Genomic DNA, 72,089 nt, shown 5'->3' with positions numbered 1-72,089 from the left:
ACCAACGGAAGGGGCGAAAGCCTTGCCAATTACATCGCGGACCTCCGCAACCTTGGAGGCCTCTGCGGATTCGCCGACTTAGAAGAAGCCCTCCGGGACCGCCTGGTTCTGGGCCTAGAAGACAGGCACGATCCAGAGCAAAATTATGGTTAAGGGGACATCAGCCTCAACGATGCCCTTAAAGAAGCCTCGGCAGCGGAGGCGACCAAGAAGTCGGCAGCCCGAAATGCGCCGCACCAACGCACCGCTACGTAAACTCGCCAATGATACCTCGCCTCGCTCAGAGAGACACCGGTATCGACTCACCACGAAGACCTAGAATCCCCATCAGAAAGCGATGAGGAAGAGGTCAACCGACTCCGAGCGGAACGAGACCAGTTCACACAACCCTCATTCCGACTGTGTGCAGGATGTGGGGCGAATCACCCACGATCCAGCTGCAAATTCCTCGATGCACTCTGCCGAAATGCGGAGACGCAGGTCACATCGCAAAGGTTTGCAGAAGCAAACAAAACTCCAAACCCCGACAGGCGAATGCCAATCTTCAGGATTCTTCAGCACACACCGAGAAAAACTGAACCACCAATGGAAACCACTCCTACAGAAACAAGCCGTCCACCACTTCCACCAGGCGTGAAGAAACCAGGCGGGAAGAGACCCACCAAACAATCACCATTGGCCACGCTACATCCCTTGATGCCGGGAAAATCCGAGTAAAGGTCGCCATCGAAAACAAACCTTGCGTGATGGAGGTAGACTGGGATCTTCCTCTCGATGGTGTCGTGGAAAACGCTCCAACAGCTCATTCCAACGATTCGCCGCCAAGACCTTAACCCTCAAAAGGTTATACTCAAAGACTATCAAGGCAACCGAATTCCGTCGTCGGGTCCCGCAGATTCAGATCTCTTTCAAGGACCGTGCCGTCGCTCTGCCACTGACTGTCGTGGACCGTGACAGGCCTAGTCTTTTAGGCCTTCAATGGTTCAGGCCGCTCGGAATTACTGTAGGCAGAGTCCACCGAGCCAAGAGCAACGATTGGGAGGAAGCACTGCGTGCAAGAATTCCAAGACGTTTGCGAACGGACTAGGCAAGTACAAGGGACCCCAATCTCGTTTAACTTGAACCCTGAGATAGCACCCATCCGCCTTAAGCCACATCGGGTGCCATTCGCCTTGAAGCCTAAAATCGATGAACAACTCGATAAGCTAATAGCGCAGGGCGTGCTGGAACCCACCGACCACGCCCGCTGGGAAACCCCTATAGTGACGCCTATCAAGCCTGATGGGTCACTGAGAATTTGCGGAGACTACCGGGCCACCTTAAACCACGCACTACAGCAAAGTGCATATCCAGTGCCGTAGTGCAACACTTGCTCCATTCCCTGGGTGGCGGAAACTTTTCGCTAAACTAGATCTAGCCCAGGCGTATCAGCAATTGCCTATAGATCCTACCACGGCAGAAGCGCAAACTATTGTAACGCATAGGGGCGCATTTAAATGCAACCGGCTCCAGTTCGGGGTAAGCGTTGCCCCCGAATCTTCCAGAGTTTAATAGAAAGGTTGTTACAAGGGATCAGAGGGGTCGTACCATATTTCGACGATGTACTCATCGCCGCCCCTAACAAAGACATCCTAGAAAAGCGACTCAGAGAGGTTTACGAAGATTCCAAAACGCAGGCCTCAGAGTTAAAAAAGATAAATGCCAGTTATGTACCGAAAAAGTAGAATTTTTGGGATACCTCCTGGACAGCCAAGGAATCCATCCCACCGAAGACAAATTAAGGGCGATTAAAAAGGCCCCCACTCCAAGGAACAAGGCAGACCTACAGGCATTCCTTGGACTTATCAATTTCTATAATGTCTTTTTACCCCACAAAGCAACGGTAGCAGAACCATTGCATAGACTATTAGACAAAAAAGCAACGTGGGTTTGGGGACAACGGGAACAATGTGCTTTCCAACAAGTAAAGAAATTGCTAACTTCTGATTCTGTACTTATGCAGTACAACGAGACTCTTCCGCTCACTATCACGTGTGACGCATCACCTTTTGGGGTTGGGGCAATTCTGGCCCACGTATTACCAAATGGAACGGAAGCCCCCATCGCGTTTTTTTCACGAACCCTAGCTAAAGCTGAAAGAAATTATAGTCAGCTGGACAAGGAAGCTTTAGCTATTGTGGCTGCAGTTAAAAGATTTCATGAATATGTTTATGGCGTATGCGTTTACGATAATTACTGATCATAAACCGCTACTGGGGATCATTGCGGGTAATAAACCAACCCCGTATATATTGTCCCCCAGAATGACCCGTTGGTCTGAATTCTTGGCGGCCTACAACTACACCTTGCAACATCGCCTGGGGAAATCAATTCTCCACGCTGATGCATTGAGCAGAACACCGCTCCCAGACTCTGTTGTAGATCCAGCCCCAACCATCTCAACACTACAGATCGAAGCTCTACATGCACCACCCTTGACGGCTAGAGACATTGCCTTTGAAACGAAACGCGACCCAGTTCTGCAACACATCCTGCGCTGGGTTGAATGGGGTGGCACGACGGAACAAATAGCACCGAATGGCGCCTTTCAAAGCCCGCCAAACCGAACTGTTTTCCCAAAAGGCTGTATCTTGTGGGGCGATCGAGTCGTAATCCCTGGCAAATTGCAACAAACTGTTTTGGCAGTATTGCATGAGGGACATCTGGGTATCGTGCGGATGAAAGCGCCGCACGCCAGCTACGCTTGGTGGCTGGGAATCGACAAAAAGAATCGAGGCCTGGGTCGCTACTTGTCAACGTTGCCAGGACGTCAGCAACGCCAAGCCTAAAGCAAGCCCAACCGAATGGGAAACTCCGAGGGGACCTTGGTCCCGTATTCATATTGACTTTGCGGGGCCTACCAAAGGACACACTTTCCTTATTACTGTCGACGCCTATTCAAACTGGCTCGAGATTCATCGAATGAATACAACTACAACGGACTCAGTCATCAATAAATTAAACAGACTATTTGCCACACACGGGTTTCCGGAAGTGTTGGTCTCGGACAATGGCCCACAGTTTACTGCATTACCCTTTGAACAATATCTGGCTGATCGGGACATCCGCCATGCACTAACCTCGCCCGCACACCCTGCGGCGAATGGACGTGCAGAACGCATGGTACAATTTGTAAAAAAGACCCTTCACAAAATGGAATTTGGCAACATCGACGAGAAAATCAATCGAATTCTCTTGTTGCAGCACATCACGCCCACAGCGTGACCAACAAAACGCCCGCTGAACTTCTTATGGGCGGAAACTACGATCGCACCTTGACCAGCTCCACCCTGCATTCGCACCGGAAAAGCCCTTCGGCTCCAGCAGCAAATGCCGGGAATTTAAGGTAGGCGATTTAATCTTTGCCAAAAACTTTTCCGGCGACCTTTAAAATAATATCCAATACCCAATCCGATTTTGCTTGGTACATTCTATCTAACTAATACATCCAACATAATTAAGTACATAATTAGACAATAAATCCAAATATTAAAAAAAGATACTATAATAAAATTTTATAATAACATCAATACCATAATCTTATTAAACTCTTTAATTAAAACAGTATTCTAAACCTCCGCTATTATTAAATTTTAAAGCCAATCATTTTTAAACATTTTAACATTTTAATCTCTTATCAACTCTTAAACCATTACAATACTACCATCTCATCTTATGTACCTTGCAAAATCTTTTTTTTTAAAAATTATACTTTATCCATTATCCATAAAAAATTCCTTTTTTTCATTTAATTTCAAAACATTGTAGCTTTTCTCCACCTTTTCCCTTTATTTCTTCTCCCAACAAACCTTTCTACCCCCCTTCTTCTAGCCTCTGCCTTACCGGCTTCCCTTCTCTGTCGTATTCCTTTTCCCTTTTGTTTACTATCATCATATTGGTTTTGCACCTTATTTTTCCCTTTCTTAAATGTTTTTTTAGATCTTAAGTCCTTAAGTCCTTTAGTTTTCTTCTTTCTCTTCTTTTCTTTTCTTTCTCTCTTCCTTCTTTCTTGATCAAATTCTGAGATTCATTAAAAATGGCTCCTTCCTTTCTTTCTTGTTCCTCTGCTGTCTTCATCTGTTGTAATGTTTGTTGATAGTTAGTAAGCGCCATTTCTAAAAAAAGGAAAGCTTCTTCCACACCATCTTTACCATTTTTTTTTGCTTGTTCATATTCTTTTCTTAGTTCCTCAACAGAAAGAGCCATTATAAATCTTTTTCTTTTCTTTTCCCCTTCTTTCTTCTTACAACAACCAGAATATTCAAGAGAAAATAAAAAAAATAAAACAGTCCCAAAGTTATCAGTCAGTCCAAACCAAGGCAGAGTTCTCACTTTCTCCTTCTGGGGTAATATCAATCAAAGAGAAAGAAAGTCCAAATCTGTTTAAAATCTTATTGCAATATATTCTAGTCTTCAAATCCTTAAGGCATCTGCTCCAACAAAGTCTTAGCATACAAATATTTTCTTTTTAATCCTCTCTCTTCCCACTCATCGCTTAAAACCAATTTTCACCTAAAAAAAATAGGTTTCTTAATATCCAGTTATTTATTCCGTAGGAAAAGAGGGAAAGCTATCCTTTCAGGACCTTCAAACAGCCGCTTTTTTCCTCTTCTGGCAGGTATTATTCAGAAAGTCATACTTTTCAGGAATTTTATTAAATATGTCTTAGAGTCCTAGGAGCCAAGAAAAACTTTCTCCTCTCAAGCACTTTCTCCACTTCCTCCTGCGCATTCTTACCCAGCTGCCAGCTTCTTTGTGGCGGCCATTACAGACCGCCGCTGCACCGTCCTGGGAAAAGGGGGTTCTGCCGGCTGGGGAGGGGGTCTGCAACACCCCCAAACCCCTCTCCAGATCCCCCCTACCTTCAGCTGCCCCTGCAGGGCAGCCTAGCTCCGCACCTGTCTGGGTCGGAGCCCCAGAAGCGCTAGCGCCGCAGGGATCGCGCAGCTTCGCAAATCCCTGCCGCTCGCGAAGGTTCGACAAACCGGAACTCTGATTAATGATTTCAGGAGAAACTTATTTTCTTCTTTTTTATAAGGAATGAGACAAAGGGATGATAAAAAATGGACAAAAGATACAAATATAATGATTCAAACTAAGATGATTAATTAAGATAGAATTAAGAAGGGTGAAATATGTGGAGAAGTTAATATAGAAGGCTTAGAATGGTAAATAAAATAAGTAATGATATGTAAGATGAGCATGAATATAATTGAAGTCCATGAAGAGAGAGACACCTGGGTCCAAGTTACTTTCCAAAAGATTTTTTTATGTTTTGTGTGTTGTGTGTATATGTCTTTTTGGGGGGAGAATTAGTAAAAACTTGTAGAAATATAGAATGAGAATAATGGTAACTAAGTCAGAAAGAAACAGATGAAATAATAATAATGATATTGAATAAGAGTAAAGAGAAGTAAAGAGAAATTGAATAAGAGGTTTTGGTATGTTTTATGGAAATGGTTTAAAACAGAATCATAATTTATCTGACTTGTTAAATTTACAATGAAAAAAGGTTTAAACATGTAATGAATAATGATAATTTGTGTGTTTTAAAAATTAATAAAACTTGTTTTTTTTTTAAAAAAAAAACTTTTCCGGCGACCCGTTATGGATACCCACAACCGTTACCCACCTTACTGGGCCTAGATCTTACCGCCTGCTAACGGACGATGGGAGGGTGTGGAAACGCCACATAGACCAACTCCGATCGAGATTACCACCCAGCACCCATGACTCCCGGGTTCACCAACTCAAGGGGAGGAAATATCGAGAAATTGACTTTGATATGACAAATAGCAGGCCAACGGAAACCCTACGCCCAGCGAAATACCGGAACTTGAAGCGGGGAGGGAGTTGAATTTTTCAGGGAACTTTAATACGGGGGAAACCGAACTGCAAAACCCCGAAGAAACACGGAGTAGCAGAGACAACCACAGTGAAAGCAGCACGGAATCACCGTGCAGCAAAACTGTAGTTAATAAAGATCATCCAAACATTCCACCGGAACCGGACCTTAGACCAAACCAGGTGGAACCACGGAAATCATCCAGACAGACCAAACGGCCTGTCTATCTTGAGGATTTTATTACAGCCCCCCTCAAACGGAACCCAAGGGGGAGGGGTGTTGTGAATCAATAAAAGTTACTTGCATAAATGCAAATCAGGGTTTGGAAACCTGCATACCTGATTGGCCCTTATACAACAACTAGGGATTGGTCCATAAGTAGTCCCTGATTGGCCACTATTTTGACACTTCTCATTGGTTATAAGTTTGAACTTATTGCACATGTCATTGGTTAACAAGGTAGCAGATAAACCCTATACAAGGGTTGCTGTTGCCCATAGCCTTGCTCTGTTCTGTTCTATTTACGATTATTAAAGAGTTGAAGTCACTGGTCAGATGTCTGGTCTCCATTATTTCCCAAACTTAACAATTTGTATTCTGCAAATGCTACACAGAGGGCTAAGAAATTATACTAATGAGGCTGTTAAAAAACTTTAAAAAAAACCTTTTTTCTGGACTTCTTTCCCAAACAGCACTAACTTCCACCCACTTGCAAATAAAGAATTGACACAATTTGTATACTGCCCAGAGTTGCTTTCTGTTAGGGATAACATTGTTTTACCCTAACTGTTTTGGGTAAAGATAATAAAATGATGAATCATGGTTTGTCACATAAAGTGTATGTGACTTTAAGCTAAAGGAATGTAATTAAGGGTGCAGCTGTAAAAGTACTATATAAGCAGCAAGGCACTCTCTGGCTCTTACTGGCTGGCTTATTGAAGACTGCATTCTTGCTGGATCGGGGAGGAGAAGAAGTGTTGGATTGCTTTGAAGATATTTCTCAACAGAGAGAAGATAAGTTTTGGACAGATTTATTATATGTATACTGACACTGGCTATTCGACACGGACTTTGCAATTAGAGTATCCTCGACAAGACTTGACTGAATTTGGTATTTGACTAATGGACCGTTTATTTGACTATGCTATAATTCTTAAATGGAATAAATTATAATTTTTGATAGCACAAGCGTATCTGCATTTTTACTGCGTGTTAACTAGAAAACTTATCTCACACATTTACCTGTCTTCCTATCTGACTTCGCTGTACATTCTGTTTAGTTTGTTTTCCTTAACACCCGTTGGGGAATCCAGGCTTAACACTTTCAATGAGATAAGTGTCTGGATAAATTAGATAAATAAATTCAGTGCAATCAGTGAGGATTTCTTTGGAAGGGTTTATCCTCCAAGGGACATGTAATGGGGGAAGCTTAGAACTGCTCAGGGATTCAAAGTTTAACACCAATATTTGTAGTGGTGATTGGTATGCAGTTGACAACATATGCTGATTTTTCATCTACAGTGGTTCTCAACTTTTTCATCACCACAAACCCACTTTAAATACCTTTTATGACTATGGACCATCAAGACTTAACTCAAGATTTAAATCATAACATTTCTTCAAGCCTTTGTGGACCCCCCTGTGATGACATTGTAGCACTCCAAGGGTTTGCAGATCACAGTTTGAGAACCACTGATCTACACTGATCCCTTATTTTGAACCCTTATTTTCCACTGTTCAGCAACCTAGCTTCCCCTTTTGTATTTTAATATTTCAGATACTTTTTCCTTGATGCTTGACCTTTTGTTGTTGCGGGTGCTTTTTGTTTTTTTGTTTTTTGGAGGGGGGTACACTTTTAAACAAAATTGATTCAAGCCTGCCCTGGGCTCACAAATGTCATACATTTCTGCATCATGTGGCATGGGGTTGATAAGGAAAAAGGAAAAAAAAATACAATGCTTACAGTCTTTATTTGGTTATATTGTATTTGCTTCTGTAGCTGGACTTAGCAGGGAAATTGCAAGGGAAACCCTATTAGAAAGATTGAGAGACAGAGAGGGAGGGAGGGGTTTCCAGGGATCCCATGCCTTTAGAAGCTGAGTAGAAGCAGACAATTGGCACAAGCTCAGCTTCCTAAATAAGTACTGAAGTTAGTTCCTGAATCTGGATATTCAATTACTTGATTTACTTTTCTTTTGCCTTCATTCCATGAATATCTATCCTTTTAGTAATCAGAAATAACAGTTCATCACATAGTATAAGGGAGAAATAAGGCCACTGTGAAATTTGTTTTCTACCTGCTTTACTAGAACAAAGATATCAGTGTTGTTGTTTTTAATATGTTTATTTTGGCTCTTGCTCCTTCCTGCCTGCTGCTAGTAGTGATAAAATCTCATCTCCATTTTTTTTTTTTTTTTTTGCCTGTTGGGAGTTAAATTTGTACAAGTAGGTTCTGTGAACTTATATTAATCAACAACTCAGTTATATGAATATTGCACAAATATATCATGTGGAATGCATTTGAAGATAATAATATGTGGCCAAAACTCACAGGTAGACAAAAAAGAAAAAGAAAACAAGACCAAGTTTCTTAAAATGCTTAAAATGGCCTGGAAATTCTCTGCTAGGAGATTTAAAAAATGAATTATTCCAATGGCAGGAAAATGGAAGCATATTCTCCTATCACAATTGCTATTTCGTTAAGAAAAGAGTAACTGCAATGCCCTACTGATTGGGGGCATTTAATGCTAGTTCTAGAATTGAAATACCAATGTTAGCCAAAGTCTTCATATTCTGCAGGCACTCAGAATTTTATAAGGCCATTTGGAAAGGAAAATGCATATTTTACAATAACTGTAAAATATGTATGACTTGGACAAGTAGAACTTAATCTTTGGAAAAAGTGTAACATATATCAAGATCAACCAGGGATTTAGGAGAAAAGTGCTGCTATCACAGCAAGGACTGCTTTAGCCCCAATTACTAATGCATTGTTCCATTGGATCTATTGTTTTACAGCAGGGATCCTTGGCAACTTTAAGACTTGTAGACTTCGACTCCCAGAATTCCCCAGCCAGCACTGAGAGGTAGAACATATGGGATGAGGAGCAATATTAAATATTTTAATCATAAATTTAATTTAACTATTTTACAGGTGGAGCAGAAATTTTCTTTTTCTGAATGATCAACAGTAATATCTAACTTACAGCCATTAAACTGACTTTTTAGCAGTCAAATTATTTTATTAGATTTTTTTCATATCTAATTGAAAAGATATGATTTATCTAATCTAATACAGCTATCTAATATAAGAGAACTAGTTTGATCTAATGGTTAAGGAACCATGCTTAAAAGTGGACGACCCTAAGTTCAAGTCCTGCCTTAATCATGAAAACTAGCTTGGGTGACTTTGGGCCAGTCAGTTTCTCTCAATCCAGCACACCTGATAGGTTGTTGTTGTGAGGAGGAAGGTGTGTTGTATATGTTTATCACCTTGAGTTATTTGTAAAAATAATAAAGGTAGTATACAAATAAATATTAGATTAGTATTAAATATATTAATATTCCTGCCAATTTTCTCCATTATTCCTGATTTACAGAAGGCTTCTGTAAAGAGCTGATCTACACCAGAAACCTTATGATGTAGGATTAATTTTCAGATCTCTGATGTTTGTGTTACAATGAATGGTTACCATTTCAAGATGGGTGTTTTTTGGAGGGGATGTTATAGCTTAATGTATATATTTGTCACTAGTTTGATAGACCTGGAATCATTAACTTTTGGATTGATTTAGAAATGTTGATCCCAGTGAATGAGTCAATTGATAAGAATATAGCCCATTTTATAAAAAGATTAAGAGGGATTCTAATAGCCTGCTGGTGGAAGATTATACTGTTTTGAGTCAATTACTGAAAAGAGAAAAATACTGTATTAAAGATCTCTGTGGTTTTTAAAGATCTCTGTGGTTAATTCCTGCTCTGGAAACTGCTTTAAAATTTAAATGAACCTGCAGGAACAGCTTGCCCCAATGATAGCTCAACTGTTGGAGAAAGCTGAGGTGCAAGCAATCCAGTCATAATCATGAGACGAAAAGGACTCACTGTTCTGTCCTTGAAAGGGAAGACAATAGATGTTGTTGGGGTTCAACTGATGTCCATTAATAAGTAGCTAGTAATAAGCCATAATCAAAATGTTGGCAAAAACCTGCATTTTCATTGGAACAACTACTTCAGGGGTGTCAAACAGGTGGCCCATGGGCACAGGCCATGCCCACCCCAGCTCCGTGAATGGGTAAAACATCATGAAATGTCACATGATGCAATGTGATGTGGCAAGTTTGACACCAGTGAACTACTAGAACTGTTATGCTTTGAGGTAGATTTCATTTGAATGGCAATAATATAACCTACAATATTGAGATAATTCTACAAAATCAGAGAGCAGCATATTCCTGGCTGTAGCTTTGTATTTTCAATTAGCTCTTGCAGTAATGGATAAATTTTAATTAAGAGATTATAATAATCACAATTTTCAGATAGAAGTAATCCAATAAAGCTTTTATTTAGCTTTTCCCATTTTTTTCAAAATGACAAAGTGAAAAACTATTGCCTCTTCCAACTATTTATTAAGAATGTATTAATGACTAACAAGAATTTTAGTTTATACCTAAAATGTTGACACTTTATACTAATATAGTGCTTAATTTCCAGCAACATATTTACTGCCTAATAAAGTCTATGTACATTTTTAATGTTCCTTAATCTAGAATATTGTTGTATCAAATGTAAAATAGTGAACTTCAAAAACTTTTACTAAAGGCTATTGTGACCTAGACAGCTATCTTGTGAGAAGCACAATAATATGAAATGTCAATAATGTTTAGGACAATGAATATGTTGCGATGCTAGCTGGTTAAACCAAAGCAATACATTCTCTGACTCACCTGCTGATGCTAGATTATGTAATTCATCTCCCTTTTTTCCTTTGTAGGAGACAAATAAGTTATCAGCCATCAGCACCAGTGAAATAAGTTTGAGATCCAGCCTTAGAGTTCTGAATGCATCTAGCTTTTACATGCCTCATTCTCTAGCATGGGGAGAGTCTGGGCATAAATTAGGAAACATATTCTCTTTGTGTTGAAAAGAATTTAGAATTGTTGACAGGGATCAGGCATAGATCTGTTCTTGGTACCAGTGTGTATACATACACCGTCACATAGCTGAGTATTTCTAACTATGATTAGAGCTACCAGAAACTGTCTTTCAGGTGAGGGTATTAATGGGAACCTATTTGGTAGTAGTTAAATCCATGAGAATCTAGAGTAGATCCCAATAAAGACAGTGAATCACCAAGGGTGAGATGTTTGAATTTCTGAGGAAACAATTGAGTTTATTTAGTTGTAAGATCTCCAACACACACACACAGTGATTCTAGATGACCTTATATATGTAGGTAGCCAGATAGAGATGCCTCATCCATCTAGGAAGACAAAGTCCACCTACCTAATATTTTAATTTCTATTGCCCCTCTTCAGAATCCACTTGTAGGATTCATGTGCTGTTGATGCCACAAATTTCTGACTTTTGTATCATAAATTAAAGGCAAATCAAATGAATTGAAAAGTCCTGGTTGTTGCTAGATGCCTTGATGCAGAGATAATTTCTTCAGAATTAGAAAACTATTCAGTTTGTATTTCCAGGTGCATAATTATAACTATTCTGGATCCAGGTAGAATCAGACCCTTAGAAAGGATGCCCAATCATTTCAAGAAATACCAGGGTGCCTTTTTCATCTTCACCAGAGTTACAAACATGAATTTTCTCCTATGTAAGTTAATTCTTTATTGCCTATTCTATAGTCACTGGCTAAGAACATCAAGTGCTTTCATCTATGTCCCTGTTAAATATCATAGGTTCATCTGGAAAGGAACAGGCTTCACCCACTAGTCATATTTTGTGCCATCATATGAACAGGAAAGCAACTTTTAATGACTGGCATGATGTAAGCATTCAAGTGATTTTATTGATTACATTACCAGTCAAATGCATTTTTGCAATAGGACTGGATAGGTAACAAGAGAAAGTAAAAGTTAAGTCTATTCAATCAGTAAGATTTTTTAATACCTATTTAAAAATATTTATCCCAGAGAGAAGGTTTGGCTCACAAGTTGCATCATGATTAATCTAAAAGATAAAGGACTCCTTTTTAAAAAAGCACAATTTATACTCTTCTGAAATGATAATATATTCATCCCTTTATTACAAAGATCTAGAGGCAAGAGACAATTTAAACCCATCTTGAGACAACTAAAAATATGTAACTCATTCAGTTTGCCATGCTACCCACCATCTGTCACTGTTTGACAAACAGTATCCATTCTATGGTGGGGGCCTTTTCTCCCAAGATTCTCAGCTTTATCAAACTCTGAATGTTTGCCCTGTACAGTGAATTCCACTACTTTGCTTGATTTTAGGGCATGTTAAAATACATTAACCCTATCTAGAAAGCGGATTGTTTCATGCAATTCTCAAAAAAAATATTTTCACACCTCTGAATTTACATATAAAAGTATCAGCAATGCTTCATTTGTATTATTATTTTCTTTAGATTACTCAGCATGACCAATAAGCTCTTTTTGGAGAAAGAAAAATCCTCAGAGCTGCATGTAAGATTAATCCTGTCAAGTTTTTCGTTTTCATTTTATATTCCTTAGAAATACCTAATATGGCTGTTACGTGACTTTTGCAGATTATCTATTGCTCCATTTCCATGTTATCATTCTGATACCTTAACTCAAAAAAGACCTTCATTAAATGTTGATAGCTTTTGGTGGTTGGAGGCTTCAATTAACATTTTTGATGGAGGTGGAGGAGTCAAGGTAACGTTTCATCATCTTGCAGCAGCCCATTCATTCTGCTGGAATGCCTCCCCCCTAATATTACAGCTGAATAAATTGAGCAGTCTTAATTGGTCTTTTAAGAATAGCAAAGTATACACTTGACAAAAACAATCATTAATGGGTAGCCAGAGACCAGTAATTAAAAAAACCTACATTTGGCAAAATCAAAATCTCCATGGTTTTCCTGGCTTGAGCACGACCCCAAGCAAATTACCAAATACACTGCCCAGCAAAGATTTTGCTTACTGAACATTTTGGGGTGTACCTTATAGGTTTTTGGCTAGTTCCCAAATTCTAAACCTCTCTACATCATTTAGGAGGCTAAATGGGAAGGCTAATTCCATCTGCCAATGACCTGTTCCAATTAAATACAACTCTTATACTTTGTTGAACTCAATTCCAAACAATTTACTACTGTATTTGAGATAAAAGGAGCAATTTGGCCCTTCTGAAGTTGAATATAAAACTGAATGTTATACACAGCAGGCATCTTAATGTTTTATTCATTGCAATCTGCATACAGATAAACTTCACCAATATTTAACTCACTGCAGCATTTTGTAAACTTTGATAAGATTACATAAAAAGGAACTGTGTTTGTGTATAGATTTAGCCAATATATTGGTTACTGTAAAAAAAATGAAATCACAATGAAAGTGGAGGCCTGATTTATTTAACTTGTCCAATTAGTTCATTACTTTACAGTTTTAGATAAAACTAAACTCCAGTACTTTGAAAACAAATCAAATCAATGGTAGTTTCTAGCAACCAGTAGTCAAGTAATGCAGAAAACATACATTGGGAAATGCTGCTTTTCATTAAAGTTGCATACTTATATTTACATTATTTCAAAATTATTAAAGTCTGAGTGTAATGTAAAAATAATTTCTAAATCATTTTATATAAAATGCCACTCACATGTGTTCTTGGAAATAAGTGCTATTGAGTTCAATGGAACTTACTGTTATGCAGGTGGATATGACTGCTGTTTTAATGTGTTTTGCATGTAACTAAATATATTTATAAAATGTTATTCTATGCATTAAGCTTAGAACAGCATATTAACCACAGTTAAGATGTATTCCCTAATAACTAAGTTGAGGATTACAACTTAAGTTTACAACCCATTTTACTGATCTTAACAGAGTTACATAAGGATAACTGTGTAGGACTGCAGCCTAGTTACACATATTTCAGTAACATACACATGTAATGAAGGTCAGTGTGAGGGATGCAGGTCAAATTGACAGCTGTCGAGCACTATTCACATTGTTAAAAATGACTGGTTTTACAATACTAGTAGTTCATGGTTTGAAACTTTAGAAAAGATACAAGGTACAATGAAATACTCCATTTGCTAAAATGAGTGAGCTAAATTGCGAGATTTCTAGCAATCATGTGTAGGTCTTTTTGTTACACTATGGTAACAATCTCAAATTATTACAAGGAAGCTAGTTTTTAAATACCCCATTGATGGATTTTCCTGTTATTGAGCCATATCAATTCTGCTTAAGGGGAAATTAATGCATACAAACACCCAGAGAAGCTGTTAAAGCAAAAGCAGATCAAAAAATGTTGCTGAGTGCTCCAAAAAGGATCCCAAAGATTTTAATTTCAGAGTTAAAAAAGGCAAGCAACAGGAGTTTTTTTAAAGCTATAATGGAACTTGTAATTATGGAGATGATTCAGATTTAAATCAGAGTATGAATTCAAAATGCTGCCATTGGGTAATGGGGTATGCAGATACAGATATACTTATGCCCTGCTGCACAAGGGTGCTGAAGATAAGCAAGAAGCCTTAAACCCTTAAAGATAGATAAGCAAATTGCCTACACTGTCCATATGAGTATATTAATGAAAGACGTACTAAAAATACAAAAAGACAATTCTAAACAGAAATAAAATTTCAACTGTTATTGTGCTGGAGAATACTCTTTAAAGGAATAAGGCCAAGAAATTTAAGCCTGTCTGCAAGAGGAATACATGGTTTTTCCTGTACAGTTTGATGCTTTTGTCATACCATCTATAGTAGAAAAATAAATTCTTTAGCAACCTAGAAATCATTTACAAAATGCTTGCAATTTATTTTCTTCTTAAAATGACTCTGTTAAACTAATGGCTATAAATAAAAGCTATTTAAACAGCAGATGATGTAAAACAAATTAATGCTACTACATTTACAGGACAATTTTTATTATTGTATTTATATCCTGTGTGCTTTGAATTGGAATAGAGCATTTGCTTTTGTAGAAAAGATAATTACTTGCAAGAATATAACACAAATATCAAGGTAATTTATAATATACAAATATTTTAACAGCAGCCTGGGTTATGGTATCTTAAGTATAATGGTAATGTAAGTCATAACTCTAAGTACAATACCTAGGACATAACGAAAAAGGCAATTTTTATTTCAGAAGGCCAATAAGAACCTTTAAAAAGTTTTTAAAATCAAAATCAAATTAAATTACCTTAGTATTCAAAAATGTTCTACATACTGCAACTGATAGTAAACAATGAGATGACAACAGTGTTAGTAAAATCTCCCAACTAGTTCAGATATTGCAATGCTTTTTTTCTAAAGCTTATTTTTAAGAAAACTATTTTGCAGATAAAAGAAAAAGTTGGTAAGGAAAACTTAGACCTGGATGCAAATTTCATTCTGCTTATGGGCCAACTTTTATTCATTCTCCCTCTCTAAAGATTTATTCTAGAGATGGAAAATGATCTGTTTAGGGGCATTGGAAATCTGTGTAAGTTGGGATCTCTCCACTGAATCACTTGTATAGATGAAAGAAACCCTTCTATTTGTGAACAGAAATCTGAACCAATTCAAATATTTTAAACTGTTCCATTTTTTCATAATTAGCCTTTCATCACATTTATTAACTATCAACTATTAATTAAGAATGTTTAAAAATTAAGCAGCATTCTTTAAGAGAGATATTTGTACCAATATAAAAAAGGAAAATAATTTTAAATGGTGCAAAAGTTATTTTGAAAATATAATACAACAGCTCACAGGAAAAAAAATGAAGAGAGATACCTTTTTATATACAAATTTAGATGCTTCAGTACCCAAAGTATTTATTGCTATATATTAGCAATGCTTTTTATACCTTTAGAGGGTCACAGAAAAATAGACATAGCGTATATGTTAAATTTATGGTCTAGATTGTTTGGTTTAGCAAGTTCACACTACAGCAAAGTTCTCATTTATGTACGAAAAGTTATACAGCCTTATATGAAATCATCAAATTATTTTCTCTACACTAAATGAATTTTCTAGTGGGAAAAATTAAAATATAGAAAATATATTAGGCTTACAAGACCTTCAATGATCTTTCAAACATGCAGTTTACAGAATTAACAGTATTATAAAAAGTTTCATTAATTAATGCAAATTAAGGGGAAAGTAGATAATCATAACATATTTGCACAGTGCTTAACTCACTTTTACAATAAGCATGTCCTTGGTATTGTGCTACAAGAAAAAAATTCTAAAGCCCTCAACAAAAAATATCCACAGGTTTAAGAGAAAAAATGTATGGGAATGTGGCATTTATAACAGTGCAGTTTGTTTTTCCAAAATATGTTGCAATGTAGTATAAGTAGTTCATAATTTCTAAATAAGACATGGTTGTATTTTACGTCTAGAATAGGACTAAATTGGTATGAAAATGATGGGGGGGGGAGACAATTAAATAACAAAAAACAGCCCTAAAGCAGGCTGCAAGTATTGAGTGTTCCATAAATGATTTATTTAATCATAACATTTCTATAGAAAAGTTTTATTCACAATATATTGTGACAAACTGTCACAAAAATGATAGTGATTGCGTAAATGTTCATGCAACAGCAGCTTTGCACTTTAGTTATTTATGATTTAAAAAATTAAACCTCTCCAGTCATGCTAATCACATAATTTTGACCTGCAGTGTTATGAACAAGGTGGATAGAGTGACTACAAACAAAAATATCTTAGTTTAGGTTCAAATTCTTTCATAATGAAGTTGTCATTGTATCTTGAAACATGCACATCCAGGTTTCCTCTGTATCCATTGCCAAGCTCTTGACAAATCATTTTGTCAGTTGTTTTATTTAAATAATTCCAAGAGGATCTGCTTGCAACTGTGGTTGTATTAGCTGAGGTTGTAGAGGTGGTGGTAATTGTAGTGGTAAAATCTGTACTGGATTTGAACCTGGAAGCTGATGTGCTACATTGTCAGACATTTCTGAAATTTCTCCACCATAGAAGAAAAACTGGCATTGTTGAATGACTGTTTCTATTACTGACTGAAGGATTTTGGTGGTTGACAGGAATTCTCTGTTTTCAAAGTCAGGTCTCATCAAAGTAGGCCAAAAACATATAGATAAGTTATCTGCAGTCATTAGGTTGGTTCTGCTCTGTTGACTAACTCTACAATATGAATAAATGTATTGAAGAGTTAATATTTGATTGAAAATACCTGAAAATGTTACATAGCATTACATTTAATATATTCAGCAGCTTTTAGGCATTATATCTTGAACATAATACAACAACAAACAAGCCTCAGTCATATGATTATTTTTAAAATACAAGAAAACAGGCATAATTACCTAAGAACTCCTTACTCTACTATTTCTCTGCATGGAATAGAAAAAATAGAAAGATCTACAGTCTATTAAAATAGAGAAAATGGATTGTGTAAGTTCTTCATACAAATGCACTAGTGCCAAAGTTCTTGAAGAAAACAACAATCAGTCTCAAGTTCGATTCTACCATTATGATCACAATAATAATGAACATTTAATCTATTTCACAGTCACTTTTATACACAGATTTAAATAAAATGCCTATATTATTACAGTGGTTTAAATTCAACTAGGTGCCTACACAATCAAAAGTAAACCCACAGATTTTATGGGTGTCTATTCCTTACCGAGGTCTGCACTGAGAGGTGTGAAGGCTGTCTGTAGCACACAATGACCAAGGCCAGTTTACAGGTACTCTTTGGTTAATAGTCAAAGTGTGATGGATCCTCCAAAAAGGTACTTACAACCCAATTTTGAATTTCCAACAGCCGCACACAAACCTGTGATCATATTGTGGGTGTTTGGCAACCACCTTACTTTTATGCCCATTTGTAGCATCCCAGTCATATAACCATGATTTTCAATTGTTGGGTTTTTTTTTTGCCAGTTTCTGGTGTTTACATCCAGTTTCTGGCAAAAACACTCCACTGGAATTTTACAAGATATAAATTACAGAATTTTTAAGCCAGCATGGGAAGAAAACTTTAAGAGATGTACATCTCTTAAAAGAAATTTCCCACAACAGGTGCTATTACTAATAAGAGCACCTCTACTTCTTATCAACTCTCTCAATCTATTAGTGGGTGGGTAAGTAAGAGCTTCACATTCATATAAATGTAGGCAGCTTTGTATTGCTACACTATCCCACTGATTCATTAAAACATTTCATTTAATGATGCCTTACATCAGGGGTGTCAAACTCGATTTCATTGAGGGATGCATCAGGTTTGTGGTTGACCTTGGGAGCGTGACTCACTTGTGTTGGGGGGCACCTGTAGTGGCCTTAGCGCTCTGCCAGCGAAAATGGGCTCCCGAGCTCCATTTTCAGCTGCAACAGCTTCCTGCAACCCTCTGTCATTGAAAACAGAGCTCAGGAGGACCACACACAGCTCTCACGAGCTGTTTTCACTTGCAGAGGCACCGCAGGCCAGTACTTTGCTATTTCCAGGGTGACCCTGGGCCAGATCTAAGCACCCTGCAGGCCAGATACAGCCCCCGGACCTTGAGTTTAACACCCCTGATTTACATTAATGAACAACATTGTAATACCCAACTGCTACAGAAATATGGATAAGGCTTTTATAGATCTTTCTAATTTACAGTTTAATTGTTATTACATTTGTTTACCGACCATCTTGCACAAGGTGACTTAATGTTTCATGCAAACATCTTTATGCATAGCAGATTAATATGATTAATCTTTCTGACAAATATTAATGAATCAATCTGCAATTGATATTTGGCAAAAAAAAATACCTGTTCAGATGAGTTATTACATATTTGAACACTTCATAATTCACTGGATGGAATTTCTTCACAATTTCCTTTAATTCATATAGCCTTTCAGTCTTATCAAGAATTTCTGTAAAAATAAAAACAAAATGTTAAAACAATAAGCACTGTTTCTACTTTTGGGACCTATGTTCTGGGACACTTATGAGGAATGTTAACCTATGTTTATGTAATAGCCAGTCATTAAGTTTTTTCTGATATGTAGGGAGCAGTAGGAAAACTGATGAGTGGGTAAACATTTGAAGAAAAGAATCTACCGTAAGTAACGTTTTAGTTAATTTTCTATTCTATAAATGTATGTGAAAAAAATGTTAATTTCTCCTCTTCTGCCTCCATGAGTGACAATCCTCTGGAGATGTGCAGGGTCTGTGGAAGACTTCAGAACAATAGTACAATCATGCTATCAATAAAGTGCATTCCATTGGTGGGCAGAGAAGTTTGGTTTCACCCTTTAAATAGGTAGAGTTCACTAGTTTAGTTTAGTATCATATAATAAAAATACAAATAATAAAATATAATAAGGCAAGATAATGTTTAGAGTAGAAGGATTAATTAATCCAAAGTTTGTATGTGAAGCTTTCTGTGATTACTTGGGATATTACCTAACTATAAAGGCATACAAAAGAAGTCCTGAAATGAGAAATATAAGAAAAAAACCTCATAAATCTGTGAAATCCTCGAAAGGTACCAAACAGATTGAAATGAATAACCCAATACAGAGTATAGTAGGTAAGATATAGAAAATGGTTATCCATAACATGTATTCTATGAGAAGAAAAAAGAAATTACTTACTTGACGCTTCAACTAATTCTGGATGCAGTGAATAAGGAATTAAAGGATCTGGGAGATCTGCAAAGAAAGCTTTAAGAGCTCCTGCCACAGCATTTACTGTTACATCCATAGATTCCAGACTAATATTATGATCTACAAAGCAGTATGAAACAATGTATTAGGAATGCAAAAAATTCTACTATACATTTCTCAAGAGAATTCATTCACTATAAACACAAAACAAATATTAATTTTCAATTTAAAATATATTTCACAAGTATTACTACTAAGCCCCTTCCCGTATCAATGGATTTCATGTTTATTATGTGAAAAAAAATTGTATTTCTCTGCTAAAATTCATTCTTATTTTTCTAAGTTATCAAGATTGCTACAGGATTAGTTGCCCCACACAATTTTGTATCAGATACAAATCTGATTAATGAAGGAAATGTTTAACTAATTAATGAGTACAGGACCAAAGACTGTCTACTGTTTTACATGTATATACTGACATCTAGTTCCTGTAGGTATTCTTTCTTGTTCTAAGATTTTTATTAGGTTTCTGAATGACCATTTTTAATCTATTTTTCTCAGAATTACAGATAGTCCTCAAATACTGACAACTCATTTGTAGACCAAAGATACAATAGTGTTGAAAAAACAACTTTACAACCAATTTACAACTTATGACATTCACATGGCCTATTAGTCATCTAATTGCCATTATAGTTAATATGGCATTCCATGTCTGACCTGTTGTTTTTCTCTCATATCACCCCTAGAAGAATGGAGAGACTGAAGAAGTGATTAAAAAAGAATAAGCAGGTACATAACAGGGAATACATAATGAAAGCAACACAATATAGCTGGTATATCTCCCATTGTGTGTCCACTTACTGTACTCGTTTAATCCTGTCTCCAATCTCTCTTCTGCGGGGGGGGGGTGTCATTGGCTACAGACCCCTCCTTGGTGGCTTGTTGGGAACCTTCTTTTTGAGGGAGAAAAGGAATTGCTATTGACATGTGCAGGGGGGAGAGGGTAGAGAAGTGACAGAGCAACTTAGGTGTCAGTGGGGAGGAAGGAGATAAGGGCATGCCAAGCTTGCTTTGAGGAAAACTTTCACTAAGAAGGGGTTGGGACTTACAGTTGCCAGCACCAACCAGCACATTGCTTTCAATGTGTATTCTTCATTGTGTGCCTGCTTATTCTCTTCTAATCCCTTTCTCTCCAATGAATACAAATATAAACATTAATTTCTCTTCTAGATCAATATCCAGCACTGAGATGACCATTCAAGAGTGTGGTTAGAATGCAAACAAACGCCAGAGTTGTAAAACTGATTATTCTTGTCACTTTTAGATGGTAAGCAGGGATGTAGTCACTTAGCAACTGCTTTATTTATCTAGGGAGGGCAGGGGAGGAGAGATGCTGGGCCTGGTATGTGGGAGGGGAAGAAGAAAGTTAAGCTTCTGCATTCTTTGGCTTCTGGGGCTAAAGTACAGTGAAAGCTCAAAAAAATGAAAGATTCTCCTGACTATATGAAGCTTATTACAACAGAACAGAAAAGAACATGTCTGTCTAAAGCAGTGATGGCTAACCTTTTTGTCTTCGCGTGCCAAAAGTGCATGTGCACACACAACAGTGTGCATGCGTGCCTGCACCCATAATGCAATGCATGTGCAACCCCCTCCTGCTTCCCCCCATGTGCATGCGTGCAGGACCCTCCGTGCTCCCCTGCCACTGCACATGCACGTGGGACCTCCCCGTGCTCCCCCACCCCCTGTGCAGGTGCACACATGCACCTAGCCTCCCACACATGCATGGCAGATACCCAAAAATCAGCTGGCTGGTGGGAGGCACGCGTGCATGTGCAGTGGAACTGAGCTGGGGCGACGGCTCACGTGCCCGCAGAGATGGCTCTGTGTGCCACTTCCAGCACACATGCCATAGGTTAGCCATCACAGGTCTAAAGGAAGCTATGAATTGGTTTTGGCTCTTGCTTTTATTGACATTTCATTGTATTATGATTCGAGTAACATATAACAAGTGATCGAATTTTCAGATAACACATGAACCCAGAATTTATATTAAAATATATTTCATATAACACTTAATACTTTTTTGGCTTTGATTGGTACTATTTTTGGTGTTGTTTTTCTAAATAAATTCTAGTGATTTTATTGGTTTATTGTATATATTGGGTCAGGGGTTGCAACTCAAGCATACAAATGAACCACATGAATCTACTGCATTTTGTAAAATGGTGTCCACCACTGCAGTAAAAAAAGTGGTGGGCTATATTTTCTAAAATTAAAGAACTTAAAAGGCTGGAAAAGGAACATTCACCTCATGGAAGCTTTGCACTCCAACCACCATTTTCAAAAGTATTCCAAACCCTAAATTTGAGCAATGTAATATTTGATTATTTGGGATTATAAAAGGAGTGCCACAAACAAGTTTATTTTTATTATAAATCTCATGGGCTTTAAGAGACATTGTGCAGAAAACTAGGCTTCGGAATTGAGTAAAATAAAGTATTATACATTTAATTAATATATTCATGTTATTAGATTTCTCTGATTAGCTTCTACAAAGATAGTATCATAGTGTTTTAAATACTGTACTAAAATACCGTATTTGCCGGCGTATAAGACGACTGGGCGTATAAGACGACCCCCAACATTTCCACTCAAAATATAGAGTTTGTTATATACTAGCCGTATAAGACTACCCCTCTTCCACACACCTTCCACTTTTGCACTTTTTTTTTTTTTTGACGCCTTTTCTGCTTTGGACAATTTTGAAATGAGCTAATCCAATTTTGAACCAAGAATATGCAAATAGCTATGGAGTTTAGAAATGAGTTTTAAAAATATTTTTCATTGCTTACCATTAAGCGTAAAATATGTTGTAAATAAAATGAGAACACAGGAAACGTTCTCTTCTCAATACAGCTGATCTCTCTCTCTCTCTCTCTCTCTCTCTCTCACACACACACACACACACAAAAACCCGGACACTGAAAAGGCTGCCAAGGAACAGTATATTCAATGCCTTCTCTTTAATCAAGAAACAAGGAATTCCTTAGAATCTTTTTTTTTTCCCCAAGTGGCCCTCTTTAAAAAAAAAATGGAGGTAACACTTTCATTCAAAAAGTCTTCCAGTATCTGGAGTCGCTCAGACATATTGAAGTGAGGCAGGAGAGTAAGTGAAATTTGAAATGATCCAGCTACCGTTTTCTTCCCCTCCCGAAGGCCATTATCTCCACATCAAAACGAACGAGGAGGCAAAGAAGCCAAACACGCTAAAAAGGATCTCTTTATTTTCCTACACAAGGTCACACCTACTTTTCCGCATTCAAAGGACAACCTCTCCTCACCACCACCACACACACACACACACCCTAATACCCGCAAACAATGTTCTGGGCATTAATCACCATTGCTACATTAACCTGGTAAATTTATACCCTGCCTCCCCCAGTGTTGCTTTGACGGCAGGATTTCACACAGCGGGCTCGCTCGCTCTCTTCTCCGCTCTCCCACCGTTCGCACATGTTGGAAGCACCGTAAAACCTGATAACCCACCCGGGGCTCCCCATCCTTAACCTACAGCCGCCCGCATGCAAAACCTGCGTGCAAAAAGAAAAAAAGAAAAAGAAAAGTACGCCGCACGTGAGGATCTTGAATCCTCTCCTCCCCACACCGCTAAGGAAGGAAGAGGGGAAAGGTTGCGCAGGGCGTGGCGAGTGACACCTGCCACACACACACACACACACACACACGCTCCCCCAGCCTCCTCCCGGCTGCAACTCAAGCTCGAAGTGGGAGTCGGAGTCCTCCCGGCGTATAAGACGACCCCTCCACTTGGAGGCATGTTTTTCAGGGCAAAAAAGTCGTCTTATACGCCGGCAAATACGGTAACATTACATAGTTATAACTATGTAATCATAAAAAAGATCCCCATTACCTTGATCAAATTGCTTTTGAATGTTGTCTTGATCTGTTTTATTACCACTAACACGATAGAGACCTTCTGTACAAAGACCTTTGGGAAAAGGAAGAAAACATTGAAGAATGGAAGTCACTTACATAGTAAAAAAATTCTTCCAGTAAATACTTGATATTTTTCTCATAAATACATCAATATAAATAATATTTAATTTGCATTATTTATTATTTCTTTATTAAAACAATATAAAGTTCTAAATGAGGGACAAGTAAGACTTTCAGAATTGCTTAACAGCAAGAATAAATATTTAAATATAATTTCTTACCTGTATCTTCAATAAACTGCACACACTTCTCAACAAATAGAGGAATAGATTTTTCAGGTGTAACCAGATCTTGTAGGGGCATCCCAAAATAATTACTTTCCCAGTTTCTACGAGTTGGTGGATTGAATGTCTTTGTTTTCTTTTTTTGCTGCAACAAAACAGCATTGTCAAGAATATTAGCTATTGAAATAAACATTCCTTAACAACTGCATAATATTAGAAAGGCAATTCTTCACATGGCAATGTACTTTTTGAAGATATATAATAAATAAAAAGAAAGCCAAACTTGTTCAATATGCTACAGCTGTCTGTTTCCAGGGCAAGGATCCTGAATCTTTCTCAGAGCACGAGGAGGAAAATAGCTACTGGTTAAGTTTCTTATTCACAAAATGACTGTTGAGGACAACATGACCAAACCTCTATTGCCTGAATGCTACTTCTCATCCACATCTAATCCTTATTTATGAACTTCATACTACTTATTGCTTATGTCTACTATATGTAAGCTTTTGCTGGACTGGTTTATTTACTGATTTAGAAAATTTATATAGCCACTCAACCTGAATAATTGCTACCCTAAATAACATATATAAAATACCCCTCCCCTCAAAAAAACATTGTATAACCACGACTAATAAAATCTCTTATTTCAGCTGCAAAAGAACACTGTGAAAGCTTATTGTAAACTCTTGCCTTTTGGATTGAAATTATAAAATGCATTCATTTCTGACTCTGGTATGGTAGAATAAAGTAATAACATACAACCTCAAATTTTTACTTTTACATTCTCATTATATCTGCTCTCATTAATATGAGATATAATCAGACATAATATAAATTTTCCTTATTTTCTGGTACAGAATGCTTCAACTTTCAAAATATACACGAGACAATATAGATATATATACATATATATGTTTTCATAGATTTTCATGGGTACAGGTATGCAGGGTGTTCGGGTCTTTTCCCGCGTAAGATTGAGAGCATCTTGGCAACGTTTTGACGAGGTCCCACTCCCCATCTTCAGGCTGGTGCTTTCGGCTTCGTGCTTGTGCGAGCAAAGTGTGATCGGAGCTGCCATCTCCCTATATATACTGGTGGGGAGGTTGGCTGTGTTGTCATTTCTTGATTGGTTGATGGAGTTGATATTTGCAGATTGGCTGGCTTTTTCGTAAGAACATGTGTGGCTGAGGGGCTGTGTGTCTATCAACTGAGTTCTATTGTTTTGACATCCTGGGTCTTGTGCTGTAATCTCCTGGGTCGTAATGACCTGGGTCACGGGCTGTGTGATGACCTTCTGAGTTCTATTGTTGTGACATCCTTACAGCACAATACCCAAAGCCGAAAGCACCAGACTGAAGATGGCGAGTGGGACCTCATCGAAACGCCGCCAAGATACTCTCAACCTTGGACTTCCGGTTTGGGCTTCTTTGGTGACGGACCGAAATCACGATTGTCCGCGGTTTTGATCCATGCTCGGCGCTGGAGCGCCCCGAGCCGCCTGGATTCAGGGCTTAAGCTACCCCATAGAGGTGGTGAAGAAGGGGGATCTGTCAGCGAGGTTGAGGAGAGCCGCATCTCTCCTCCTCGGCTGGCCATTACTCCCTTTCCCAAAGGCGGTTGCAGCAGTGGTCAGAAATGGCCACCTCAAAGAAGAACCCGACCAGACAAAATTGTGCAGGAGGAAGTTTAAAGAAGAAAGTTTGACTGATCACGTTGAATGGAGAACATCTATTTAAGGTACCTGGAATCTGAATTTTAAAGACTAATACTATTCTTAAAAAAGATTTTAACTGCGAAAGAGAAAGGAAAAGGAAACGGAATTGGCTTTTTTTCCTCTAACATTGACTTGGAACATTAAGAAGAAGAGATTCAAATAAGAAATTGATACTAATCCACTTTGACATTAATAGGCTATTTCGAGCTGAAAATAAAGTGTCAGAGGGATAAAGATTCTTGGATAATTTAAAAACTTTCTTTTAAAAAAAAGAAAGAAAGCAGCGGAGGGAAAAAGGAAAAAAGAGAGCGGAATCTGGAAAATGGAGGAGACCACCTGGAACTTAAAAAAAAATGATAGTGGAATTTTAACAAGGCTTGCAAAAGATACATTGAAGCTGAAATTTTGTTACAAGAGAACAAAGCCCCTGGAAAGAGAAAGTGAGAAAAGAAGCAAGAAACAGTTGTGGATTATTGGATGATTCCTGGAACTTTGGATGGAGGATCCTAATGAAATAAAATAAAATCAATTGGGGGTTGTTTAATTTTTTTTAAAATGGCATCACTCCTTGAAGAGTTAAATATAAGACTTAAAGAACAAAAAGAAGAAGCACAAGATGGAAGAGGATCTTTTGGCTTCGTATTTCAACTTTTAGAAATGGAGATCTTGAACTATGAAAAACAACAAGAAACAACAAGAAAAACAACAAGAAGGGCGGGACAACGAAGAAGCCATCTTTAATGACCAAGCAATTTTTAAAAGGGGGTAAAAAAGGGAAAGGGAGGAAAGGGAGTTACAAAATTAAGTACTGAAGCAACAAAAAAAAAAGAGTAATTTGAAAAGTAATTATAATATCAGGAAGAAGCAGAAGGGAGAATCACAGAAGGGAGAATCAGATAGAAAAGGGAATAAAAAGGGGAGGGAGAAGAAGAGAGGGAAGAGGGAAAGCAAAAAAAGCTACAAAAGACAGAAACAAGATATAAAGGTACAGGAAAAACGTACAAGAATTAAAGGTATAAACCTATTTAAAAGACACAGAGACAATGGTTAAAATTTAACTTAAGGAGAGGATTCTGCAAGGGTGCATGGGATAGCATTGTTATATAATATGTTAGATGATTAAAGTGATAGAAAAATTTTTGATTGATGTGTAGTGGAATATTTGTTTGTAAAGAGAATAAGGCTCTCAATGATTTAAAAAGAGCGTTTAAAAAAAACTGAAAAGAAACATGAAAGATTTTTATCAGTTGATAAGATGAACTTGAATAAGAATAACTTTATTGACTACTGTTAATAACTATTGTTTGGTTTTTTATTTAAAGACAGTAATAAATAAAATATGAAATATAGATGATTAAAGTGAAAGACAACTGATATTACTAGGTAATGTTTGTTAAAAGATATAGAAATGTAAAAGATTGTTATTAATATGAATGGCAGAGCTGTATTTGAATAGAATAATTATTCCATTTACTATTGTTATACATATATACACAGATATATATACATATATACTTTTTTCTTTTAAGAATTTAGTGTGTATTTTAAGGGAATGTACCAAGCAGAATTCGATTGAAAATAGGTATATGTTATAACATAGAGGTTAGAAAATGAGTGTTATAACTGTCAAGATGTAACTTAAATTTTTAAATAAGATTTGAAAAAAGATACAAAGGTGTTACATTCCAGTCTAGTAATTACAGGAGAAAATTTGTTTTATGAGAAAAGATAATATGAAATTGTAAACAGGACAGACGAAAGTATAAAAACATTGATTAGAAAGATTTTAAAAATTAGAAAAAGATATGTAATTGAATTAAGAAAGGAATGAGATAATTTAAAATAAGGCTATAGGAAGTAAAGAAAGGGAAAAGCTATTGAAAAAATAGTGAAAATAGTTATAAGATATGGATTAGAATGTATAAGATAAATATGTATTGAGTTTATGTCTGTATGGAGAAGTGATAACCTGGGCCACGCTGTTCTCAAAAAAAGATATTTGTATTTGTATGTTTTGTGAAAACTTAAATAAAACTTTTATTTAAAAAAAAGATACTCTCAATCTTACATGGGAAAAGACCCGAACATGCCAAGACCGGCATGCAATGGAAGAAGGTGGGGGAAATTGATACAAATAATCCTTTTTGATGTAACCTGAATATATTAAATCCTATACTGATTCTGTATAACTTGCATATGATATACAACTGGAGGAGTGGAGCCAGATGTCCAGAAACTTGTCACCTCTTGGAAGAGGTAACAACATGAGAAGTAACTATAAAAATTGCAGCTCTGGAAGACACTCCTGGGAACTCTGCTAAGATACATTCCCAGAGAAGGGGAGGGGGGAATTAACATGTTGGTTCTTTGTTTGACTAAATCCACATCTGAATAAGGGGAGGGATTTTAACTTCCTTTATCTATGACTGTATGCCTGGGGATATCTTAGACTCTGCTTTGCCTAGTGTTGAGATAAAATCCCTTTCAATAAAGGATTCCTTTTGAAACACCTGGTCTTCAGAAGTTCATTCTTTTTGATTGAAGGGAAAAAGTCCAATGCTTACACAGTGCTAAATTTAAAGACATTTTGTTATTTTTATAAATTAATACAAATTAAAATCTTGACTCAAATTGTGGCACATTTTAAACATTCAATTTCATTATTTTTTTAAAAAAATGCATTTTAATAGGGTATCTCTTGATTATTTTTAATGTGAGTTAAACAAGATTACTATTGTGTCTATGTACTTAATCTCACAAGCCATGCAACTTGATAAACTTTTAACTTTATTAAAATAAAGCAGGGGAAAAAACATTTCTGGCCAATTGGCTGCTGATTTGGAAGCCATAAACATAAAATGTGTCTCCTTTGCTAAGTAAAATATTTTAATGCACAAGGAAATTTTAAATATTTCCTCCCAGACATATTAATTATTCCTTCACCTCAACCAGCTGTATGTGTACGTGCATGCACTTTATGGGGAATTCATGATTTAAATGAAGTAAACATTACTTCTCATTTCAATTTTATTCCTGACAACACACACAGCTGTTGTGAAACTTAACAGATGCTCAGCTAAAGACAGTATAGGGCTATGGCCCATTTGTAAGATTGTATCTTAAAATACGTAACTAAAAATGTATGAATACTTTCAAAATAAATATTAGATACCGTGTTTTCCCGAAAATAAGACCTGGTCTTATATTTGGGGGGGCTCCAAAATAAGCACTAGGGCTATTTTGGGGGAAACATGATTTCAGGGTGATCAGCGGAGCTGGATGCCCCTCTCCCTCGAGCATGCTGGCCCTTGGTCGATGCACTCTGGGGTTGTGCAACCTGCACAGCGCAGATGAGTTGATTACCTGTCCAAACAGCAGATGGCAGCAGAGATGTGTGGGAGGCACAAAATCCGGATGCGCCGCGCAGGCCATGGGAAGTAGGCCAGAACAGACAACCAGTCACAGGAGGGTTGTCTTTGTGTGGCAGCATTGGCAGCATATGGAGGCAGAGGAGCGGGGGGAAGGCATGCAATCCAGACATGCAAGGCAGGCCACAGGCAAGCAGAGACAGTGAGATGGAACGTGTAGCCACAGAAGGCTTGTCCTCACATCTCTTGGCTTGCTTATGGCTTGCGTGGAATGTCAGGATTGCTTGCCTCCCATCACCTCTGCCTACTGCTTGGACAGGTAATCAACTCACATGTGCTGCACAGGCTGCTTCTCCTGCTAGTGGACACTCTCGGCCTCAATGCCCTCAACGCCTCTGGTGCTGGCCATGCCCCCCAGGACTGATGATCTTCACTAGGGTTTATTTTGGGGGTAGGGTTTATGTTAGATGAACACTTAAAAACCAGGCTAGAGTTTAATTTTGGGGGTAGGTCTTGCTACTTGTACATGTCAAGCTACTTAAAGTTATTGGGTTCCTAATGTCCATAAAGCCTTCCTGAGCTCAAGATTAAAAATATCTCTATAAGGAGTGTAAACCTAAAAAGATAAATCTGTTGCTTTTATTTTTATTATTTTTATTAAATGTTTGCTACCATCTTGCCATGAGGCAACTCGAGGCAACTTTTGATGTAAATAACATTATTTTATCTTGTGCTCTATCAATTTTACTTCAGGCACAATAATTTTAAAACCTTTTCAATCCAGCAAACCTATTAAAGTGCAAACAATGCCTACGAAATACTAGAGAATACTGTCTAGATCAGGGGGTCAAACTTGATCACGCCATAGGCCAGATCATAATGTATTGCACCGTTTTTTCCTTTGTGGAGCTGGGGTGGGCATGGCCTGTGTGTGAATATCTGATCTGTGGACCACTTGTTTGACAGGCCTGGTCTAGATGATGAAAAGTTTCACTTTTTTAGTCATAATAAGCAATTTTTCTACAGAATAACATGTTCTTCTGAACAAATGGTTTTTTTTCAAAACCAAATGCTACAGACACTTCATAAAATAAGAAAATAAATTCCATACTTAAGAAAAACAGCTGCAAGGAAACAACCAAAGTAGTCAATTGGGCTTTGATCTAACAACTTAAAATGGTTTACTACCAAATTATTTTCTCAGAAAATTTACTTGGGTACCACCACAATGTGTTATAATTTCAAACATGTTTTTTGCTAACCTTGTGCTCTTAAAGTTGCTTTGTATACTAACAAATGGCATTTTTTTTCTAAACCGAGGTTCAATAAGAAACAAGTTTAAGTCAAGTCAAATTAGTTACTGCTGCTAAAGTTCCAAGGAGCAGAAATGGCCCCCATTTATATCATAGAGTTTATATATCACTTTCTAACAAATTTTCATTATGTCTAAAAAAAAACACCAACATTTTGACTGTATTGACTATAAAAACATTTTTAAAACATACCTTCTTGTCTTCTTTCACTTTCTGTGTTTTCTTCTTCATCTTTTTATCATCCAGCTCTTGATCAGATGTAATTGCAGGGTTATCAATGCCACCTTTCCATGTTTCCACAGGAGATAAAAGTGGATCTTCTTCACTGCCACGGTGTCTTCCTTTTCTTTTTGTTTTAGACATTGTAAAAGCTTCATCATCACTTGCATCTGAATGTGCTCGTCTATAGTAAGATTTGGCTTTGCTGAACAATGTTTTAGATTTATATTTATATTTTGAGGGCCGTCTTTCTCCATGGGTCTTTGAAATTCTATCAGGAAATCCATTTTCTTCCTCTCCTTGGGCATTATTTATAATAGAGGAATTTCGAAATTTAATCATACGATTCTGACTATCATCTGGAGTTATATAGGTATCATCAGCAACACCCCTGTGCTTAAAAATAGTGTCTATAGGTTCAGCATAGTTATCAGATTGTTCAAGATCATCAGTTGGTGCCAAAATCATTCTAGTTTTTCTGGGGTATTGTTTACCAATACCTGCTTCAATGGTTTTTAATAGATTTGGATCCAGTTTTTTCACATTTGTCTTGGTTACAATTGGTTTTGGCTTTATGGGAGGAGGCACTTTGTGGTTGCGTTCATGATCATGACAGTTAGGTGTACTATGAATGGGATATTCATTACCTTCTACATCCAAACGGTATTTTGAGCGATCAGGTGTTGGGAGCAACTGTACCTCATCTCCAATTGGACTATAAGGAGGTGGGGCTTCAGTATCATCTTCTGAATCTGGATAACAGTTGTAAGCAAGAGAACTTGCTCTAGGAGAATGCAAGAAAACATCTTCATTTGTGTGTGTTGTCTCTCGTGTACTATCAGAGATATAAGAGTTTTCAATCATGTTTTTCTTCTCCAAGACTTCACTAAAGAACAAGGTGAAAACCTCAGTCTGACGGTGATATTGAGATAACGAATACAGAGCTGTAAATTTAGCAGTAATCTCAGTTGCTATATGTTCACCTTCAGTCATCAATTCCTTGATAGCCTCATTCTCAAAGAAGTCTGCTTGACTATCGGTAACAGCTACTAATTGTACAGGAATAGTATCTTGCACTTCTGAAAGAAATGCTCGAAGCATTCCCATAGATGCTTTCCGTTTAGCAGAATAAACTAGTATATAGCCATGAACAAGTTCATCTTTTCTTACACCAATTGAAGAATGATATGATAATATTGTAATCTGTATTCGCCTCCGTTTTTCACCTATAATTTTATCTAGCATTAGGGAATTATTCTGACCAGCCTGAGCAGCACTACAAGAATGAGAATCAAGGAATGGTGAAAGAATAAGATCTATACTGAATGGATCTCCACACATAGCACACATAACAATTCTTAAGTCAGCTTCTGAAAGATCTTTAATTGTAGGAATAGGGCTTACAACATCAAAATTGTGTTTAACTGCATCCAGAACACTCCTCAATGCTTGCTTTATCTGAGTCTCATTAAATTTACGTGGATAAGTACCAGCAGGCACATCAATAAAAGGACACTGCAACTTGTTTGCTAACTGCTGCCCCTGATGTCTTAGAATAGGTAAATTTTTGCTAACACTCTCTCGTTGATTGGCCAATATTAGAGTAAATGGAAGGTTGGCCATGTACTTATCTCTTCTTATTTGAGAAGCTTCAGTCCTGATTTTTCCAATGGATTCACCAATAAAATTAAGTGATTCAATTGAATTAAACACACAGAAATATCCATGAGGTTTGAAGGCTGAAGTCCATAATTGGCTTAGAAGGTAAGGTGACTTAGCATCAAGCGGTCTGAGATCAAGTTCATATATTTTTCCATCTAAGGCATATTCATCATCAGTAGACTGTGTCCGAATTTCATTTGCCAATTCTTGTGCAAGACCATCTTTACCCAAAATGAAAATATTAACTTTATCGATGTTGGCACTATCATGATAAAAATTTAAACGACCATGGTCCAATTGCAGGAGGCTTCTAGCAAGTAAGTGTTCCACTTTAATGTCCATACAGCTTTGGCCACTGAGACATGTTTCTTTAGTGGGATGATATACAAAACCAATATGTTTAAGCAGAAGTGACTCTCTATCAGGTGCAAGTTTCTGTAAAGCTTTGTATCTAGGCTCTTCACTAAGAACTGCATGAATTTCACTCATTTTGTCAGAACTAGGTGTTGCATTCAAATCCAGGTCATAAAAGAGTTCTGAATGTTCAAAAAGCATTTCCTGAAATTCCTCTTTGGCTTTTTCGACTATTTCCCGTTGATGCCTACTATATACTTCTTTACTGTCAACTTCTGTAATATATTTAAAAGCTTCATCTTCCATTACAAAGCACATAACTTCTTCCCAGGGTTGCCCAGGAGAAATGAACTGAATTTTTTCAAGTGTTTTTTTGAACTTTTCCTTCATTTCAACTCTCCTTTTTTCTGATATTAAATGTTGCACATGATTTTGATATACCTTTTCAGCTTCAAGCATGCTCAAAAGGTCAAATGGAATTCTCCTGTCATTTACTTTGTCTATATGGTCAGTTTCATACCAGGGCGTTTTTTCCAGCACCACAAAGAATAAATGGAAATCTTGTTTTTTTTCCATTAATTTCAAAGCTTCAGGCCAACTCAAATGTTCAATCTCTTCAAGGTTTGACAGAAGTGTGTTAAATGCTCTTGGTAATGTATTAATATATTCATCTCTTCTTTTTCTTATATGTTCTTGCTTAAGTTGCTCAATGTGTTTTGAAAATGTATTCTGGGCTTTGTTTGTTCCCTCTAAATTAATGTAATCCTCATAATCAGGATGATTTTTCAGTTTGTTACTAACAGTCTTCCATGTGGCATGATAGTCTCTCACAGACTGCACAAGTTTCTCAAACTTATCTGTTGATGTAACAGCAACTTGCCTTTGTGTTTTATAGGCATCTAAATAAGGGATTATTTTAGGCTTGCCACGAGTTTTATCCATCATTTGTATCAGTGCAGTGAAACATGTCTCCACATTAACATTGAATCTTGCAGATGTTTCTACTACAAGAAGGTTCTTCTTATTTGAAGCAAAAGCCTGAACTTCTCGTAAATAATGGTCCACACATTCATCACATTTAGTTGCTGCTATAATTATAGGTTTTTTAGATTTTGAAAGCTGAATATAGAGGTTATTTACAAATTTAAGTTGGTCATCAAACTTCCTATTGCATCCTTGGCTTACATCAATACATAATAAAAATCCATCAATACTTAGCTTTCCTTCAGGCATTTGCTTTTGCTCAAAGTCTTGTTCTAAACCAAGCTGATCTGTGCAAATATACATAAGTTTTTCTGCTGACTGCAATTTGGTTGCAGCTGCACGCTTTATATAAGGTTGTAAGTTTGTACTACGATGAGGCAGAAATGTCTGATCATCAATGAACTCAGTTTGTTCAATAACATGAATTTTGCAATCTACTCCATCCTCTCCACACTGTATTACATCACCCCAATATAAAAAGTGATCATTATTAACAACACGACCACCAAAGTCAATTGTGCTAAGCACAGAGGTATGTTCAGGGTAATATTCATCTGCTTTTGACCGCACAAATCTATTGCACAAACATGATTTTCCAACTCCACAGTTTCCTTTGTCTTTTTCAGTCCCAGAAAGTCCAACCACACTAACAGCATAGGCTGGGGGACGAGGCTCTTTGTTCTTTGCCATCATAGTGTTCTTCTCATCCTTCTGAATTCACCAACACAGCTGGGTGCAATGCTCATTCTTTAAAATGATGCCACATACTAAAATTTTATCTCCAAAGTTCAAAATTATTTTCAGTTCTTAAATCCTCATGTTTGCAATAAAAGTGGGTGCTCCAGATCAATTGCTCCATGATTCTGAAAGAAAAAGGAAAAGCAGTGTATCAATTACAGTTAATCAAAGTTTAATTTTAAATACTGAAATGAATTCTGACAAACAGAATACTTTTAAATAATTTAGTTTAATAGTTAAACAGTATTTTAATTATTCTTCAAAATTTTCTTTCAGAATGCATACGGATAATCTTGTATTAATGACTGAACAGTAAGGTTTGTGTAACTCTTTAAGCAAACAAAAGTGTTATTTGATTTTAATACCAAGAAGGAAACTAATATCTAATGTGGATTAAAGAATCTAATTTTAAGCACAATTACTTCATTGGAACTTGTTTCCAATTGTTACCAATGAGGACAAGCCTAATCAATAAATAAATAACAATATATTGGACCACTGTTCCAGTCTGAATCCTAAGTGAGCCAGATATTGTTGCTTGAAAATGAATAACAACAGTGTACATATGAAACTTTTGCATTGATTGTATGAATCCTACCTGTAAAAAGTAAATAAACAATATTAAATAGGACCATAAAACTATATATTAACATTAACAAAGTTAATAAAATATTTGGATTAGAATATTACAGCAATTGCAACTTGTTATCAGTTAACATTACAAACGATAGTCTCATTAAAAATGTTTTATTATTGTTCATTTCTATCCACCTTCAAAACACAGAATGAGATTTCAAAACATCTCAGAACTGAACCACTACATAAGAACATATTTAAGTTTATATTTTCATATACGGGTCATAATTCACAAGTTCAATTCATAGCAAATTTCTGTTATCAGAAATCAAAATGTTATTTCCATTTCCATAGTACGCATGTTTCTTTAAATTTTAGTTACCATATAAAAAATCAAATTGATCTGTTTTAGATTATATTAGCAAAAACAAGTGAAATTATCTAAATAAATTATATTAAGGCATTGTGAAATCTTTCTAACTTCTGCCAGTATTTTTAGTGAGTAGCTTTAAGAAATATTTTTTATCTTTCCTGATCTTAATTTCAATAAGAATTAAAGTCACATACTAATATCCTATGCTGAAGATTACAATCTTTATACATTCATTGAAATAAACAAAATAGCTAGACTAAATTTCAGATCTATGAATATTTTAAGCAATTTACCAAGTGCACTTTAACTTTCAAAAATGGGGAGGGGGTTGTAGAATAGCAAAATTTGAAGTCCTTTAATATGAGCAGAAAAAAAGATTATATTTTTCTGCCCAGGGGGGTTATGTTTGGGGACTTCCAGTGAGGAATAGTAAACTTTTCTTTACTCCATGGATCACAGAGGTATAATGGCCAAAAGCGCAAATTTAGCACTTGCTGGATCAGTTTCTCTTCAATTCATTTAGAAAGAAAGAAAATTACACTTCCATCTTTGTAAGATCTTTATTTTTTGCAATGTACAGCAAAAGAATTATTATACTGTTGTTTAGAAAGCTTTTGTAAATGCTACGGGTTTGAGTAAATTAGAAAGATTCTTCTGTATTGGAAAAATATTTATTTTTACATTTCAAGCTGCTAACAAGAATTTGAAGGTTGATCATTAGAGGTCTCCAGATGACTACATTAAATGAAGCATTTAATTTGTGGATTCAAGAAATGTTCAAACTATTTAACATTATATTGGAACTAAAGGCTGTTATTGAAGAACAAATCCTTTTGATGATAAATGAAACAGACGTTATGTGGACTTTCAAATAAAACTGAATGATCATTTAAAAATGTAAAAAGATATACCAATTATGCATCAAATGAGTGGTATAGATTATCCTTTTAAATTGGAATGTAATACTACTACACTAAACTTACAAGTGGATTTGGATAAAGAAAACAATTCCAAGAGAAGAGACAAAGGTAGTAGAAAAAACAGGAGCTAGAACTTTATGGGACTTAAGGATGGCTGGGAGGAATAAGGAAAAAAACATACAAAAAATACAAAATTGGTTTATTTGATTATACTTAAGTGAAGAGTTGCTAGTTTTGGTGATGCTTAATGAGTATCTTGGATAGGGGTTTTTTCTAAGGTTCAACTGGGTGTACTGAATTAAGTTTGCAATATATAGGTTATTATTTTTGATATGTAAAGAAAAGGTCACTATTTCTGGTAATGTTTAACAGTTTTTAATTTTGTAACTTTGTTATTGTTAATTGGAATTAGATTTTGATTACTAAACAAATTGATGAGGGAGATTTTGTGGGATAAGGGGTGGCAGAAACTGGGGGAAGTTTTAAAAAGTGATCAGTCTAGAATCTCTACATAGGCATAAGTGGACTAAATCCCACTCCCCAACCCCACCTTGAATTTAGCTGATGCTAACCATTATTTGAGAATATTTCTATGCATATAGGCATGAATAGCAATAAATTTAATTGTTTAATTGGATCTTTCACATGTAGACCTGTTCTTTCATGCCTGACAGGTTTAAATTAAATGGAAAGGGAGATTATATACTTATGTTGTTAAGCATTTATGTTAATGTTTATTGGATCATTGCTGATTAATAAGGAGATTTAGAAAGAGGTTCATAGAAAATGGGATGAGGTATGGAATGAAGATGTACTGGTATTTTAAGTGACAGATAAGTTGTTAATGTTTTTTATAAGTTTATAAAATAAGTTTATTATACTTGCTGGGAATAAAATAAAAGTTTCTTCGTTTTGCTTTTGGGAGGATTTTATGAACTTTTAAATATAATGTAATGTTTTTGTACTATGTTACTGTATTAAATTTTATCTGTTCAATATAATTCTTAATAAAAATTATTGTGGGGGAAAGATGCTTGAAACTACAAGTAGTTTTTAACTTACAACCACAATTGGGACTGGAATTTTGGTTGTAAATTGATGTGGTTGTTAAGCACTCCTCACATAAACAGACCCAATTTGACAATCATTGTTACTTCAGTCATTAAGCAAATCACCAAGATCATTAAGCAAATCATATGATCATTAAGTGAATCATATGGTTAAGTGAATCCAGCTTGTCCAATTAATTTTGCCTGTTGGAAGCCAGCTGGGAAGGTTGCAAATCATGATTCATGCAACTACAAGTTATTGCAACTGCTGTATATGTAAGCTGGTTTCTAACCACCCAAACTGCAATCAGATGACAAGGGGGTGCAACATTCATAATTTCAAAAATGGGTGGTAAGTCACTTTTTCTGATGCTATAAGTTCAAACCATAATTATACAAATGATCATAAATCAAGGACTACTTGGAAAATATGGAGCTTCAAACTTTTCAAGTTTGTATATATGCTATTACCTATGTGATATAATGCCAAAGAATGTTCAAACTACAATACAAACTTATTTCACATGCTAACAAGATAGTGCTCAAAATCCTACAAGCTAGGCTTCATCAATATGTGATCCGAGAACTACTAGAAGTACTAGCAGAGTTTCAAAGAGACAGAGGAACTAGACATCAAATTGCCAACATTCTCTGGATTATGGAGAAAGCAAGAAAGTTCCAGAAAAACATTTACTTTTGCTTCATTGACTATGCTAATGCCTTTGATTGTATAATCACAACAAACTGGCAAGTTCTTAAAGAGTACCCAACCATCTTACCTGTCTCCTGGGAAATCTGTATAAAGATCAAGAAGTAGCAGTCAGAATCAGAGTTGAAGCAACTGATTGATTCCAAATACAAAAAGGAGTACTACAAGGCTATATATTTTAAGCCTACTTACTTAACTTATATGCAGAGTACATCATGTGAAATGCTGGGCTGGATGAATCACAAGAATTAAGATTACCTGGAGACTATATTGGGAGGTAAACTAGGGCAAATTTAGACAGCATATTAAGAAGAAGAGACATCAACTTGTCAACAAAGGTCTGTATAGTCAAAGCTATGGTTTTTCCCAGTCGTAATGTATGGCAGTGAGAGCTGGACCATATGGAAGACTGAGCAATGAAGAATTAATGCTTTTGAACTGTGGTGCTGGAAAAGACACTTAAGAGTCCTCTGGCCACCACATGAGAAGAGAGGACTGTCTGGAAAATACCCTGACATGAGAAGAGAAGACTATCTGGAAAAGACCCTGATGTTGAGAAGACAAAGCAAGGAAATGGCAGGGATGAGATGGTTAGTGTCATCAATGCAGTGAACATGAATTTGAACAAACTTCAGGAGAGGAAGGACAGCAAGCAATGGTCCATGGAGTTGTGAACAATCAGACACAACTTAGTGACTGAACAACAACAAAAAATGAGACACAAAGCAGAGTGTGACACTGAAAGTTAAATAGTTTAAAAGTTGTCACTTATCTACCTTAGCATAAACAAGGACTAATACCGTATTTGCCGGCGTATAAGACGACTGGGCGTATAAGACGAGCCCCCAACATTTCCACTCAAAATATAGAGTTTGTTATATACTCGCCGTATAAGAGACCCCCCACTTGGAGGCATGTTTTTCAGGGCAAAAAGTCATACGCCGGCAAATACGGTAAGTTGTAACACTTGGGGTATTCTGGATATAATTCTTGATTGACACCCCGTCCCTTTCCCCAAACTTACAAAGCCACCAAAATGCTTTAGAGAGGCAGCTTCGCCTTTCTCAGGCTGGCACTCAATTCCTCTCCCTTTCTTTGCGATCTGCTTTTTCAGGGAAAATAAATAAATAAAAATAAAACTGGACCAAAAACAGTCGAGTTGTTTCTTAATATCTTTCCACCTCCCAACCAATTTGTCTCCAAGGGTGCACCACACTGATTGCGACATTAATTATTTCAGAGAGAGAGGGTGGGGTGGGGGAGAAATCTTTGCTTCCTACTGTGGCTTTTTCCTGCGCATCGTTTTTTCCCTTGGCTTTGTGGTTGTTACTTCTTACAGGGAGGGATAATGAAATACCCACGCTGGGAGAAAGCGGAAAGGATGTCTATTTTCCTGCTCACTAACTTTCCAGAAAGCGTCGAGTTCCTACCCGAGACTTGCCAAAAGTCCAGTTCATTCATTTGCTACCTTTCTCCAATGAGATCCAGATCTGTTTCCACAACGCGCTTAGGATCTTATCTTATTATCTTATTATTATCTTATTAGCCTTGCTCGGTCTGTCCAAGAGAGAAGAAGGCAGACGGTTTTGCGCTCAGGGAGAAAGGAAAAGAGCCTCTCGCTCACGCTGCACACTGCCCCCCTCCACCCCAGCAACGCTTAGGAAAAGAGTTACACAAGCATCCTTTCCAGAAGTGAATGGGGGAGGATTCGAGCAAAGGCTGAAACCGGGAAGAGAAAAATTCCCAAAGAAAATCGCACGAGCAGCATCCCATTCCTGGGAGAAAAACAAAAAAACAAAAACACGAACTCTTCCCGAAGCACAAAAGCAAGGATGGCGCTTTCTCAGCTTTGAGCTGCGTCGCTGCTCTCCCACCCCTCCACTCGTCCCCACGTGCGGCGAAGTTTCTGCCACTGGGTGGGGGTGGAGGGGATGGAAGGAGGTGAGGGATGGGGGCAAAGCCTGAGCCTGCCTGTCCGCTCGCACGAGCGGAGTGGGTGGGTGGGTGGGTGGGGAGGAGGAGGAAGAGAGACTCCGGCTGGGCTTGAAGGGGCTTCGCAAGTTGCGGAGCTCCGCCCTGTCGCTCTTGCACCGAGTGACAACAACATATTTGCCGGCGTATAAGACGACCTTTGTTATATACTCGCCGTATAAGACGACCCCTCCACTTGGAGGCATGTTTTTCAGGGCAAAAAAGTCGTCTTATACGCCGGCAAATACGGTATGTATTGCAAAGCTTCTTTGCTGTATACAGCTACTTCCAGTGTCATAAACTCAAAATAGCCTTTGATTCCTAAATCACACTTCTTTATAATTACATGAAATTACATGAAAAAAATATGGGAAACTCTGAAAAATGCAATCATAAAAGCCCAGTCCAGCGCAATACCAACTCAAAAAGAAAAATAAGAAATTCAAGAAGAAACCATCATGGCCGCACAAAAATTTATCTGACAAACTGAAAGACAAAAAGGACAAACACAGAAAATGGAAAGGGGGACACATTACTAAGGCTTATTATCAGCAGATAGCCAGGGCATGCAAAGATGAAGTCAGGAAAGCAATGGTTCAGAATGAACTAAGGCTTGCTACAAAAGTCAAAGATAATTTAAAAAGTTTCTTCCAGCATATTAATAACAAGAAAAAAGTCAAACAGGTCCGCTAAAGAAAGAAGATGGCAAATAACAGGCAGTAGGGAGAAAGCAGAGCTGCTTAACTCATTCTTTGCATCAGTCCTCACGCAAAAAGAAATTATAGCCCAACGTACCAAAAAGCTACTGTAAAAGACAAACCAGAAATAAAAATTAAAATAAGCAAGAAAATGGTAAGAGAACGCCTACCTGTCCTTGATGAATATAAATGACAGATGAGGGAACAGAAGGGGAACTCATCAAATTTGCAGATACTAAACAGGCAGGAATAGCCAACACCTCAGAAGACAAACTCAGGATCCAAAAAGATCTTTACAAACTTGAACAATGGGCCCTATCCAACAAAATTAATTTTAATGTGATGAAAAGCAAAGCTTTACATTTAGGCAGGAAAAATCAAATGTTTAAGTACAGATTAGGTGAGACCTGGCTCAAAAACAGTAACTATGAAAGGGAGTCCTAGTGGATGTTCATTTGAATATGAACCAGCAATGTGCAGAAGCCAAAAAAGCTAATACATCCTGGGTTGTATAAACAGAAGCATAGAATCAGCACGTGAAGTATTAGTGCCACTTTGCAAAACCCTAGTTAGACCACACCTGGAATACTACAACCAATTTTGGTCACTATACTACAAAAAGATGTTGAGACTTTGGAAAAAGTTCAGAGAAGAGTAACTAAGATGATCAAAAGCCTGGAGATTAAACCACATGAAGAACGGCTGCAGATTTTGGGTAAAGAAAAGAATAATGGGTGACATGACAGCAGTATTTCAGTATTTGAGGGGCTGCCACAAAGAAGAGGGGGTCAAATTATTCTACAAAGCACCAGGGGGCAGAACAAGAAATAATAGTTGGAAAATAATCAAAGAGAGAAGCAACCTGGAATTAAGGAGAAACTTTGTAACAGTAAGGACAATTAACCTGTGAAACAACTTGCCTTCTCTCCATCACTGGAGGTTTTTAAGAAGAGACTGGATAGTCACTTGTCTAAGATTATATAGGTTCTCTTGCTTGAGCAGAGAGCTGGACTAGAAGACCTCCAAAGTCTGTTCTGTTCTGTTCTGTTCTGTTCCTATTCCATGAAAAAAAAATTACAAGGACATTACATGAAAAAAGAAAGTTTACAAGATACTTTAATGTGCTCAATGCTTATTGAGCTATATAATGTATTTCCAGTATTATTTTATTTATATCAAGTACAGTATATTGAGTCAAATTTATTAATTAAAAGTTCAAAATCATTGTTATGCTTTCTTTTTGGCAGTAGTAAAATAACAAAAATCTGTAGATCCTTTAGGACTACCCATAATCCTGCAAGCCTGTCATTTCCAATGTAAACACAATTCCATTTAATCCTATGAACTGATAGAGATTCTGGTTAATTAAAAGATGGATACCATATTCAGCATCTTATTTTTACTCTAGTATGTTATGGTAACTTCATATTATATTTTTATCTTACTGGTTTTGTAACTAAATTTTTATCATGTTGAATTTTTTACATTTTCAATTTTAAATATGAAAGTTTACATTGCAGATGTGTATGTTCTTCAAAATGTTGCCCAAATAGTAATTACTAATAGATTGGCATGTGTTGGTATGTAAAGTTTTTTTTTGGTTTTTTTTTAAATGAATTACCAGAGAAGAGTTATCATTTAGTTTCAGTTTCAAATATAGGAAATATGTTGAGTTGTGTTCATAGTTCAGAGACTAATTGCCTTATTTGTAGTCAGGAAAAATGGAAACTGTTTCCTGCATGACAGATGGCTTTGTGACCATGGAGGAGTGCAAGCAGCATGGAGTGTTTTTATTAAAATATATTCCTTAGTTTTTAGCAAGGTACAGTTTGCCCATTTGCTTGCAGACTGTAGCACAATTAGACTATGAGAAGATTAGTCAATATAATCCAGAATGTTTGGCAACAATTTTGCTTTGGAACAATTGCAATAGGAATTTAGCTTCAAGAAATTCCAATCTTTGAGACATATTTAGAATTCTGAATATATATCATATTTATCATCTCAAAATAACAGTCATTTGGATACACATTCATACAACAGAAAGAAAAACTAATAAAAATTAAGGGGAATTCACTTATTCAATTATTTGGATCTGAATCAAAGATAGAATCTCAACTGTCAAACACAAAGTTCTTCTCTAAACCCACAATTCTGATATACAGTAGTAATATGTTTGATCTGTACCTCTCACATTCCAGAATCTATAGACCTACATTTATAGTATACAAAATTCATTCAGGTCAGCTCTTAATGTTTCAGGGAAAAAACAGTACAATCTCATTCTGTCTCTAATACCACATCTATACATATATCATTTTTAAAAAAATATACACACATTTTCTTTCTCATTTGGACAATCTCAAAGTTCACTACTATATCATTCTGTTAGTCTTCTCACTTCCTCCTCCTTTATTTGTCACCCTTAGCAATGGGGGTCATGCCAAGCCATCATGGTAACAAAGGGTTCAATTTCTTCCTTCCTTTTGAATTGGGCAGGGGAATGTGATGGCAACCACAAATACTTCAGAGCAAAAAATGAGTTTTCAACTGCTTATGTCATTTTACTTTTCAAGAATGTTTCCTTGAGACATTATGTGAAATAAAGTTGGCAGACAACTGGAAGTCTGTGTTTCATATTGAACCACATTTTCCCAAAGTGTTGTTTAAAACTGAATAAAACTGAAATAAATCAGATATTGGCAAAACTTTTCAATGTAAATTTTTAAAAAGGAATTTTAACATTTATAATAATGAACATCTATAAAATACCAGCATTTCTTAAGATGATCATACATACCCTTCTTTCTTGCTAAGTTTTTACATAACTAAATCAAAGCATAAGGATAAAGCTTGTTTAAAGAACATTTTAAAAACAGAAAAAATGTCAAGGTAGTATTTTACAATACTTGTTGCAAGCAAAATTAAGACATCATCTGTTCCTCCAAGCAGCTCATTTTTATCACCACAAATCATGAAAAGAAATATTTTATAATGTCCTATTCCCTTCATCTTCTGTATCATCACTTTTTGATTGTAAACCTAAAATCTGCCTATTTTTTAATTATTTTATCAACTTTTAAGCTGAAGACTGAAATATGAAAATTTAATTTTCTTAAATTAATATTTAATAACCAAGATCATCTTCCTGCTCAGAAATTCTTATACTGCTACAAAGTAAAACAATGAATTTTATAGCCTGCTTCTAATCTCTACCAGGTAAATCTATTGAGTATTTTATTTCTATCAATCTGCATAGGATTTCAAAGAAAAAAGCTTTCATTGCTTACATTTTAGAAAAGAAAAATGGGATGTCAACCTCATTATTGATTACTTGATAAGTCAATTTTCAGAGTCTTCACCATCCATTCAACACTGCAATAACCCAAAAAGTCATTAAGAAATCCATGTTATTCCCCATAAATATTGTATCAGAAACTGCTTTCTAAAACTCGTAGATCATTTAAGAGCAGATGCTCCAGTAAGTCTAGCAATCTTTTCTGTTAGTATTTTTTTAAAATATACTAATCTGTCCAATTTGCTTACCTGATTCTTTCCACTGGTACTTTTTAAATCTCAAACTACAGGTAATCCATGCTTACTGACTGCCTCATTTAATAAATGTTCAAAGTTACAAGAGTGTTTGACCTCAGGGTGAGCATGGGCAGTTCAATGTAACTCATGTCAGGGCACCTATGGTGACCAAGTGCTAAGGCAGAACTTCCTTCATACCCCCTCTCCTTCTCATAATCTACTTCCTTCCTTCCCTTCCCTTCTCTTATTTTTCCTTCCCTTTTCATTCATTCTTCTTGTTTCCCCACTTTATTTTTCCTTCCTTGCTCTCTTCCCATTTTCTTCGTTGTCTTTCCTCTCTCCCTTTCTCCTTTCCTGTCCCTTCTTGCATGCTCAAATGAAAAAGGGGAAACATTTGTCATTTCGGGTTGTTGTTTTTTTTAGTTTGTTTTGCTAGCCCTCTGCCAGTGAAAACGGAGCTCAGGAGGACCACGTGGGGCCTCCCTGGATCCCGTTTTCAGCCGCGACAGCCTCCTGCAGCCCTCTGCCAGCAAAAACTGAGTGTGGCCCTCCCAAGCTCTGTTTTTGCTAGCAGGGGCACTGCGGGCCGGTCCTTTGCTATTTCCAGGGCAGCCCCACAGGCCAGATCTAAGCATCCCATGGGCCGGATTCGACCCATGGGCCTTGAGTTTGACACCCCTGCCTTAGTGTAATACATAAACTCAAAGTTTATTGATTGGGAGCATGTAAGTGACTCTGGATGGCATATGAAAATCAAAAAACAAACGTAAAAGATAATGGCAAACTTCATTAAAAGCCAATTAAGACAAATAAAATTATTATCAAACTAAAATATATTATATATTTGAATGACCACTTCTCTCCCAATCACATTTACCCATCCCATAAAGTCTGGCAGAAAGGACATATTGTGGGTCCCAAACAGTAAGGAATGTCTGAAAGAACCAAGGAGAACCTTTTCTGCAACAGCACACACCTTTCTAAGGGCTTGCTCCTTTCACAAAGTATATTTTAAAGGAGCAATTTGGTAACTAAAGAAAAACATGCATTTTTGACTCTCGTGCTTCTCCAGTAATTTCTCCAGTAATTTTTCTCCCCATAGCCCTAATTTTTATTGGTTCTCTATAACCATAATTAGCAGCTACTCAACCCTAGTTTTAAACTTATTTCAAAATATAGCATACATATAGTTCTATCTTAAGAAAGCACAAGGAGGCCTAGTCTAGAGGGGGAGAAAACTCATGATAAAGTGCATCTTAAAACTAAAAAAAATAGTTTTATTCTAATTAACTCAAAACAGAATAGGTGTTGGCTTACCTGAACGCAGTTTCTCAGCATGCCTTGGGATAATCCATACATATGGGTTGAATCTGCCTTTCTGCCCAGAAACTGAGCCATCAATCTTTGCCACGCTTCTTCCTGTCGGGGCAGGAAGCCTCCTAGCCCCAGTCACAACGAAGGCGCAGCCATTTGATGATCTTCCTGTGGCATTGGCTCTGCCTCCCACCTGGACCCTGGACCAGATGGTTGCCAGGATGGGATGGCGTATCCTAAGGCATGCTGAAAAACTGCATTCAGGTAAGCCAATGCCTATTCTCCAGCATGCCTTTGGGATAATCCACACATACGGGACATACCAAAGCTGGCAGTCCCTATGGGTGGGAATAAGTCTGGTCCTGTGCACTCCCATCTGTATGCACTCACTGTAGCACTCTTCTGCAGAAGGCCATCTCTGGCTGAGGCATATGTGTCCAGTCTGTAGTGCTTTATGAATGGAGACAGGGAGGACCATGTAGCCCTGCAATGTCCTCAAGTGAGGCTTGCGTCACCCAGGCAGCTGTGGTAGTTGCACTTCTGGTTGAGTGAGTTGTTACACGTCTGGGTGTTGGAAGGGCCTGGGTCTCCTAGGCCTTGGCTATACAAGCCCTGATCCAGCGGCCTATAGTTGAAGAAAAAACTTTAGTGCCCATTGAAGACAGCTGAAATGAGATGAACAGGGCTTCGATTTTATGAAATGTTGATATGTGTTTGATGTACCTGAGAAGAGCCCTCCGAACATCCAATATGTGCCATCTGTGCTCTCTGTTGTATGAAGGGGTAGGACAAAAGTCGGGAAGAATGACTTCCTGAGCCCTGTGAAAACAAGAGTTTACCTCTGGGATGAAGGAGGGGTCGAAGCGCAGGACAATCCTGTTGTCGTGGAAGGTGCAGAGAGGTCTTCCCTGGTGGAAAGAGCTGCCAATTCTGATATGTGCCTTGCCAATGTAATGGCCACTAAGAAGGTGACTTTGAGTGTTAGGAAGTGTAGGCTTACTGATTGAAGAGGTTCAAACGGTTCCTGAGTAAGGGCTTGTAACACTGTAGACAGGTTCCAAGAAGGGTATCTGTGAACTATTGGTGGTCTAAGATTGACAGCTCCTTTGAGGAAGGAGCAGATGACCGGATGATGAGCTAAGGAATTCCTCTTCCCATAGTGCAACATGATGGACAGGGCTGCTACCTACCTGCATAGCATACTAGGAGAGAACCCTTTGTCGAGTCCTGTTTGTAGAAAGTCCAGGATCTGTGGCACTGAGGCTGCAGTTGGATCCGTGCCCTTCTTGGTGCACCATTGATGGAACATTTTCTAGGAAGCGTCATATATTCTGTTCAGGGAAGGCCTCCTGAGGCTTGTACTGTTTTGATTACCTTTTTTGAAAAGTTATGCTGCCTCAGGATCTGCTTTCCAAGTGCCAGGCAGTCAATTGGAGCCACTGAGGCTCCGGGTGTTCCAAGACCCCCTGGCTGAGAGATATCCTGTCCTGAGGGATCCTCCAAGGGTGGGACACTGACAGGCTCACTAGATCCGCATACCATGACCATCTGGGCCAGTGGGGAGCGATGAGGATGATTTCTGCCTGTTCTAGAAGCACTTTCCTTATCACTCCTGGTTTGAAGGGCAGAGGAGGAAAGGCATAAAGGAGACGCTTGGGCCAGCGGCTGCGAAGGGCATTTACCCCTTCTGCACCTGGCGATGGGAATCTGGAGTAGAAACGGGGAAGTTGGGTGTTCATTGGAGTGGCAAAGAGGTCGAGGACTGGCCTACCGAATCTCTGAGATATGTCCTGAAACAGATCTGAATGGAGATGCCACTCGGAATTGTCCACCCTGGTCCTACTTAGGTAATCTGCCTGGACATTTGCAATCCCCGATATGTGCTCTGCCTTGAGTGACAATAGGTGAGCCTCCACTCAAATTCCCAGTTGCTGTGTTTTGGACATGAGGGATCTGGAGTGGGTCCCTCCCTGGCGATTGACGTGTCCTTTGGCCACCACGTTGTCCATTAGGATTAGCACGTGCTGGCCGGTCACTGTGCTTTGGAAGTGTTTGAGAGCTAAGTGAATGGCTCTCAGTTCTAACCAATTCTTTATGTTGTGTTGAAGGTCTGCTGTGGACCATTGACCCTGCGCAAGCTGGGACTATAGATGGGCCCGCCATCCCAACAGACTCACATCTGAAGTGACTATGATGTGAATAGGTGATTGGTGATCACTGGGGATACCCACCACCTGAGGGAACTGAAGACATTCGAACAGAGTCAGACCCTGACGTTGGAGGTGCTGGTGCCTGCTCTCTGAAATGGTAGGAGGAACCACTGGAGAGGACTGGCGTGCAGTGCAGTCGGGGCCATGGAACTATGGCTATGTACGAGATTAATTTTCCCAGAAGCTGAGAAAGAAATGTCAGGGGAGCTGCTCACTCCACTGCGACCTGGGTGATCAAGAACCTGATGATGTCCTGACGTTCCTGGGACAAATATACCTCGCATAGATTTGTGTATATCACCACACCCAGATGAAGGAGGCGGGTGGAGAGTGTTAGCTGGCTTTTTGGAAATTGATTGAAAATTCATGATCCTTTAGGACCTGGATTGTGTAAGTCAGGTCTGATTTGGCTTGTTGGCTGGAACTGGACTGGATAAGAATGTCATCCAGATAGCACTGGACTCGCACCGGGATTGTTCTGAGGTGCGCGGCCAGTGCTGCCAGCACTTTTGTGAAAGTCCTGGATGCCGATGACAGTCCAAATGGGAGGGCCTTGTATTGATAATTGCCCCCCTGCATAATAGAACCTGAGAAACCTTGGAGGAATAGAAGGTAATGTGGAGGTAAGCCCCCATCAGATCGATGGACGTTAGGAGATCGCCCTCCCCCGGATGCCTTCCAAGATTGCAGAGACTTCATTTTGAATCTCTTGTCTTCTAAATAAGCACTAAGCTTTTTGAGATCCAGGATCGCTCTCCACACGCACATATCCCAACGTCTTGGGAACTGCAAATAGAATGGAGTAAGACCCATGCCCCCTCTGGTCCTCCAATACCGGCTCGATGGCCTGGATGTCCAGCAAATGCTGGACCACTATGTCCATGAGCCTTTTCCTTATGTGGTTCTTGGAGGTTGGGCAATGGGTAAAGGTCCTCAGAGGAATGGACAGAAAATCTAGGGTGAGACCGAATCACACTGTTTTCAGGACCAAGGAATCAGAAGTGATGGTCTCCCATTGTTCTGCAAATAGGGCCAGTCAGCTACCAATGGGAGGAAGGGTCCGGCAGTCATTTGGATCAATGGTAGGGACGACCTCCTGTGCCATGAAAGGGCCATTTAGATTGAAACTGTTGTTTGTTTCTGTCTCTAAATCCCGATCTATTTGTGAGTCTATCAGATCTGGGTTGGTAAGATCTTTGGAATTGAGGAAATTCCTGGCCTGAGTCTGAGGAATGAAATGGCTGTCTACGGGAGTAAGGAGAAGCCCTCCTGTCAGCCCTCCTGGTAAGTGAGGAGAACACCTTTCTCTTATTCTCATTCTCAGCTACAAAGGAATTCAAGGCCTCTCCAAATAGGGAAGAACCCGTACAGGGAGCAGAGACCACTTTCCATTTGGTTCTAGCATCTGCTTGCCACTGTCGTAGCCACAGATGACAAGAAGTGATGTTGGAGGCCAGAGTCCTGGAGAAGAATTGGGCTGCATGCAGGGAGGAGTCAGCCACAAATTCAGCGGCCACCACTAGTTTGTTGATGTCCTGATGCATTCTGATTTCCTCAGGGGGATTCCTAGCCTGTAACAGGCGGAGCCAGAGAAGGGACGTCCTAGTGAAGAAGAAGGTGGCTGCAGCTGCTTTAACTGCCCAGGTGTTAGCCTGGTGTGTCTTGTGGAAATTTTGTTCCACCTTTTTGTCCTCTGTCTTAAGGGCCTTTGCTATGTCACCTGATATTGCAGAGGGAGAGACCAAGAACGCTAAAGGTTTGTCCAGAGGGGGAAGTTGAAGTGACTCAAGGAGAAGAGAAGCTATATTGAAAAAAAATTATCATTACCCTCCAGAGTGGGGAAGGATCCTGGCTGTGCCCATTGCCTCTGAACTACATCCAAAAATAACTTGGGACAAGGAATCTCCTGTTGGAGAATTGTAGGTTCAGAAAAAACCCTGCTGTTAGGCCCCCAAGTGTCTGCTAAAGCAGTTGGTATAATGGGCAGAGAATCAATTTGGGCAGTGGTCCTAGCCTTGTGGAGGAGGGATTTAAACAGCCCCAGGCTAAACAGACCTTTGAAGGGGGGTTGATCAGGTAATAGGTCATCTTCTGAGAACCCGTTCTCCCTGAACCTCCTCCTCCATCCCAGATGCCCTGCTTCTGATGGAGAGGGCTGGAGAGGCCTCTTTCTGGTGCCTGGAAAAACCCATGGGGGCCTGATATTGCACTGACTGCAATGGCTGAGGATCAGATCTGGGGGAAGAAGAATGGTTCCTCCCCCTTGGGGAGGAGGCTACCCCATTAGAAATGGCCTGAGCAATAAGGGCCTTAAGAACCTCTGGTAATTCTGGAGCCACTCTTTCTGCTGAGCACATCCCCACTGCAGTTGGAGTAAAGGTGGCCTCAGGTGATCCAGTCCTGTCTCTGGTCTGCAATTCTGCAGGACGAGGAAGGATGCAATCAAGAGGAAATCTCTGAGTTTGGATTTCCTTAGCAAGAGGGATAAATTCCTGCTTCTATGCTAATGGCTGCTGAGGGGAGGGACTAACAGGCCTTGGTTGGGGGGAGAGGAAAGACCTCTCCTGGTCAGCTTGCTTCTGAGCTCTGGAGAATTGCTTTTCCATTGCTTTTTGCCTTCTTTCCTCTGCTGTTGTGGGCTTTCTGGAATAAAGAGTCTTTGCCTTTATCTTGTTAGCACCTCTTTACTTGCAGATCTGGCCTTCCTGGGACTCTGCTTGGATCGTTTAGCACTCATGGGCTCCATGCTGCAATTGCCCAGATTGCTGGGAGGAGAGCTCTCTTGATCCTCCAATCCTGCTGCTCCAAAGGGAATTTAAGGCCTGGAAGCCTTCCCTGGGCTGTGACAGTGGCGGCCCTACCAGTCTCCTGGATAGCCTGAACAACTCGCCATGCCACCGGCCGCCCTGAAAATCAGCTGGAGGTCATAAAAGCGAAAGCGGCTGCTCCGGAGCTACCCAGTTAAGCCTGGGATCAAAACAACACACTGGGGGCGATCGCGGCTTCAGTGGGCCCCCCTGGGTTGGGGGAGTCATTGGGGGCTCCCCCTTGATTGCCTGGGCTGTTAGGCCTTCAATTGGTAGTTCAGGGGGCCGCGAAAAAACAGAGCAGGCATGTTTGGATGCTTTAGGGGCTTTTTGCAAACTTTTGGGAGAATCCACACTTTAAACTGCTGCTTTCTGCTATAATTGATGGAGCCAACCTTTGCCACGTCTCTATAGGGCCAAGACTGAGTTGTGACTGGGGCTAGGAAGCTTCCTGCCCCAACAGGAAGAGGCGTGGCAAAGATTGATGATTCAGTCTCTGGGCAGAAAGGCAGATTCAACCCATATGTGTGCATTATCCCAAAGGCGTGCTGGGAGAATTAACAGTTCTTCAAGTCCATATAAAACAGAAATCTATAGTTACAGCAGTTCTCCTGATTGTAGGAGAGAAGAAATACATGAATCTCAATTTCCTTTGGTTCATTTACAATAATTTAGTATATGTTTTAGATACTTAGTCATATTAGATCAGAGTCTTTCTAAGCATTTTTCCCTTTGCAGTTTTATCAAAGATTTCCAACATGTCTTTCACCCAATGCGGATCATTTAACATTATATGCACAGGCAAAAATGGGCTTGGACAAAATCTGCAACATGCCTCTTTCTCATTTTCTCTCATTTCTTTGTTTTAGTAGATTCCTTAGTTATCAGAAAGCAATCTAAGACCATGCAGAATGAAGTCTTTGACTAACAAGCACAATTGATCCCAAATTTTCTGTTGCTTCTAAGATAGTTAAGTGAATTTTGCTTAATTTTAACCCCCTTTTTTGTCATAGTTGTAAAGTGAATCTCTGCATTTGTTAAGTTAAGGTTAGGATTAGTTATTAGTGAATTTAGCTTCCTTGTTGACTTTGCTTATTAGAAGGTTTCAAAACTCAATAACCTGATCCCGGGACACTGCAACCATCATGAGTTAGTTACTAGGGGTCTGAATTTTGATCACATGACCATAAGTCACTTTTTTCAGTGCTGTTATAACTTCTAACATCATTAAAAAACTGTCATAACTTGAGGACTACCAGTAGAGAAAGAGTGTTCAAGTCAATAGTTCACACAATCACAATTCTGTTCATTTGAACCAATGTTAAATCCTGCCTTGAATGTATGTGAAAATCTGCTAGCGAGACTGGGTGGACTTTTGCAAACAACAAGTGACAAAAGTTATATCCAAAGATTTGGGGCAGAGGGAGTCTAATATCCAACAATAATACAGAAGTTCCTCTGATCAACATGCAGTGCCATCTCTAAAGCAAATATTCCCAACCCCCGGGCCACGGCGCACTACTGGGCCTTGAGCCATTCAGAACTGGGCCACAGAAGTAGCAGGTAAGCACGTGCAGGTCCCCACTTGTGTGAAGAGCAGGCGAGCTTGTGCAGGTGTGCTCCATTTGTGCAAGCAGCGGATACATGTGCCTGCTGTTCATGTAAATAGAGCTGCATGTGCACACTTGCCCACCGCTCATGGGGAACTATCCCCTCTTCCCACCCCGCCAGTGCACAAAGCTACAAAGGTTGGAGAACTCAAGCCCATTTAAAAAAATATAAAACATGATCTTGTTTCTTCTCAGATATAAATTTATAAAATAATCTCCGCATTCTACAAATATTCAGAAATTTCAGCTTACCCTTACAGAAAAAAATGCAAGAAGATGGATGCCAAGCTCTTGCAAAGTATCGCAATGTCACACATTTCAGTGATGAAAAGATCTAAAAATCAAGGAGATATTTTTAAAAGCATAAAGGCAAAGCAAACTAATAATACATAGTGAGATGTTTTCTCTTAGAATTTTCAATTACATTTATTTATCTCTTTATAGTATTTTAAAATTCTACACATTACTGTAACAGTACTGTAACTCTGTACAATTTATGAGTTTTATTTTTAAAGCATTTTAAAAATTATGAAAAAATTATTCTTTATTAAGATTTTTTTAGAAATAAACAAAAGACCATCATGTTTCAGTTATTTCTAGACTGATATTAAATAGTCTGTACTGGAAAAGAAAATTGCAAACTATTTTCCAAGATTCAAGTTGATATTCATCGCTCATACCTTAGAAGAGAGATCAACAACCAGATTCAACTGGACTACATTTTCTAACAGTATTTATTATAGCCCATGTTGATGATTAGAATTTATTCATTATTCATGAAAATTAGTCATCTGACACTTTTTATTTCATGTAAAATAGGGGTGTCAAACTCAAGGCCTGTGGGCCAAATCCGGCCCACAGGGTTCCAAGGGGCCACCTTGGAAACAGCAAAAGACTGGCTCGTGGTGCCTCTGCCAGTGAAAATGAACCTCGGGAGGTCCGTGTGCCCTCCTGAGCTCTGTTGCTGGCATAGAGCTGTAGGAGGCTGTGGCAACTGAAAATGCAGCCTCCTGAGCTCCATTTTCACCGGCAGAGGGCTGCAGGAGGCCATTGCAGCTGAAAACGCAGCCCCCCCAGTCCCATTTTTGCTGGCAGAGTGCTAGCAAAACAAACTACTAGCAAAAATGGCATTTGATCACAAGGTAAGGAGGCGTCAAGTAATGTTTTCCCTTTTGCATTTGAGCATCCAAGAGGGGACAGGAAAGGAGAAAGGGAAAGAGGAAAGACAAAGACAAAAGGAAAAATGATAAGAGAGCAAGGAAGGAAAAATAAGGAAAGAGGGGAAGGAAGGAAGGAAGGAAGGAAGGAAGGAAGGAAGGAAGGAAGGAAGGAAGGAAGGAAGGAAGGAAGGAAGGAAGGAAGGAAGGAAGGAAGGTTATGAGAGGGAGGGTTTATATAGTTTTATTTTTTAAAAACAAAAATACCAATCTCTATTCATATTAACAGTGTTCATGTCATTATTAATACACACCTCTCCTTTTATACATAAACATCAGCTCTTATTTCTATCCAGGAAGGTCTGAGGGAAGTCCTGCCTTAGCACTTGGCCACCAGCAGTCCTGCTGCCCTTTCATCATCCCCTTGTCTCCTTCTCCTGATCTCTTCTGGTGGTCTCCCATCCTATCACTGAGGATGCTTTGGTTACAAAGCTGGGTCTCCTTGCGTGGAGAGAGAGTGGGCCTCCCTCTGACCCACACACTTTGCCCTCCCACACACACCATGAGCAACCTGGCCAAGGAGAGTGAAAACAGCAGCAGCAAGGAGGTAAGCGCAGGTGAGCACCCCCTTGGGGAAGCAGGGCTGGGTAGGCTGTGGGGTCCCAGTGCCCTAGGAGCTCAAAGACTGGGCTGGGCATTTGCCCTCTGCTGCCTAGGGCTCTGGACAGCCTGAGTTGGCATCCTGAGGTCCTCATCCTGATAGGGATGGTGAGGGTCCCCTGGAGCAGTGGTCACCAACCGGTGGGCCATGGCCCATTGGTGGTCTGTGAGAAAATTTTGGTGGTCTGCAGAAAAATGTCACCCTCAGAGCACCCCCCAAAGCAATTAATCCAGGCTGCACAGGAACACAAGGCTGCGCCACCCACATGGCCCGCAGGAACCCTCCCCGCCCACTCACTCCTTACCTGGCAAACTTGCCTGCAAAGTTGCTATTTTTCTTTTTTTTTCCCTGACCATCAGCTGTTCTGCTGTGCCGGGAGATTTAGATTAGCTAGAAAGCAGAAAATAGTTGGATTTCTTGCTTTCTAGCCAATCTTTAGATCTTCAGCTCTGCTTTTAGGCAGAGCTGAACCTTTCTTAGGACTGAAGCTTCTATTGTTCAATGCAGGTAGCCGATGGCAGAATCATAGATCTCTAAGTGAATCTGTGATTCTGTGAACAAGTCAATCTGCCTGATTTTGGGTAAAAGTTGCTTTTTTTAATTAAAAAATCAACATTTACATACATGATGTGTTGTGAGTTAATTTTGTGAGTTTGCTTGCTAGCAAATTTTATGTGACAGACTCAGGTAGCCAATGGCAGAAACAGATCTCTGAATGAATCTGTGATTCTGTGAGCAACTCAATCTGCCTGGCTGCTTTGCTCTTTTTTTATAAAAAATTCAATATTTACATAAATATTTATAATATTTACATATAAGCCATGCCCAGCCAGTCACATGACCAAGCCACACCCACAAATTAGGCCACACCCACAGAACCAGTTAAGAAATTTGAATCTCACCCCTGCCTATGTGTGTGTGTGTGAGAGAGAGAGAGGGGGGGGGAAGAGGAGGGGGGTTAGATCAGATCTCTCCCCCCCCCCCACCGTCAACAAGCCACCATTAGTCAAAATTCATATTAATGGTCCCCAGGATTTAAAATTATGAGTTTTGTGGTCCCTGAGGTCCAAAAGGTTGGCGACCCCTGCTCTGGAGGACAAGGGTTTGGCAAACTCCCTGGTCCCGCCTTCCTCTGCTGGAGACAATGGTTTCCCCCAGCTCTGCCTGGGACACCACAGGTGCCCCTGACATGAGTGCTGTTGAGATGGCCACACACACCTCAGCCACACACCTCAGCCACGTCCACCCCCAAGGTCAAACACAACCCTGATGAAATCAAGTTTGATACCCCTGATGTAAAACAATACACAAAACTTCATGTACCAAATTGTTAATTTACCAGATGTCAATGCAATGGATTTTGCTCAGAATTTACTAATTTTCTGTATCAATTAGCATCAAGTGTTTAATTACCAGATTCACAAATGACAGAAATTGTCAATAGAGAATATTTGTAGGTTGTAGGTCAGGGTTGATATAAGGGATCCTTAGTGCTCTCTGAGCTTGCTCGTTTTCCTGCAGACATTACCCAAATATCATATGTGCTCGTGAGGAGTGAGGTTTGCTCCCATTTTATATTCTAATGGCTTGCCCTTTTTATGTTGGTTTGAGTGGTCTTGATGGTTCTTTGGTTGGGCTCTTCAGTGTTAGCTTGTTTTGCAGTTCCAAAACATCTCCTTTCCAGCATTCAGGACCCAGATAAGCAGAGATTAACATCACACCAAAAACTAAGTAAACAATAACCTAATCAAGGAACTGCCAAACAAGCAAACAGTAAACAGCCCAACCAAAGAACCACTTGGACCACTCTCACCAACACTGACAGGGCAAGCCATTAAAATATAAAATGAAAGCAAATCCCATTCCTTATTAGCACTGAAGATATTCCCTAGTTTGGGTAATGAAATTTTTGTAAAAAAGCAACCAAGCTCAGAGAATATCAAGGACACCCACCCCCCTTAAATAAAATGGTTCACAAAGATAATTGTGAACTGTAGAATTCACCACTGCGTCATAATGCATCATTTATAAAATGACCAGTTGTTACAAGTATCTCTATAAACACAAGCAGCCTATTTATCATGTCACTCTCATCTAGGAAATATAAAGACACTATTAGCCCTGTTACACATGAACTTCACAGTGACATTGGGATAATCACTGTGGGAACAAGATTTCAGACTAGACAGGTCTGTACAAATTTCAGTTGGTTGGTTAGTGAAGAAGTTTGAGGTTTTAATGTTGATACCAATTAACGATAATTGGTTTTGGATCAAATGTGGCATACACACACACACACACACACACAATCTTAAAATAAAATTACAGAGATATATGTGGGAGAGACAAAATCAAAATTGCCCAGAAGAGGGTGTAAGAGGCATATAAACAAAAGCTAATAAAAATCCTCCTAGCAAGAGATATAGTCTAGAAATGCAAAGGTAGACAACCCCCTCAAATTACCTTCCTACTCTGAATCTGACCTTTAAAAGAAAAAGTCATCTCTGCAAAAAAAACAGCAGAAAAAAAATCATAAACTCTTCATTCTATAAATGTGCTAGATCAGAACATCAATCACTTGGATTAGGACGTGCTAAACTCTCTAGCATTTAAGCATGCCTTATGGAAAAAATGCTCAGCTAGATATATGCTCAAAAGCTAACTAATATTAGAATCTAGGTGTTAGACCACCAGGAAATACCATTTGTAAATTAGACTAATATTTTAAAAAAATCCAAAGAGAAGACGATGAAAAACCATTTTGCCAAGAAAACTACATAATTTTGAGAGGATAACAGGAGTTGTGCTTGAATCAAAAACTTTATGCTAAAATTAGAGAACATGAAATAAACTGTGAAATATAATTCTTCAATGTTATATTACTATTTGTTCTTATACTTAGATTGTGAATGATGAATTTTACATTATAAACAATGAACCCATAAATATTCAAACACATCCAAATTCATTCAGCACAAAGTAAGTACTTTGTTAGAGGAATCCCCGCTAAAGTGGGTTACCTTATGGCCCATTACTGAGACACTCTGTGATACTCTGCAAAAAAAAATCAAATTAATTCAAAATTAATAGGAGACAATTATTCAAATAATAAGCAGCTTTCCTTATTTTATATATATTGAAAAGTGATGCAGGTTACAAGCTTTCACTGAAAAATATATAACATTCCGAAATTTCTATGGCCTCCCGACTGCAAATCCATCACCCTAACCACTATCATACATGCCACTTTCTGCAACTAAGGATATAGATATACTAATCTATCATAAACTATCCAAAAGAATATAGTAGTTCAAGTGTTGGAGGGATACTGTGGAGACTCTGGTTCAAATCTCTCCTCAGTGGCAGTAACTCACAGGATAACTTTGGACCAATCACTTTTTCAACCTGACCTTCTTCACTAGTTGGTTGTAAGAAAAATACACTGCTCAAAAAAATAAAGGGAACACAAAAATATGACATCCTAGATCTGAACGAATGAAATATTCTTATTAAATACTTTGTTCATTACATAGTTGAATGTGCTGACAACACAATCACACAAAAATTATCAATGGAGATCAAATTTAGCAACCCATGGAGGTCTTGATTTGGAGTTACATTCAAAATTAAAGTGGAAAAAAACACTACAGGCTGATCCAACTTTGATGTAATGTCCTTAAAACAAGTCAAAATGAGGCTCAGTGTGGCCTCCACGTGCCTGTATGACCTCCCTACAATGCCTGGGCATGTTCCTGATGAGGTGGCGGATGGTCTCCTGAGGGATCTCCTCCCACACCTGGACTAAAGCATCCCCCAACTCCTGGACAGTCTGTGGTACAATGTGGTATTGGTTGATGGAGCAAGACATGATGTCCCAGATGTGCTCAATTGGATTCAGGTCTGGGGAACGGGCAGGCCAGTCCATAGCATCAATGCCTTCATCTTGCAGGAACTGCTGACACACTCCAGCCACATGAGGTCTAGCATTGTCTTGCATTAGGAGGAACCCAGGACCAACCACACCAGCATGCGGTCTCACAAGGGGTCTGAGGGTCTCATCTCGGTACCTAATGGCAGTCAGGCTACCTCTGGTGAGCACATGTAGGGCTGTGTGGCCCCCTAAAGAAATGCCACCCCACACCATTACTGACCCACTGCCAAACCGGTCATGCTGGAGGATGTTGCAGGCAGCAGAACGTTCTCCACGGCGTCTCCAGACCCTGTCACATCTGTCACATGTGCTCAGTGTGAACCTGCTTTCATCTGTGAAGAGCACAGGGCGCCAGTGGCAAATTTGCCAATCTTGGTATTCTCTGGCAAATGCCAAACGTCCTGCACAGTGTTGGGCTGTAAGCACAACCCCCACCTGTGGACGTTGGGCCCTCATACCACCCTCATGGAGTCTGTTTCTGACCGTTTGAGCAGCCACATGCACATTGGAGGTCATTTTGCAGGGCTCTTGCACAAAGGCGGAGGTAGCGGTCCTGATGCTGGGTTGTTGCCCTCCTATGGCCTCCACTCTCCTGATGTACTGGCCTGTCTCCTGGTAGCGCCTCCATGCTCTGGACACTATGCTGACAGACACAGCAAACCTTCTTGCCACAGCTCGCATTGATGTGCCATCCTGGATGAGCTGCACTACCTGAGCCACTTGTGTGGGTTGTAGATTCCGTCTCATGCTACCACTAGAGTAAAAGCACCGCCAGCATTCAACAGTGACCAAACCATCAGCCAGAAAGCATAGGAACTGAGAAGTGGTCTGTGGTCACCACCTGCAGAACCACTCCTTAATTGGGGATGTCTTGCTAACTGCCTATGCTTTCCACCTGTTGTCTATTCCATTTGCACAACAGCATGTGAAATTAATTGTCAATCAGTGTTGCTACCTAAGTGGACAGTTTGATTTCACAGAAGTGTGATTGACTTGGGAGTTACATTGTGTTGTTTAAGTGTTCCCTTTATTTTTTTGAGCAGTGTAGGAGAAAGCAACACTAGGTACATTATCTTGAGTTCCTGAGCAAAACACAGAATAATAAATCTAAGAAATAAACAATGTTCAAAATCTCTATCAGAAAGAAACTCCAGAAAAGAAAAATAAAAGCAAGCACATGAAGGACTGTTCCTGGCCCCATTTCTACCATCTGCAATATCAAAAAACCCTAGAAGACAGAAGATTCCAATTATTGTTGTTTTTACATTTATAATTTCTTATTTTTTGCACTGCTATTGAAAAAGCTAATGGATAAAGTACTTTGATAGGATTTGTATTCCAAAATAATAATTGAAATAAATAAGCTTCACATTACTAATACAGTGAATCTGTTATTAAATGCTTAGTATATCCAATATTAGAACCCAGGGCATTCACTGAAACTAGGAGATACAAGAAAGCCTTTTTCAAATAATAGTCAAATAATGACCACAGGGGTAGATGGATTCATATATGATGGTGGTACACTACCTGCTACCTTTAAGGGCCATATACTATCTCCTACATTAGAGGCAAAAAAAAAAATTAGCTCGTGGGAAGGGATGGGGATCACATCATGCCTGCAAGTTTCACTTGTCACCTATGTAAATACAAAAAACTGAAATACTTATGCTTTTACCTGATTTCATGTACCGGGAACCTCAATTTAAGAGATTTCCATATGCAAAGAACAAATTTCTATCCAGATATTTCCCTGAAATAATAGAAAATGGCATCTGAAGTAGTTTGGGTGAAACAAATAGATTTGTTAGTAGACATTCAAGCATAATGGATATGCTCTTCCCCTCCATTTAGGCTGCATGATATTTCGTGCTGAATTTAAACTGCTGGTTATGATTACTTTATATTGATTTCAACAGTAAAATTTAATATCTAAATCTAAATGTTTTAACAAAACAGTATTTAACTGTATCTCATTATGTGCTAGAAGACTGTCCAGTTCTCTGAATAAACATTGAAAGAATAACTTGAGGAAATTCGTTCTAATGCCTTATATTCTACCAACAGTTGTAGATATCTCTGTTAAACCTATACTGAATTTCATAAGTACTTGTATATCCAAAATAACAGGTACTACTGATAATAAGAGCCTCTTAATAGTTGCCAAAGCACCAACTTTAACCTCCACTCCTCCACTGGCTTGTTTGGCAACTGTCTAGCTTTTCCTAAAGAAGCTATTTGGATAAGCACGAAACGTTTCGAACCAAAAAGAAAAGAAGAAAAGTCCAGCTGCCATGACTCAACTTCCAGATAACTGTACATGGATGACTGAGAATATTGACATATTTCCCTAAATACTTATCATAAAGTGAGAGTTCCTATTTCCTTTCTCAAATATTTGTTTCTGCTATTTTGATTTCTGAAAGATTGAAAAAATCAATCTCCCTACTTTTTGTCTTACATTAATGTCAGGTTTTGGAGAAAAGTCAAAAGCTTGAATTGATCTTGTTGCTTCTAACATCCTTCCAAAGCTAACACAAATGGCCATTTCTTAACATCACATCACATCACTGAAGAAAGTTGGAAACAGCCAGAGGAATTTGCTTTTAGTTTTAAAGATGGACATTGCAAGACAAGATGAACCTGACTGTCTCTTGAATTCTGACGAAGATCACCGCTTGTCATGCTTGTATGATTTGCCTACTGCTTAATAATTTGCAGATTTGATTAATCAATTTTTATATTTTATAGCATTTGTAAAGCTGATTTCCTGAAAATTTCATTTACATTTTGGAAAACGGAATGTTAAACAGATGTACCATTGCCACTTTAACAAAAGTGTCTTATATTACTTTTATAAAATTACTCCATCCATGTTATGATTTATATTAGAATTATTTTGTGTCAATATTTCTAAAATGTTTATGATAGCTAACAAAAACTGCCCAGATGTATTTTTCTAGATTGAAAAGTTTTTTAAAAAAAAAGTTGTAAGATTGTATTTAAATATTTTTAGCATTGGTTATATAATATTCATTCAGCATCAAAATCAAAAACTTTTAAACAAGACATGAATTCCTGTAGTATCAACTGATTTATTGAAAATTATACAAAGTGTAAAGTTATTTCTATTATTTCTAAAAGTTGGATTCCACATTGGGAAGCAACAGAGTCATCTTATCAATTATAAATATTTATTCCCCCCAACAACTGCTAACTATTTTACAATTGTACAATTACTTATATAAATATCATGATTATATTATAAATTCTATTTCATAAGCTTATTGTAGCTCTATAAATATTTACTGCAGAATAAATTATTTCAGTGTATGATAAATTGCAGGAACTTCACAATTGCATCACAACAATTCTTAAGAGATTAGCAAACATGACAAAATAAATGTTTAGGCCCACTTTGATAGATGTACATACTTATGAAGTGAAATATTAGATCATAATTTAAAAGAATGCATTGCAAGACAATCAAGCAGATGCTGTCCAGATGTTTCGAATTCATGGCCCAACAACTGTAGCCAGATATGGGAGCTGTTTTTGGAAGACACTAACTGGCCTATACTTGCAGCTATAATATTAGCAAATCAGAAATCATCTACAATTAATATAACTTAGAGGCAATTAGGCCTTTAGTTAAAGTGCTTGGAACAGAGTAATGTATGGAGTGCAAAGTATATTATTAATGAATCTGGTAAACTCAGTATGAAACAAAAATTACATATGAATAAAAACCCATTCAGGGATTTATACATTTTTTTAAATCTAACAAATTGAACAGTGGTTTATATATTTGTCTTCTAAAACTAACAGCAGGAAAAATCTGAACATAAAACATAAGGAGTTGTAAATAATAAAGGCAAATCCACAAGCATTACCAAATATTTGCTTTATTGTTTTCATTATTAAAATTATTTTATTACAAGAATTTCATCAAAACTACCAATTTTATTTGCATACCAAACTTTAAAGTCCTATTAAAACTGGCAAATGAAACATTTTAACAGTTGTTAACTGAAATGTTGTACATTCTCTTCCAGAAAAATACCCATCAAAGTTAATGGGATTTAGAAGTATGCATAGAATTTCACTGCAAGTTTAGGTACTCTTATTTTGGATCAAGAATTGTTAGTGAGACTTCAGCTTAATGCTTCAAGCATAGATAAAAGCTTGTTCAAATATACTATGTTAATGTAATATGGTACGCTACAAAGTATCTGCTAAAAGTTCAAGTACTAATACTATATAACAGAAAACTTACAGCAAGTTTTTACTTGTGATGCTACAATTTCAATTTGTAATCTCTCTCAATCTTTCTTTCTTACTTACTTACTTCTCTCTCTGTATGTATGTATGTTCTAGTTAATTACAAAAAAACCCCATTCATTATAACTTCACAAAATAGAAAATCAAGGTCTGTAGTTATAACAAATATTTAATATCAAAAGCAAAACAAAGTAGAATTGTCCACATATTAATTAGCCTTTTGGTCAAGTATGTATGAATAGTGCTTGTCAGCAACGATCTAAATATATGGTAAAATGAATATACTATGCAATGCAGACTTTGAGAAATGTCTAACTGCTGGTATCTAACAGTGAATATACACTAATTATCATCAAAAACCTAATCTAAGTACACCCACCACTGGCCTATTTTAATCTACATTTAAAACATTTTCCTCCTACTTTTCAAGCAAACCCTTAACAGTGGAATTGCTGGATATTTCACATTGAAGAATACATATGGGAAGGTTTCCACACCCTTTTTTAAACACCAGAGTATTTGATGGGGGGGGGGAATTAAAGCCAGCAAGCAACCGGTCTCTGAATTACGTCTCTCCTGCCATTTCCAGACTTCTATCTAGGGCTTTTCCTTGAGAGGAAATCCAGGGGTTACCGAGACAAGAAAGAACATGAAGAATTGTAGTAAGCAACACAGCCCGCCTAACCTCCTGTTTCAAACTACATTACATCCACCCTACGGAGCTGGGGGAGGGTTTAAGGAGGAAAAAGTAGGCCACTCACATCTTTAAAAGAGGAAAGTTTGCTATGGCGAGATTTTGGGAGGTGGTCGGAGAGGGGAGGGGGGAAACTGAAGAAGAGAAAGATAGGAGTATGGAAGCCTGGAGAGAGCAAAGCAGAAATAATGGAGAAGGGAGGGCGGAGAGATCGAGAAAAGAAGCAAGGAGGAAAGGAGAATTTTCCTCCTTCCTGCCTTCTTCCGTCCTCCCCTCTCCCTGGGGAACCGTGGCCAACTGGCAGCCGTCGCCGTTGCTATTAGAACCTGGTAAAATAAGCTCCGAGCCTCCCGGCTGGTTTAGGCCTTCATCACCTGTCTGGGACCAGAGGCAAGCAACGCTTCCAACCCTTCCCCCTCCTCCTTCCCGGGTGTGTAGGTATGGAGAGGGCTCCCACAAGGAAGGAAGAGGAAAGAAAAGAAAGCGGAGCTCTTGACCTACCCAGCAATCTCTCCCTCATGAGTCTCGGCCGAAGGCGGCCTCAGCCTTCCTCGGAACTGGCAGGAGCCGGTAGAGCCCGGACCTATGCAGCAGCAACACCCGGCTCCGAAACCCCAACGCCGCTGCAGCTATGGGTTTGGGTGTAGTTAGTGAAAGGGGGGGGGAGGCCGGTGTAGATCGAGAGGAGGGCTTTTACAAGGAGGAGCGGCTTAATTTCTCCTTACCTCGGTCTCCGGCTTTTCCACAGCGAGAACAGCAGCATTCCCGGAACTCTCGCTCCGCGCCAGCGGCCGCCGTTCCCCTCCAGGTCGCAGCCCCTCTCACAACTCTCGCCCCATCTTCATATCTCCTCCCTCCTCTCTCGGTGTTCCCGGCTTCGTAATGGCGGCGGCTGAGCCTCCCCAGCACTGGGTTCGCTGATGGACCCACGTCTCTCCCTTTCTCTCTCTCTCTCTCACTCTCACAGAGACATTCGGCGCCCCCTCTCCGTTCCCCGCCCCCACCTCGAACTTTACCTCAGCAGCTTTCCCTGCCTTCCCTCCCCCCCCTGTTCTCGCCCGCCGCCGCCACCGCGGCTCTGCGCGCGCGCGCCCCCGAGGCCTACCCCGGGTGCGCGTGCGCGGGAAGGACCTTCTAAACGTTTCCGTTTCTTTTACTGGGCCCCTGTCGCCGTCGTCGTCGTTAGGTTCCCTCGAAGCCCTGCCTACGCAACATGCGCGTGAGAGAGAAAGAGAGCGAGAGAGCTTCGTCTCGGGCGCGAGCTCGTCCGTTTTATGTATATTAGTTCCCTCTCCTCCCGCGCTCCCCACCCCTCCCCCCGCGCGCACACACACACATACACTCCCACGGCTCGCTGAAAGCGCCACTTTAAAGGGGTTGAGGGGCGGGTGTGGGGAGAGAAGATGACAGACTCCTCGCAGTTCTCGTTTCGGACCGACTGAAACTGGTAGAGAAGGAGCAACGAAACGTTTGGATACGACCGTTCGTTAAAAGCTGTGGTCCTTAGAAACCGACGGAAATGTATGTGACTCTCTAGGGAAACGAATAACCTCCCCCGCCTACAAAATCTTCCGCGATTAAGATGGTACATAAGCAGAAATGTCAGTACGCCGAGAGTTACATCCGAAGAGGCGTTTCTTCAAACGTCTTCCAACGCCGACTGGTCTGCGTGATTTCTCTTTACACGTTACTTTCTGAACACGTCTGTCCTTCGAAGCAACTCCTCGACTCACCACGGCCCTCTGGAGAAGGTGAAGGAGACCAAATGGCATGCCTGAAACTTATACAGGCACAAGCTTAATAGCTAAATGGAAGAATTCATGAATTTTCTCACCCAAGCTACAGCAGGGGCTGGTTCATGGTTTGAGGTGCGCTGGAAACAAGTTTCCTTCAACTGGATCCATGGCCATCCATCCAGGAGGACTTCCCTCACAACAAGTGGGCTGAGCCCCTGAAGAAATGGCACATCTTCGGGTATGCCTGGCAAGGCAACTTTGAATGGATAGAGAAGAAAAGGGAACTAAATTCAGCTCCTCCGTGGAGGGGAGAATTTAAGCAGGGTTCATTTCACCATAGGCATCACTTAGCTTAAGAAGTTCCACAGAATTTGCAACTGTGTGGTATCGTGCTTTCTGCAGTGCTGGCGCTCACTGTACACAGTGTAAATTCAACAGAATTGAGTTTTTGCTGCTAGACGAAAGTAATGCTTCATATCTGGGGGAAAATGAGAAGACCGGTTGCTTGCTGGCTTTAATTCCCACCCACCCCCATCAAATACTCTGGTGTTTAAAAAAGGGTGTGAATGCATCAAAACCAAACAAAATAATGCACTGCACAAGTTTTTGTGGTCACAATTATAACAAAATTAATAGATTAGGGTTGTAATTAATACCTAGTCACTAGGCATGCATTTGCACAACTCGATATGTTCCATTAAACTCAAAAATGCATCCTATTGTAGAAAGTTACCTGTTACTCATTATAGACATCATTCCATTACTCTTGCAGTAAGATATATTGAATTTATGGTATTTGCTGTTATAATTTAAACATTTAAGGAAACTATAACATTTATAGAATATTTGCTTTGAAAAAAAATGTTTCAATGTGTTATTGATTAAAGCAATTTGTCAGGCTAGCAAAATAACACAAAGCTATTAAGAATATGTTTTGGTCAGTAATAGAAAGATATCCTGTTATATTGATTAAAGGAACAGGTCCCACTGAATCTTGCTGTGAGTGTCATGAGTCTCATATCTCATATATTGCATTACTGAAAAAAGTTTAAATATTTTAAATATTAATAGAACTGTTGTTCAACCTGCACCTTGACAATATTTATGATTTTTTTAAACTTGATGTAGAAGTTGTTTACGCTTATTAACTTTTTTGCTTGGTCTGTGAAAGGATGGATTGAAAGATGGAGAATTGCTTCCATTGCAAACAGTACAACTTACCCAACACAATATTTTGAAAACAAAAATTATTTTGCAAAGAAAACTTGGGAACTAGGAAGATAACAGTTGATGAAATCTCAACTATAACATTCCCTAAACCTCCTGTGAGAGAGACAGCTTGGTGTGGCGGTTAAGGTACCAGGCTAGGTATTGGGAGACTGTAAGTCCTGCCTGAGGATTGATGCCAGATGGGTGACCTTCACTCAGCCCTAGGAAGAAGGCAATGGCAAACTACTTCCGAAAAATCTTGCCAAGAAAGCTGCAGGGATTTGTCCAGGCAGTTGCCAGGAGTCAAAAATTGTCATGAAGGCATCAAAACAAATAAATCCCCCTCCTCTACTCACTGCTTAGCAATAGAGAAAGTTCCTGGACATGAATGAAATATGAATTAAATAGACTGAGAAAGCAGAAGAGACAGAGGCCCAAATAGGATCATTGAAGGATAATGTTTGTATAAAGTAGGTTGACAGCATATTAATGAAGTAGCTTGGAGTACTGAATACAAAATTGTTTGTACAAGTCCAAGAAAGATTGAATAGCTGTAACTTAGTGGATCCTGTGATCCAACGAAGACATTGAACACTGAGGAACAGAATAGTCTTAAATATAAAATATTCATTGGAGAAAGTCAATTTATTGTTTATAACATGTAAATACATACTTTTCACACACACTATCCTTTACAGTGATTTACAAAGAAAGATTATTGTCATCATTTAAACTGAATGATTTACTTTTTTAATACTATTCCAACATACTATTTCAAAATGATGTTGGCAGCTGTGAATGACAGAATTATCATCACTCTTTACTCTGCCGTTAATCTTTCTAGGAGAATGATCAATATCTTTTCAAATAAAATCCATGCATTTAAAAATGCTCACTGGTCGAGTCTTATTGGCAGTGGAGTGGAAGCACATTTCAATATATATGTAGGTAAGACTAACGGCTGAGAAAGATAACTTTGATAAGAAATTTGAAAAATGATAAATAATGCAAAGTTGTATTATTAATGCTTAGTTTCCAAGGAACCATGAAGGAATACATGATAGCATTTTGCTACTGAGAAGTGGGTTTTAGTATTCATCTCTAGTTGTCAGTGGAGATTCTCAATCATTCAGGTTGTGATTGTCCCAAATGTGCTTTTTCCTGAAGGCAACTGGTTTTCCTTGGAAATCCAAAAAGTCCAATGCCTTTTGGAAAAAGCATTTTGGAACATCCATCTCCAGAATCATCTCTCTATATCATTGGCAAGGCAGAAACAATGTCCTTATCATAGATTGCCAAACATTAGCTGTATTATTACACAGACAATAAATTAAACTGGAATATTATTACATGTTTCTGAATTGGATTTTTTAAAACTTCACCAGAAATTGAACACTTAGCAATTGTGGACTTTTGGGGAGGAAGAATTGGTATATAGTGTAGAAATAGAATTTCTATATGTGAACAAAAATGCCTATATGTTTACAGGTTACATTTTATATTATATTACAATTTCACTAATTTAGATCTTGTTGTGCTGTAATAAAGCTCAAAGTAACAGATATGAAATTGGACATATTTTATGGAGTCCTTGGTGCTCTCTGAGCTTGTGTGTCCTTAAAGATATTACCCAGCTAGGTAATATCAGTATAATTGAGTATGAAGTCCTAGTTTATATATAGTATTTTGCCCTCTCAGTGTTGGTGGAAGTGTGGCTTTCTCTTTAATAGTTCCTTAATTAAATTATTGTTTTCTGATTGATTTCCTGGTACCCATCATAGTTTAGTTTGTATCTTGTTAATCCTAGTCTGTTGTTACCTAGTCAGATGATGAAACGTTTGCAAGCAAATAATCAAGCTCATAGAGCATCAAGGGTTCCACAGTTCCATCCTGAGCTATTATATTCTCTTCCATTGAATATATTTTATCTTTGGGGAAGAAACTGGAAAATATCAAATGTTAACATCAAATGTGTGTAAAATATGAGCTGCTGTAGGGTCGGAGTGATTATTTGAAATGGCTCCACTTTTCCTTTAAAAATGCCCAATCTGAATAAGAAAGTACTAAAATATCTAATTAACAAAAACAAAAATGAGTTCTCCAGATGGCTAACAAAACTAGGCATGTCAATAAAGAAAAACTGAAGACAAAATGATTAGAAATTAAAATTCAGTTAAAACATACATGTCTGACAAGCTGAGACAGTTTATTGATAAAATGATCTGGTAATACCTGATTCCCTAAAAACACAAATACAATACCAGATAATTTTCTTCTAGAATCCTATTTCATGACCAGGGTACCATTTTCTTTATTGGTCACATAGTTACTTCAGTTGATGTGAGCACTTAGAAAAGTCCTATTAGACTATGGAGGTAAGAAGTGAGCCTAACAGGCAATCTGTTGTTTGTATTGCTAGCAGTGATGGCATTGGCAGGATTCAATACGTTCTCATAATCTGTAGAGATAGCAAGAGAAGCATTTGGTAAGGGGGAGACTCAAATTCAACTAAAAATAAAATAAAAAATATTTACAGACTCCTCACATCCCGGACATAAACTGTGTCAACTCCTACCCTCAAAACGACGGTATAGAGCACTGCACACCAGAACACTAGACACAAGAATCGATTTTTTTTCCCGGAAGCCATCACTCAGCTAAACAAATAATTCCCTCAACATTGGTTCAACTATTTACAAAGTCTGCATTACTATTACTATTAATCTTCTCATCATTCCTTATCGCCCATCCCCTCCCACTTGTGACCATATGACTGTAACTTTGTCACTTGTATCCTTACGATTTATATTGACTTGTTTCCTAGTATGATTTGATTGCTTATTGTACCCTATGACTATTATTAAGTGTTGTACCTTATAATTCTTGACTCTTGACAATGTATCTTTTCTTTTATGTACACTGAGAGCATTTGCACCAAGACAAATTCCATGTGAGTCCAGTCACACTTGGCCAATAAAGAATTCTATTCTATAAAAAAAAAACCAGTGTTGCTGTTTGAAGGTATTTTTGAGTTTTACATTGTGCAGCTGTTCTACCCTTTTAAAGGAATATTAAAATACAGGGAATCCTTGACCTATGACCAGGGGTGGGATTCTACCAGTTTGCACCAATTCGCTAGAACCAGTTGTTAACATTCTAAGCAGTTCGGAGAACTGATTGTTAGAAGAAATTATTGGCCTAATCCTGTAAGGAAGGCAGGAAGGAAACGTTCTGGTGTCGCTTACAGAAATTGGCTCTCCATTAACCCTTATTACATTCTTGGCAGGACTAGACTTCCTGTCTCAGGAACTTCTCTGGAGTTTTTTTCCCCTCCTTTGCTGGTACTTTGTTTGTGTGGAGTGACCATTCAAAGGTACAATGGCACTGAAAAAAGTGACTTATGACCATTTTTCACACTTATGATTGTTGCAGCATCCCCACAGTCATGAGAGGCCCGGTGAGGAGATGCATGCCTCGATGTGAGTGATATTGATTTGGCCACGCCCAGCCAATAACATGACCACCAAGCCACGCCCACCAACTAAGCCACACCCACAGAACTGGTTATTTAAAAATTTGAATCCCACCCCTGCTTATGACCACAACTGAGCCCAGAATTTTGGTACTAAGTCAAGTTGCCATGGGACTAGACCATAAGAACTAGACGATTGTTCTTATGGTCATCATGAAGTTAGTTAACATAATTAAGCAAATAATGTGATTGTAAGTCCGTATCCAGCTTATCCAATGGTTGTTGTTTTTTTTTGTCAGACAAAGGCAAAAAAATGTCACAGCATGCCATCGTGATGGCAGGAACTGCACCTGGTCATAAATGTAAATGGTTGCCAAGCACCCAAAATCTGATTATGTGACTGCAAGGTAGCATGGCAGATATAACTTCAAATCTGTCGTAATTTCAAATGGTCTTTAAGCAAGTGGTCACATGTCAAGGACTATCTGTAATTTCAGTAACAAGGTCCTCCACTTTTAATCATTGCACTATTTTAACCTTTTTTTTCCCCCAAAGAAAATCTGTTATGGAGAAAATACTAATAAATACTGTTTTGAAGCACCTAAGTCTTGGAAAAGAAAAATCAAGGTACACTTGAGAGAAGAGTATCCCATCTTGCATCATTACAAGTTGTTATTGAATTATGACTACAATTGGGATCAGAATTTCTGTTGCTAAGCAAGGTGGTAATTAAGTGACTTCCACCTAATTTTATGACCTTTTATTGTTGAACAAATCACTGCAGTTTTAAATAAACCTAAGTAAGTCATTAAGCAAATCCGACTTTCCCGAATTGACTTTGCTTGTGAGATCTTCTCTGGAAGGTCAAAATGGGAAACACATGATCCTGGGATGCTGCTGTCACCATAAATATATGCCAGTTGTCAAGCACCCAAATTTTGATCATATAACCATGGGAATGCTGCCAGGGTTATAAGTGCAACAATTGTCCGTAAGTCACTTTTTTCAGTGCTGTTGTACCTTCACATGGTTGCTAAATGAATGGTTTTAAGTCAAAGAGTACTTATATTCCATAAAAGAATTGAATGCATAAGCCATATAGTGTGCTGATGTTAATCTGTGGTTATTGTGAATGGCCAGTTACTTTTATTGCAGCTGGTATTATTGTAAATACCAAATATTTTTTCCAATATTACCCCTTGTAATAATTGGCCAAATAATCTTTCATTATAGTAAACTGAAACTTATTATATTTGCTCACTCATTATATTGCTCATATTTCAACAGTAGTGCATCTTTGCCTAATTATTATAGTCATAAAGTGGGTGGGAGGGTGAAAATCATAGATAAATAAGAATAACTATGTCACAATAGAGATTTCTATGTAGACATTAGTTTGAGAGAACAAGAGTTTTCTAAATAAATCTCTTATTTATAAATCAATTAGAAGGTATGGAAACAGCTGGGAAATTAGATTTAGAGTGGGAATAGGAGTGGCCATGTGACCGGCAGATACCATTCATAATTCCTGAGGGACAGGTTGTGTGGGAGGCTTGATCTATGTCACCATAACTCCTTCTTTGATGTATTGATCTATTTGGGACAATGTTAAGCAAAAAGGTTTGGGGTGAAATTATTTCTATAATGTCTTTTTGTAATATTTTACAGTTCCAGATGCCTTTGGGATCTAGAAGAATAAGGATAAATAGGGAAAATAGATTCTTTATTACTTTAATGCCACAATAAAAATTTTAAACAGAAATATACAAAATTCACAATGGGACCAAAGCCCATTATAAGTTTGTACTGTAACAAATATGCAGAGAGGCAGGATTATCCAGTGATAGATCAAAATTGTTAAACTGTATGTTAAGTTAAATAAATATTAGCACTGAACTATGGTAAAAGCCATAATGTCCAGTCTGTGCTTAGATCTTCCTATTCAATTCAGTGAGAATGAGTTTATATAATTTCAACCATATGTGTCCTTCTCAAAGGTCAAACCTACTCCACTACATAGGCAGTAATGCAAAGAAAAAAAGAATGGTCGCCTGAGGGGTTCAATGAAAGATAATCTAGAATGTAAAACTACAGACTTAAACTAAAAGGAAAGCCTTTTATTTTACAACAGGACCCCAATAATCTATATTTTTAATTAACATGAAGACATTAAATGTACATGAATTTAGAACCAACTATACATATAGGAATAATTTTCATTAAATTGCAGATTAGTTTGTTTTTAAAATTATTTTATTTAAAAAGTGAACCATTATCACCCTTTTCCTGCTATGTTTTTATACAGTGCCTTGTCTTCAAGAGTCAATGTGATCATTGCAAAAAAATGACAAAAGGGTTTTATGAGGTCAGAATAACAAGGAATTTAATTTAAGAAAAATGTTTAGTAATATTTCATCATTGTTTAGGCATTGAGGACCTGCTGTATTCCAAAAGATAAATTTCAGTTCTCATAATCCCAGATCTGTATGGTTGTTGAGTTTGTGAGAAGTACAACACATCCAGAAGCATGAATTTAGATAATGTGATAGATTCAAGGTTCACACAGTATGAAGGCAAATACATTGGCAATTATTAAGGTATGGTATGTATTTTATTTATGCTATTTCAATTTGATTGAAGCTAAGCAGTGTGAAGTCACTAATCTGCACAATAATAATATAAGAGTTTAAAAACAGTATAGCTTTTTACAGAAAGTACAATAATAATCAGTGTACAATGCAACATGTTGTGTAGTGAGGCATCTCATTCAGAGAGCAGAGCAAAAGTAATTTCTTCTAGTTCCCAAGGCCCCCTGAGTCTCCAAGGTCTAAAAGCTTTCAGAAAAAAATGAGAAAAAAATACCACTACTGTATTATTTCCAGGGCCAAGCTATTCCATAG

General features: G+C 38.4%; 1 protein-coding gene across 6 annotated transcripts; it reads right to left on the bottom strand.

The window, feature by feature from the left end:
• Positions 1–13,434: 13,434 nt before the first annotated feature.
• ARHGAP5 (Rho GTPase activating protein 5) lies at positions 13,435–63,868 on the bottom strand. Of its 6 annotated transcripts, XM_087951798.1 has the most exons (9): positions 59,476–59,572; positions 56,887–56,920; positions 52,301–52,382; positions 30,513–34,402; positions 23,923–24,070; positions 23,616–23,693; positions 19,667–19,798; positions 18,838–18,943; positions 13,435–17,203 (listed from the first exon to the last, which is right to left on the bottom strand). In XM_087951798.1, exons 4-9 carry the CDS (start codon positions 34,230–34,232, stop codon positions 16,885–16,887), a joined length of 4,503 nt encoding a protein of 1,500 aa, XP_087807924.1. In that variant the 5' UTR covers positions 34,233–34,402; positions 52,301–52,382; positions 56,887–56,920; positions 59,476–59,572; the 3' UTR covers positions 13,435–16,884. The 6 variants fall into 6 exon arrangements, with proteins under 6 accessions (XP_087807924.1, XP_026520299.1, XP_087807925.1 ...); XM_026664514.2 differs by lacking the exons at positions 56,887–56,920; positions 59,476–59,572 and adding an exon at positions 63,498–63,868; XM_087951799.1 differs by lacking the exons at positions 56,887–56,920; positions 59,476–59,572 and adding an exon at positions 63,274–63,428.
• Positions 63,869–72,089: the final 8,221 nt, after the last annotated feature.

This window comes from Notechis scutatus, chromosome 1 (genome assembly GCF_049901735.1).
Source record: "Notechis scutatus isolate UNSWTSFEM ecotype Mainland chromosome 1, rNotScu1.2, whole genome shotgun sequence".
Classification (NCBI taxonomy): Eukaryota; Metazoa; Chordata; class Lepidosauria; order Squamata; family Elapidae; genus Notechis; species Notechis scutatus.
Note: the sequence above shows the minus strand (reverse complement) of the source record. Positions and strands in the feature narration are given on the sequence as shown.

Excerpts from the sequence above, each read along its gene's own strand:
- ARHGAP5 (XM_026664514.2), bottom strand. The coding sequence starts at position 34,232 with ATGATGGCAAAGAACAAAGAGCCTCGTCCCCCAGCCTATGCTGTTAGT. Across the intron at positions 23,694-23,922 it reads GCAGTTTATTGAAGATACAG|GTCTTTGTACAGAAGGTCTC; the intron begins GTAAGAAATTAT and ends CTTTTCCCAAAG. Across the intron at positions 19,799-23,615 it reads TCAAAAGCAATTTGATCAAG|ATCATAATATTAGTCTGGAA; the intron begins GTAATGGGGATC and ends ACTGCTTTGTAG.